The sequence below is a fragment of the Balaenoptera acutorostrata genome, chromosome 11 (assembly GCF_949987535.1).
Source record: "Balaenoptera acutorostrata chromosome 11, mBalAcu1.1, whole genome shotgun sequence".
Taxonomy (NCBI): domain Eukaryota; kingdom Metazoa; phylum Chordata; class Mammalia; order Artiodactyla; family Balaenopteridae; genus Balaenoptera; species Balaenoptera acutorostrata.
In genome coordinates this window covers 96,474,618-96,546,263 of record NC_080074.1, presented here as the reverse complement: position 1 = coordinate 96,546,263, position 71,646 = coordinate 96,474,618, and the positions used below count along the sequence as shown (strand labels likewise).

Here is a 71,646-nt window from a genome sequence, read left to right as displayed (position 1 = left end):
GACTATCGTTTCTTGTCAAGACTGCTGAAGATAGTGGAGTGGGAGGGAGAAACTCACTGCTTGAAGGACGTGAAGTAAGAGGGAAGAGGCGTCCACATCCCTGATATTCTCCACTTGCACAAGATCAGGCTGGGAAAAAAAATGAGCTGTTGCCTTAGAGCAAGCTGCCTGTCTGCCAGGCCAGCCGTGACACAGCCTCTTTAAAATGCTCCAGAAGCCATGAGAACCAATCACACACACACACACACACACACAGAGCAGCCTCAGGGGCTGACAGGAGAGCAGCCCCAGTGCATTCTGGGCTCCAGCCACCCTGGGCCCCTGCCACGTCCCCTCTGAGGACGGTGGGAAGCGGCTCTCTCCTGGGTACACAGGTGGGGGAGACCACATTCCCAATCTCCAGGCCAGCCTCTGGCCCAGCCCAGCTGCTGACACCCTTCCTCTGGTCTGTGAACGCTACTCGCGTGTTCAGGCTGGAGACAGCTTGGAGGTAGTGATGAAAATCCCTTACGCTTCCTCTCACAACCATTTCAAAAGGGCTTTCCCAAAATATGATGTCATTGCATTCTCAAGGCACCATGGCATTACTGTTGCCAGTTTAAAATGCCAATCATTAAACGTCTTGAGTGAGGCCATGCAGCTGATGCTAGTATCTAGGCCTTTTGATGTGAAAACCCCGGCTCTTTCAACCACCCTCATTGTCTACACCCAATTGATCCACTTGAGTGCTGAGGAGGTGGGTTCTGGGAATTGGGAGGCAGGAATGAAAAAAAAAAAAAGGTGAATGACAAGACTGATGACACAAAACCTGTCACCCAGCCTGAGCTTGCTGAGGATGACACCTCCCTCTGTGGTCAGGAAGCCACTCCCATTTCTGCTGGAAGGCAACGATGGTGCCTATATATTTAAAATCTCCTGGAAATGAAAGACTCAGTGATTTCTTAGAAGCAGTAGGGCAGGCAGCATAGGTGTGTGTGTTTGGTGATGGTGGTGGTGTTTGGGACACGGACAGGTGAAGGGTACGGTGTTACTTGAAACACAAGCGGGAAATGGCCTCTTTCCTCCTCCTTGACCTTGGATGTGGGCTGGTCCACTCCCAGGTGAAGCGCACTGGCCAGATGTGTGACCTGGGTGAGTTCCTCCATCTCTCCTGGGTTGGGCTTCCTTTCCTGGAAAACGAGATTGGGCTAGATGATTCCTAAGGTCCGACTAAACCTAAATCGTCTCCGGGTCCATCATTCGTAGAAAAACAGAAATCATAGAGCAGGAGAAAAGGTTCTTCAGGTGGACTTCCTGTTCAAGGCCTTTTCTGATTTCCCACAGGGGCAGTGAAATCATGAACGAGTCTGTGAAACAACATCATCTTCTTGCAGGTGGTTTGTGCCCCTGTGCTATTTACAAAATGAACAAACTAACCAATCAATTAACCAACTGACTACGCAACTAAATCAACTGACTGACCAACACACACCTGAACAGGTAGGAATGTAAACATCCTCTTCTGTGAACAACAGTGAACAACGCTGAAACAGGGAGTGATGCTGAGCTCTCCCCAGCAATCCCGGGCCTGCAGGGTGCAGCAGACCCCACGTGTGAACGCCAGTAAAGTACGAGACTGGCTAGACTGGTCTTGCAGCCAGGCCAGTGTGCCTTGGAATGAAGAATTTCCAAGGATGGTTTTTCTCTAAAGCTCCGATGGCTGGATGGCAGCCCCGGGGTGTTTCCTGACATGAACCTGTCAGTGTCTGGTGCTCCCTGGCTCGCAGGGCACTGGCTATTTTGGTTTCATGTGGCCCTGCCAACAGTGGAGATGCACCGCGTGCACTTTCAGTCACGTGACCCGGTGACTCAGGCCCTTTCTAGTTCATGCTTGTTGGAGTATGGGAACCAGGGAGGAAGGGTGAAAAGCTCCTGCACCAGCTCTCTGGGAGGGTCTGGGCTTGAGTAATAGTTTGTTGTTATGTGGCTCGCCCTGAACCCTTTTTATGCCAGTGTAATAAAGTTATCTTATAGCTGCAGAACTGTCATTTTCAGATGAGGTTTCCAGAGCTCGTGTATTCTAGCTCCTGTCTCCAAACGGAGTAAGCCAAAATCATCCGAGGGAAAAAAAAAAAAATCTACATTTCACCACTTCCTTTAATGAAATGGTCTGGTATTTAACCACCTCGTCACCAGAAATATCTCTGTGCTCTTGACCTGAATTCACCCTGCCACATTGCAGCGTGATTCCAGCTACTCAGGGAGACAGACTGGAAAATTCATTTCATAGCAGTAGGAGTGTCTAAGTAACCTTAAGGGAAGGTGCTTATTCCAACTTTATTTTCTCTTCCCTGCCAATGTGTAGCCCCCTTTCAAACTAGATTTCAAAGGTTGAACCCCCTTTCTGAATCTTTCACTGCTGAACCCCTCTCATCCAGAGAGACCAGAACACACAAGCTTGGGGTTTATTTTTTCACGCATTTGTTCTTGTTGACATGCTCTTTTACAAATATTCTGAGTCTATTTCAGGTCACAGCGCTCTGTATTTGCGAGTAGGGTGGATTCTCTTTAATGCAACTCTGGTGCTGTGAAAAATGCCTGGGCTTGGAGTCAGAAGTCCTGGACTTGTCACTCACCAGCTGTTATTTGAGACATGTTCCTCAGCCTCAGACAGGTTCCGTTTACTCATCTGGAAAACAGAGAAAATGGGGCTTCAACTGCTGGGGTCATTGTGAAAATAAATCAAGGAAAATGTATGCAAGTGATGAGGATAATGGTTCCCATTTAATGGGTGACCCGCAGGCACTAATTCACATTTTTTAAGGGCAGCGCCTATAACTTCTATTTCTATAGTTTTCCTTGTTAAGGGCTCAGGATGCTGCTTTGCCCACTGGAGAAGCTTCATGAGGACTGCTGACTGGCCAGCTTATTTGGTAGCTGAGGACACACAATCGGAAAAGGATTTAGGGTCATTTTGTGGTCTGAAGTCTGGTGAAGTCCCAGATTGAGGGTGCCCACACCAGGTGGCTTGCAGGAGATGGAACGATGGGGCAGTATATGTCTGCCGGGAAACCAGGTGAGGCAAGATCCATAGAATAGGAATCTAGGGGAAACATAACTGAGGATTTGCTCTGAAAGAGAAGTCTGATGCAGGCATATGGGCAAGAAATGGTCCCATAAAAAAACTCTGTCTCTTGTAACTTCTCCAGCTCTTAGAGTTCACCTTTGTGCTGCCTTTCTGTATTACTGCGTCACTTCAACAAGTCCATTCTGATCCTTATCTGTGAGAGGTGGGGCTTCTGTATCCAGGTGCTCAGTTGGATTGCCTAGGAAGTTGCAGAAGTAATTGCTGCGAAAATAACTTACTTTCCCCAGAAAACACAGGATCTGGCCTCCATCTAGTTCCTTAGGGCTTCTTCTGCACGAGGGTCCGAGACCCCACGATACGGCTGCAGCGAGGCTCTGGTGAGTGCAGGGGACAAATGTGGACACTGCTCTGATGTCACTACAGGTGAAGTGGGCAGGGTTACTCAGGGGCTGAGCAACCCATTCCACAAATGTTCTACGGAAGGAAATGAGATTTGGGTGGGAAACCCTAAGCCTGGAGATTACTGAGGCCTGGGGAGGGGTTTGTTTCTAGAAAGTGAGGCCAGCTGAATGGATGGGGGAGGGGAGGGAGACTGTTGAAAGGTCAAGGAAAGGGTAGGTCACGTCCATTGCCCAGCTCACCTATTTGGTCAAAGCAAATGAAGAAGTCAGGTGGCAGCTACTCATGTATTTTTCTACCACAAGTGCCTTGACCCATGATAGCATCCTCAGATGCAGAGTTGAACATGTCCCTCAGTTCCTTAACAGGCTGTGCAAGGTCACAGTCTGGTTTTACCTTGGTTGCTTTTCCCTTTTATCCCTGATTATCATTCCTATTTCTCTTCTGCCCCCTCCCTCATTTCCCACTCCCCCCAAGTGCCAATCACGGACTCACATAGGACAGTCTATAATGATAGGACAAGTACCCTTGGACCTGTGTTCCTACAACTTCTGCAAGAGCCTCCCTGGGCACATACCCAGCATGGGGGATTGCTGGGCATAAGGTATATGAATACTTCATTTTCACTAAATAATACTTGGTTGCTTTCCAGAATGGTTATGCCTGTTTAATGCTGCTCCAGAAATGCACAAAAAAGTCTATTTCCCCGAGTCTTCTCCATCACTTGGTATTACCCAGCTTTCTAATCTTTGTATATCGTGTATGTGTATCAAGTAGTACATTGCAGTTTAAAAGTTTGCATTTTGCTGATTTCTAGGCCTTCCTAGAAATGCATATCTCATCTCATCCTTGGTATCCATTCTCTAAATTGTGTATTACAAGTTTTGCTCATTTTTCTTTTGGGTTTCTTATCTTTTTCATGTTGATTTGCAAGAGTTTCTTGTATGTGTTAGATATATAATTATCTACGTATGTAGATACTATAATTTGTGCTGTTCTTATCCAGTTTTGTAATCAAGGTTATATATATTATTAACCTCATAAAGTGATTGACGTTTTAACTTCTATAACGGTTATCTATGCAAGTTTTTTAAAAAATTTTTTATTGAAATATAGTTGACTTACAATGTTGTGCTAGTTTCAGGTATGTAACAACGTGATTCAGTTATACATATACAAGTATATCTATTCTTTTTTAGATTCTTTTAAATTATAGGTTATTACAAGACACTGAGTATAGTTCCCTATGGTATACAGTAGGTCCTTGTTGTTTATCTATTTTATATATAATAGAGAGTCTGTTTTAATCCCAAACTCCTAATTTATCCCTCCCCCCCTTTTCCCCTTTGGTAACAAGTTTGTTTTCTATGTCTGTGAGTCCCTTTTTTGTTTTGTAAATAAGCTCACTTGTATCATTTTTTGTTTTTTTTAGATTCCACATACAATTTAGCACTTTATAAATTCACGAAATGTATCTAGGTGTGGATCCCCCTGCTTATCTATGTTTTATAACACTCAGTAAGTTTTTTTCAATTCTATTTCTCTGCTCTGTATCTTAACTTTCATTTTTTTGCTTCTTTTTTTTTAGAAAAAAATAAAAATTTATATGGTGTTTATTTGTTTATTCTTAATTAACATAAGTCTCATAGTGTCCTCTTGTATTAATTCTCTTCTTAGTGGAGTACTTCTTCCAAGAGAATATTAAGAGAAGTTTTATGTATGCTTGATATATCATTAATTTTGTCCCAAATTTTAAACAGTTTAATTGGTGTTAAAATTCTAGGTTGAAGGTTCTTGTCTTTCAATGCTGAAAAAGTTATTTTCTTGGCCAGCATTTATTATAGATATTAAGAATTCCCATTTCTTTTCAGGGGATCTATACCTTCTCTCTGGAAACTTTTAGAATTGTCATTTTTGTTTTTGGTTTCCTGGAACATATTTATTTTCTTTACCTTCTGAGCCCCATGACATGACAGCAAAGGAGTAAAAACTGGTATAAACTTCCAATAATGTAGAGAACATGGAGAGAGTCTTCAGAAGATAGGCAATTAAGTGATGTGTGGATTATAAGAAGTAGGACGGTCACCAAATGGAACTTGGGTCCACTCATCCGATGTGCAGCAAAGCCAATCCGCTGACTCAGGGCTATGGCGAAGGAAAGTGGAGCGTTTATTACAGGGCACCAAGCAAGGAGATAGCTCCTCCTCAAGGGATATATTGATACATAACAATCTGATACAAATCTTTGAGTTCTTCTATAGGAACTAAGGTCCTCACCCAGGCAACTTCAGGCTGAGCACAAGATTCCTGGAGCACTGCCCTGTTACCTCACCACTAACCAATCAGAAGAAAGTCATGCACCGCACAGCCCTCACCCCAAATTTTGCTTTTAAAAACTCTCCTCTGAAAACCAACAGGGAGTTTGGGTCTTTTGAGCATGACCTGCCTGTTCTCCCTGCTTGGCCTTTGGAATAAACCTTTCTCTGCTCCAAACTTCGATGTTTCCATTTGTTTGGCCTTACTGTGAGTAGGGCACATGAACTTGGGTTCAACACAGTTTCGTTCCTGTCTAAAGAAATCAAACAACCTGTTTTTAGTGTGGGCAATAATGCCACATCTGGGATCCATTTCTACTCACCCTGAAACGGAGCCCAATAGTCAACAGTGGCACACTGAGTTCACAGTCAGCCTTAATAATCCCACCAGTGACTACGTACTTGAGGGAACTGTGATACATGAAAAAGAAATGTCATGGAATAGAGAAATAATCTCATAGGAATACAAGAGATAATTCAGGGTAAATAAGGAGCTTGAGAGAAACTAATTTGTATCCCCAGAGACATTTATGAAGACACCATATCAATTAAACAAGAAGAAGAGGCTATGAAAATGCTAATTAAAAAGCTGAAAGATAAAATAGAGAAAATTAAAAGACAAAGAGTATAAAATGATCAACAACAACAATAAAAACATTTAGAATAACCCAGGGGCTCAACATCCAGCTGATAGGAGATTTAAAAAAAAAAAAAAAAAGTGAGAAGGAATTACGAAAAAATATTACAAGAGAATTTCCCAGAGTGTAAGGATACAAAAGTTAAGAAAGAAGTGTTCACCTACTCTCCATCATAATGAATAAAAGACAGCAAATGCAACATTTAAAAATTCAGAACACTAATATTAAAAGAGAGATCTTAACTCTTTCCAGAGAGAGAGAGAGAGGAATGAAGAAAAAATAATGATAACCCACAAATAAATGGGCACCAAAGGCTTGAAAAAGCAACTCTAGATGATAGACTGTAATGAAATACTTCAAATTATGAAGGAAAACTACTTTTCACTAGACTTCTATGTCCAGCAAAAAATTGTGAATTTTGAAGGCAGAAGAAGAGACATTTTCAGACAGTGAAGTGTTGAAAAAGCTTAATTCCACACATCTTTTGAAGGAAGTCATTTGAGGACACACTCCCACAAAAAAATGAGGGACTAAAGCAAGCCAGGAGGAGACATAGGATTCTGGAAGCAGTACGTGCAATCCTGGGCAGGAGTGATGAGAAATGCATATGACAGTTTTGCTGCAGGTCTAAGGAGAGATCAGTACAGATTTTATAGCTGAAGGAAACACGAATGTGTATCTTCTGCCATTTATAAAGACATCATAAGCACAGAAAGTTAAGTCAGTTGAAGTTAGTGATCTGGACCCAGTTAGAGTAACTTCAGAGCCTGAACTCTTAATTTTTATCTTACATTGTTTCTTCTTGTAACTTAAAGTGATTTATGGTTTCCACCAGGAAAATAAAAATTTTAGTATGTTTCATGTGTGCTAAACATGCATTTATTAGAGTCAGAATGCAAAAAAAAAAAAGGCTATGCAAAATTGCTAAATTAAGAAATAACTTTCTAGAAATCCAGAAAGAGTTCCTAGAGAAATGAATGTAACCATGAGGAGATACAATTTTAAAAAGAGTGAAAGGTGGTTTAATTGAGGGAGAAGTCATGGGCAGGGGGAAGAGGAGGGCAAGAGATTTTTCTTTACATTTTAAGTCTTCTGCACCTGAAGAAATTAAATTGTGTGCCCGTATTCCTTTGCAAATTTAAAATTTTATTTCTGTGTATTTTAAAAAGGGTAAGTAGGGCTTCTTTGGACGATAAGCCAAATGAGGAATTACGGCAACATGCAAAGGCATGGAAGAGCAAAACATTCATGGCTTTGGGGAGAATGGTATGGTTTAAGTGACTGGACTGAAGGGTCCTTGGGGGCTGGTAGGAGAAGACAGAGATGACTGGAAAAGTAGACCAGGGTAAGGCAGTGGAAAGCATCGAATGCCCACGCTAAGTAGATTGGAATTTCCTTTGCTGGCAACGGAATGTTGAAAAGTTTTAAGCAGCATGATTCCATCTGTGTTCTAGGGGGCTCATCCTTATTGCAATGTGAAGCGGGCTCTGAGTGTGGGAAGGCAGGAAGCCGGAGGACCAGAGCAGGGATGGTTAAAACCATCCACGACTTACGGCTCTGAACTAAGGCTTTCAACCTGGGAGGAAACTGGAGCTCTATACCTGTGACTAGAATCAAAATTCCTGCCACTCTAGCTGTCGCCCTGGCCTGCAGTCTGCCGTCCAGCACCCTCTCTCTGGCTGGGTGGCCCCTGCCCAGCGATGCGCTGATGGGCGGCGTGTTGGGGGGCAGTGGGTGGGCCTTGTGGAATTGCAGCCCCTCCTCGCTTGGGAGCTGCTAGAAGCCCACGCCTGGGCGGCGTCTCAGTGCAGCTTTTTTTTTTTTTTTTTTTTTAAGATTTCTTTATTGACTGATTGATTGCTATGTTGGGTCTTCGTTTTTGTGCTATGGCTTTCTCCAGTTGTGGCAAGTGGGGGCCACTCTTCATCGCGGTGCGCGGGCCTCTCACTATTGTGGCCTCTCTTGTTGCGGAGCACAGGCTCCAGACGCGCAGGCTCAGTAGTTGTGGCTCACGGGCCTAGTTGCTCCGTGGCATGTGGGATCTTCCCAGACCAGGGCTCGAACCCGTGTTTCCTGCATTAGCAGGCAGATTCTCAACCACTGCGCCACCAGGGAAGCCCTCAGTGCAGCTTTTTAGACGTTCCTATAAACTATTTTTTGGCCCCTTTTTAAGCCATGGTTTAGTTTTTAGGATGGGACTTCTACCAACGTCTCCCCACACCCCCCATACCTTTTAATGGTTCCCTTGGTTTTTATAAGCAGTTTTTCAGTTTTTTCCTCGGGCCTTGCTAACTCATCTAAGAAGTAGGATTTTTTTCCCTTTTTCTTTTATTATTAATATCTTTAAAATAATAAAATGGAAAGGATGAGTGTTTGTAAACTTCTGGTCTCCTGCTTTCTAGGTCCACACCCAGGGTGCCCTCCCTCTGAGGCTAATTAACATTCCACGTGCTGGGTGTGTGTGTCTGTGTGACTAGAAGCCCTCAGATGGCTTCAGCCCTGTCTCTCCAGGTACCATGATTCCCTCCCTGCCCTCTTATCAACCTACATCCCTGCTTTCCTCCTGCCCTCTGGTTGCCAGGCAACATAGCTCAGGGGCAATAGAGTCTGGCTGGAAGTGCCCAGCTGAAGGAGCTCTGGTGTTTCTCCTTGTGGCAGCCTGGCTGGGAGTTGGGCAACTTGCTGAAGGTCAAAGGCAGCCATCCAGAGCTGTGGCATTCTCTCCACTAGACGTGAACGTGACTCAGGAGGGGAAATATTCGAAGGCAGGGAGTGGGGTAAAGTAGTTGGTTTTCCCTTCACATCCAAGAGGCCACATGGCTCCTCCCTTCCGTGGCCGGAGCGGATCAAAGTCAAGCTGAACAGGTCTTTGTGCATTTCAGGAATGTGGAGTTCATTTCCCTTCAGGCCTCTCCTGCCACTGACCCTGCCTGACACTGCAAAAGTGACAAACTCATTTGTGAGCAGAGGTTGAATGTGAGGGTTAGGGATCCACCTCCGTAGTACCACGTCACTCAAAATACGGTCTGGGGGCTGACAGCATAGACATCACCTGGGAGCGTGTTAGGAACGCAAACCTCAGCCGAGCCCCAGACCTGTGAACAGAATCCGCATTTTGTCCGAATGGCTGGGTCATTTGAATACACATTAAGTTTGAGACTCTGATCAGATACTCTACTGTCAACTTGTTTAGAATGAGGGTACATGGCTCACAGCGGGACTCGAGTTCCGGAGAATTCTGCCTTTCCCTGCTCAGCAGAGTGTCACAGAACCATAGCCTTGGGGTATTCCATGGATTTATGGAGAAGGGGGTGTGCAAATGCACAGACCGTCTCTCCTGATGGGAGCCCTCCCCTTTCTCCATCCACCGTGATCTTACCCAGGTTCGCATGGCCATGCACTCTCAGATTCATGATCCCAACTCGTCCTCACAGAATCCTGGGAGTTAACAAAGCGGGGTTATTAATCCCATGTGAAACAAGGACCCCCCAATTTTATCTATGAGGAAATGACTATCTTGTTCAAGGCCACAGAGCTACGAACTGGACTTACCCTTGTGATTCCCACCTTCCTTTTGTATGTGACCTAGACTAGATTTCCAGCTCTTTTCAACACAAAGCTCAGAAAAGTAATTATGGAGGAAAAAAAGCAGTCAGAAGCATCATGTTGGGTTTGGTTTGACTCATAAATTCCACCACGTAGGGCTGAACCTAAAGACTTCTTCCTGAGACTCTGCAAATCATTCCAGTAGTTCAGAGGCCCTTTGAACAAGAGGTTACATGGATTGAGTTTCAAAGAAAAGAATGTCGAAAGAAATCTCCCAGATGAGGATGGCCTCCAGATGTGAACATGGCTCTTCCAGATGTGTGGGAGAGTGGGGCTGGGGAGTGAGAGGCCTCACATGTCTGCGAGATGAAATGGAAAAACCGCTCGCTGACACGGGGTGGGGGGAAGGAGGACAAGGGGAAGAGGAATGAGACGGGAGGAACAGAACCCAAGTTCAACTCTTCAGTGCGGGGGCCAGACGAACTCGAAGCGCTCATTCCCAGGCGGGCTGACATTTAAAATCTGTGGTCCACAGGGAAGCCACACCTCAGACTGTGCTGCTGAAGAGAAAACTGAGAAGGGGTTGTGCCTGCAGGTCTCTGAACAGATCTGATCCAGCCCCATCCAGGAGTTTTCCAGGCGCGGCTACAGGGCAGCCCGGGCGTCTGGAGTCTTACTTAGGGCAGCAGGGAACCGAGGCCAGAATGCGTAAGAAGGAGCCAGAAACTGCCCAGTCCTTCCTTCCTTCAGCTTCTGAATCAGCAGCTCATTCTCTCGGGCCTCACCTGGTTTGTTCTTTCACCAGGGCTGGGAAGTCCCCTGTTTCTCAGGTGAGTAAATCTGCACGGAAAACGGAGGCCTTGTGGCCAAGTCATCGTGGTTCGTCGTGGTTCGTCACATCTCTGAAAGTCAGAGCTGTTGTCCAACTCCTGGCTGCAGGCAATAAAAACCCTTTATTTCCCTCAGCCAACATCTCCCCTGTCTCCGGGAAGACCTGCCAAATCACTGCTCCTGGTGTACGTGTCTCTCCACTTCCCCACTTTCCCAAGCCTTCCTTTCCTTCCATGTAAAGACCGTCTCCGAACCCCTGTGTCTATGTCACTCTGGACATGTGATTTGCATTCCCTTTTACCTTTCCAGTATTTTTTAGCAACACAAATAACTCACTGTGCTCTGGCCCCACTGGTGAAGTCCACATTTTTATTTTCCTCTAAGGGTTCACAGAATCTGAAGGACACATTCCAACAAAATGAGTACATTTAAGTTGTTTATTATTATTATTATTTGGCTGCTCTGTGTAGCTTGCAGGATCTTAGTTCCCTGACCAGGGATCGAACCTGGGCCCTTCACAGTGAAAGCGCTGAGTCCTAACCCCTGCACCACCAGAGAATTCCCTGTTAAGTTATATTATTAAAACATGTATCGCAAGAGGGAAGAGATATGGGAACATATGTATATGTATAACTGATTCACTTTGTTATAAAGCAGAAACTAACACACCATTGTAAAGCAATTATACTCTAATAAAGATGTTAAAAAACAAAACAAAACAAACAAAAAAAACCATGTGCACATGTAACAATGCCTACATACTGATCACACACACACACAGAAGCACAGTCTCTGGCCAATATGCTAATAACACAATACTCAGTTGAAAAAGTTAATTAACATATACACACTACTATATGTAAAATATTTAGATAATCAACAAGGACCTACTGTATAGCACAGGGAACTCTACTCAATATTACTATAATAACCTATATGGGAAAAGAATCTGAAGAAGAATGGATACATGTGTATGTATAACTGAATCACTTTGCTGTACACCTGAAACTAACACAACATTGTAAATCAACCATACTCCAATATAAGATAAAAATTATGTTAAAAAAGTAATAAAATAAAATATTCAAAGAGGTAAAAAGAAAAAAGAAAAAGTTAATTAGCCATCTTCTATTTCCCCATGAGAGACCTAACCTTCCCCTGTGATCTGCAGCCTAACACATTTTTCAAAGCCCACACCAGTCAGAGGGTAGATTATCCAATTAGAAGGTACTGAGATCATTGAAGGGTGAAGTCAGGATCAGTGCACCCTGGGTACAGAGATATGTCATTACTCTGGGAATCAAGTACCAGGAAGTATAGTACTATAACCGAGGATAGGCTCCCACCAATGACCACCGTCTGCCTGCCTTTTGTCTGTAGAAAAACTTTAGTCGAAGAATAAATTTAATCAGAGGAGTGCAAAAATGCAGAAAGAAAGGAAAACAGTCAAGCAAGACAAAATAATAATAGTTTAGCCATTAAACAACACCAAAGAACCTTTAGTTCTTCCTCAAGGACTATAGATAATATTCTGAGCCATGTCCTTTGAGCTGTTTTGTTGATACTGAAACCCCCCACCAGGTGGAAGAAGTTAACTGTATGCTGCATGTAGACCCCAGACAGGTTGGAACCAGAAGACTGATGATGCTGAGCCCCATTTACGCCACCACCAACCAATCAGAAGAATGTCCACAAACTGATCACACACCCCACAACCCCCCTCCCTCACCCTGCCTTTATAAACCTTTCTCTGAGAGCCTTGGGGAGTTTGGTTCTTTTAAGCACTAGCCGCCTGGACTCCTTGCTTGGTGCCTGCAATAAACGCTACACTTTCCTTCACCACAACCCAGGGTCAGTAGATTGGCTTTACTGTGTGTGTGCAGGTGGACCCAAGTTTGGTTCGGTAACAATATCATTATCATGATCACCATCATCATCACTACTGGCTAATTGTGAATTCTTTATTTCCTTTGTTTTAATCTAATTGGAGTTGAATTCTCAAGCTATTGTTTGTTTTACGTTTGAGTCTAAGCATATTTTGATATTCCAATTAGTATCTGATTCAGTTTTATAAAATTGACTCTGTCCTGGCTCACTGGAATGTAGATCTTTAAATTTTTGTACTTAAACCCACTTAGAATTGGCTTCAGGCTTAGGAAAATAAGTCAGTTAGTCTAAGTTCAGTATGTGGTTCAGAAAATGTCTATACTTCATTCTGGCTTTTAGCTACAAACTTGGTGTATTTCATGCTTCTGAATTGGATAGATTTTTATTTGGCATTTTTGGTGGCAAAGGTTATTTTGTTCTTGTAATTGGTTGTATTCACTGTTATTTTTAAAAGATTCCAGAGAGCCTGGTGTTACAAGTAGCCTACCTTGCCCCCAAATGCTAGGCCTTTATGCATTCTGCACAAGCTTCTGGATTATAAAGATTCTCCACCTTCTATTTCTAGGCTTTTCCCAGAGTCATACATCTGCTCAGGAGCGATGACATTTCGGTTCACTCGCTTTTCTGGTTTGAGCAGCTCTGTCCAGAAAGAAGGGAAATGGCCTTTCTTCTATCAGAACTCTCGTCCCTGCTGGTGAGAGGATCCCAGCCTAGGACTCCTCAGCAGTGACTAAGGCTCAAAAGCCCAACCCTTGCCCTTGGATTCCACCTGTGTAATTTCATTTGGAATGTACCTTTCTGTTGACTTGATCTCCGCCTTTCTTTTCATCTGTCTGTTATGCTTAATTCTACCCTCATGCACGTGTTAATTCTAATCCTTTGGTGACCTAAGCTAGAAAAAATATCTCAGGAATAAACAGTTCTCCATCTATGAGTTTTCTCCCTCCCATGTTATGGCATCTATTCCTCTAATATTAATGCACTGGTGTTACCGAACTCAAGTTCATGTGCCTGATGCACAGTGAGGCCTAACAAACTGAAACGTCGGAGTTTGGAGCAGAGAAAGGTTTACTGCAGGACCATGCAAGAAGACCAGTGGCTCATGACCCCCAAAACCCTGAACTCCCTGAAGGGTTTCAGCAAAGCATTATTAAAGGCCAGGTGAGGGAGGGGCATGGTTGGTTGTTACAAACTTCTTGGTGTCAGAATCCTTTGTCCTTACATCTGTCCATGTAGGTCAGGTCATGATGTTCCTGTAAACCTCCAACAAAACAAATGTTATTCTCTGTTCTGCAACTTTGAATCTCTGTGGAAAAGTGTTATCCCCTTAAAGGTCAGAGCCTTAAGAATGGGCTATCCTGTACATTTCAGGCTAAGACAACATTCTTAACTCTAAGCAAAAGCCATGGAATAAAAAGGTTCAAGTAAAAGAAACAGATCCAATTTGGAGTCAGATTTGTTCTTCCCTATTACATTGGATTAAATCTACCATTTATTATATGCCAATGTGCCAAGCAATTGACTTCTATTTATCACATTTATTGTTACTAACAACCCAACCAGCTAGGTGGTGTTATCCCCATTTTACACATGAGGAAACTGAGGCTCAGAGAGGCTGAATGCTTTGCCCAAGACCCTGCAGCTGGAAATCAGATAAAACCTGGTCCATCTGACACCAGAACCTCTAGAAGTTCTGGTTCAGGTTACCCCATGAGGCCTTCTGTGATTTCAAGAAATTCTCAAATTCGTTCTATTAATAAAAATAATAATGCCTATAGGTCTCATAGCAATAAAGTGAAAGGAAGGAGAAGAGTGTTATAGCCTGAAAAGTTGGAAATTTTGCCTCCTCTACACTGAAAAAAGACTTCAGGTTACAAATGAGATATTCCAGCAGAATGACTTTGGCTATAAGTGTGTGAACCCGCCACTGCCCTTTCATTTGGTGGATGGATTTAAGTCTGTAGCTGAACCTGATGGAGGAGATTCCTTCCAGGTTCATGACCCTGCTCTTGGGGGTGCAGAATCTTAAGCTGGCAGGCCCTAAGTGATGGAAAAAAGAGCTGGAGGTTTCAAAGTGAGACGCCCAGGATCCAGGGCTGGAAGTTCATTTTGTCAAACAATCGAAAGTGCAGATATTCTTCTTAGAACTTGTAGCAAGATGGTGCTTTCTATTACAAGAAAATACAAACCGCTTCCCCTCAAGGTTATTTTCTTGTGCATACCCACTGGCACCTTTGACAACGACCTCTCTCGACCTTGGAGGACAAGCCTGTGTAAGTCTAGAGAAGCAGGGTCGAGTGTAGATTTACACCCTTATTCTGCCTGCTTTGACAGAGCACTCGAGGCAGTGCAAACAATACCGTGACCTGATAATGCCATTTTTTCCAATGGTGACAGTCGACAGCTTTACTTGCTCCTGGAGCTCTGCAGATAGTCCTGAGGGGGTCACACAGTCCTCCGATGGAAGCCCCAAAGCTGAAAGTCACAGTCTAACTCTGCAGTCTTATCGCGAGAAATGGTATTTCTGGAGGATAACCAGGAAGCTTTTCTTACGGCATCAAGGAGACTGTTGAATCCAAAAAGACTGCAGAGGAAAGGGTTGAATTTCTCAGCCTTCAAAACCAGCTTTTAGGAAAGTGCCTTTTCATCCTTTATTAACTGCAAATAAAGGAGAGAAGGCCATAAGCTTCCAGGATCCCCATTTTGGGCATTTTTGCCAGTAGTGGGGGTGGTATTAGGAGAGAGAGACCGAAGTCTCTTGTTCTTCAGTTTATAAGTGAAGTTTGCTCAGGAAACAGGAGCAAACATCTTGGAATCCTTATCCTCACATATAAACTGCTTTACTAGTTGACTCTACAGAGAGTATCATACTTAAAAACAAAATGATACCTCTGTGGAGAGTCTTTCATCATAGGATTTCTTGGCCTTGTCATCTTACCCTAATTTGCAGAGATAAGAAGAAAAACCAAGAGAGGTCACAGTTGAAGAAAAAGCCATCGGCAGAACGTGCTGAGAGCTCAGCCTTCTTCATCCTGGCCTTTGTAGCCAAGCCCTGGGCTCTGCACACGAGCCTCGTCCGCACTCCTAACCCTGGATAAGTACCGTCACTGCAACGGGGCACGTGTAGTTAGCGGGATGGAGCGAGTCTGATTGCTGTTGAATTAGTTGCAAGTTCAAGATCAGCTAGGTTCTTTCATTATTAACAATCATCCAACAACAATATTGAGCACCTATATGCCACATACTGCATTGGACACCAGAGAGGAAGTAGGGTCTGTGACATTTCAACATTTAACTCGTACAGAAGAAATGGCAGGCATGGTCTTGTACTTTTCTTTAGAGAGAAGGTCAGTAAATAAACATGAAGGCGGTAAAGAATGACACGGAGTATGTTATCAAAATGGCAAAGAAAAGAGTATGAAAGGAGCACTAAAGGGAACGAATGGGTGTTGGTCTCCTGGTGGTGTAGCCAGGCCAAGGTTTGGAGGAAGGATGGACAAAGGATGGTTCTGAGAGAAGTGGAAGCCATATGGGAATGGTATCGTTAAGGCAAAGGGGTGGGAATCTCCGAGGTGGATGAAGGGCTGGATAAGAAAGAAGCAGACTGGACCTATAGGGCCATGTTGTGCTGAAACAGGTGATGATGGGGTTGAAGGAGGGGGTGGGCCTGGAAGAGTAAGGAACCATACACAGGTCCCGAGTCAGGTATGAAACGGTTTTTGAAGCTAGTTATTCTCACCAGCAACATGTGGTATCACTTAACATAAAAAAAAATTGAAACCAAGGAAATCCCTAAGAAGACAACTCTAATAGTCTAGCAATGAGAAGCTTAAAAGATGAACCAGTGTTGATACCTTTGGAATGGAGAAAAAGATCTCAAAACAAGAAGTAAGGCAGAGGAACAGACAGCAGGGCTCAGACAAAAAAAAAGAAGAAAAAAAAAAAGGCTATGGGATTGAAGGAATGATATTGAGTGTGTTTTGGTGGAATCTTTTTTTGAATTTTTTGAATTTTTGAGTTGGAAGAACACCCTTAGTTCAATATTCTTATTTTACAAATGAGGAAACCAAAGCCCAGTCAGGTCTGTAAAGAAGTTGTACCTACAGAATTCAAGTGGGCCAGTGAAGTTCAACTAGGCCCTTATTTTATTTAGAAAATAACAAATAATTTTAAGATTCAGACACAGAAACTTCTTCAAAATGATTGGGAGATCAGAGGAAACAGAATAGTAGGTTTGGACTCATGACTTCTGCATTCTGATTCTAGAAAGCTCTGACCCTTGGAAACCTTTGGTGGACGGACAGATACTTTGCACTGGGCTAATCTGGATGGAGAGATGCAGGTCATCACAAAGCCATTGGGAAATGTAGCAGGCAGAGGACCGGGCGGGGGCAGGGGAGGATCCCGGAGTCACACCCTGCTCCTGGGGGCTCCAAGATCTGAGGACCGTCAGGCTAGAGTGAGTGACTGGATCTTTTCCAGGGAGCCCCACTCTGGTGGGGGTGACCCGGTTCCTCTTCAGGCTGACATCAGCTTCACGCCCTGTGATTCTCTGTGACACTTAAGCCAGCATCATCTCTCCACACCATATTATAGCAAAAAAAAAAAAATTAAGATCTTTCTCATGGACTAGGAATTCATTTCATCTAGCTTCATTTAAAATACATTGTTAGACTGGTGTTCCACAAATCTGCCAAATACTATAATTATGTATGAAGTCGCAGGGGCCTCCCACACCCACGGAGAGGCCAGTTTTTGGACGGATAACAGACAGGGAGAATTTTAAGTACATCCTGTTCCACTAAAGCTTACTTTTTTCCCATTCTGCTCTCCCTCCTTCTTTTTCTCCCTCTTGCTCATCAACCTCCCTACCGCCGGCAACAGAAGAAATAATTGCTATGAGGGCTGAGCCTGGATGGAGCTGAAGATTTCTTCTTTCTCTTCCTTTAAAGCATTGCAACACTTTAAAACTATGAGGGAATAACAGCCCTCCCTACAAACCCAAACATACCTCTCCTCTGGCAAACAGGAAACTTATGCCTGGGCTTGGTTTTTGCAGCTACCTTCCCCTCAGGTTCTTCCTGGCCATTCAACATGCTTAAAATAGTAACTACCAAAACCAGAAGAAGAGATGATTTTATTGTCTGCACACTGCCACTGGTGACCTGATTTGGGTGGTGGCAGATGGAGCTAGTCTTCTGACTCGGCACCTTGGGAATTCTCGTAGGGTCAAGGCTGGTCCCTCCCACAGGATTTCAACACCCTGGTGCTCTCCCAGGGGCCAGCCTATCTCAAGAGGGCAGTGAATCAGGCAGAGCTGGCTTGCCACCCATGTGCGCACACAGACACATAGGGGGCAAGATGGCCATGGACATCCACCACCCTCCCTGGCACAGCCTGTGCACATGCAGACCTCCTGGCTTGTGAAGGCAAGGCCGAGGCAAAACCTCTCTGCCCTCTGAGCCAGTCCCTCCTGCTATTATCTGGGGAAAATGCACCCTACCCGCACCTGCCAGGTACAAGAATTTGTACAATTTGCTGAATTCTACTCTTGACATTAGGGAGCTGTCAGAGTGACAGGTACAGAAGGGACCCAATGGTCTTCCAAGGACGGGAGGAGAGAAAACTAGTTTGAGAAGGAACAAAGGGTTGCTAGCAGTTAATCTTGGGGAATAAAGGAGAAATCATTTTTTACCATAAAACACCCCACCTCTACCCACTGCCGTGGGGATTAAAATCTTCCCAACAGAGGTAAATTCACAATGATGAAAAGATCCTCGTCTTATGGCCCCCCCCTTTTACTTAATTTGCTACTCAATTATCAGGCAAGTGGGTTTTAAAATAACTTCTGTGTGCCCAGCATCTCCCACAGTGTTGTGGGCATTTAGAAGATTTATAAGACCTATTTGCTCTCTTTGGGGACTTTATAGTTATTTAAAGAGAAAGAACTGGAACTTCCCTGGCGGTCCAGTGGTTAAGACTTTGCCTTCCAATGCAGGGGGTGAGGGTTCAATCCCTGGTCGAGGAGCTGAGATCCCACATGCCTCCAGCTAAAAAACCAAAACATAAAACAGAAGCAATATTGTAACAAATTCAATAAAGAGTTTAAAAATTGTCCACATCGAGAAAATCTAAAAACGAAAAGAAAAGAAAGAACTAATTCAGTTGAAGTCAACTGGAAACCAAACATGTCAAGCATTCACAAATCATAATAAGTGCCTGACCTCAGGAGGCTTATGCTCTAATAAGGAGGCAGGAAATAACTAAGAGAAATAAGTAAGGATATATAGCATGATGGATAGTGTAAGTGCTTAGGAGAAAAATAAAGCAGTGACGAAAGATAGGAAGTGCTGAAGAGAAATTGAAATTTTAGAATAGTGACCAGAAAATTTCTTACTGAGAAGGTGACATTTGAGTAAAAACATCAAAGATGTAAGTACTGAAATCGCATCTTCCTGGCAGGTTAAGTACTTTAGTAGAAGGGCAGATCAGTGAATAGTCAGAGGAAATTCATGCAGGGGGTGAGCCTCAATCTAAACCTTTGAAAGTCGAACAAGCTTTATCTAGTCAGAAGGAGGAATGAGAGGACAAAATTGATATCATTATCCTGAAATTCCGTGCACTGCAATAAATGATTTCTCTTATCTGTGTCTCGTATGTTACGTACTTTAAAGAAAAACGAATCTATTGCCTAATTATACCCTTTGGGTAGCTACTTCAGGATCTAGAAATTTACCAGGGATGCCTGGGGGGTGCCCATCATGGCGGGACTGGGAAGCAGTGCAGGTGAGGGGTGTCCCTTGCTCTAGCAGGTCCTCGCTGAGGAGGTGGCATGGGCAGAAGGGCACCGGCTTTGTCCTCAGCCAGAGGGACATGGGTTCAAGTCTTGCTTGGCAACTTCCTGTTCCAGACACAATACTTTCTTCTCTGAGCCTGTTTCCTCATCTCTACATTGGGAATACTAACTATTTTTCTAAAAAAAAACCAGGGCTGTTATAATAGATATATATAAAGCACACGAGAAGGCATACCCGTTATTATCATTATCATGGAATCGCTGAACTATGTGAAATAAAGCAATGGGCTCCCTATGGTTGTTGTGGAATCTTGTCCCAAGTCTGACGGATGCCAACAGCAGTCAGAGGCATATTTCACTGCAGGGCTGTCAGCATGCGGCGAGTGACTAAGTGGGGGACAAAGTGAGGTTAAGTGATGCACAGTTGTCACTAGACGCAGAGGGTGTGGTTGGATCAGATTGAACACTCTGACCTGGGCCCTCAGGGCAGAGAGCACTTGGAGGGCCTTGACGCAGCTGCTGGGAAAGGGGAGTCAAGAAAAGGCAGGGAGAAGGTAGATGGGGCATCACCCAAGGGGCTTGAGCTCCTGGAAGCCTTCCCACCAGCAGGTGCTGGTTCACCAGCATCGCAGATGCTGATTGCCTGTCAGTCCTTCCCCGGGAGGGTCCCTCAGGATGAGACCTGGTGAGAGCTGGCCTTGGCACTTCTGGCCTCGCCAGGCACTATTTTTTTTTTTTAACTAAATTTATTTATTTATTTATTATTTCTTTTTGGCTGCATTGGGTCTTCATTGCTGCGCGCGGGCTTTCTCTAGTTGCGGCGAGCGGGGGCTACTCTTCGTTGCCGTGCGTGGGCTTCTCATTGCAGTGGCTTCTCTTGTTGCGGAGCACGGGCTCTAGGCGCACGGGCTTCAGTAGTTGTGGCTTGCGGGCTCTAGAGCACAGGCTCAGTAGTTATAACTCGCGGGCTTTATAGCACAGGCTCAGTAGTTGTGGCTCGTGGGCTCTACAGCACAGGCTCAGTAGTTATGGCGCACGGGCTTAGTTGCTCCGCGGCCTGTGGGATCTTCCCGGACCAGGTCTCAAACCCGTGTCCCCTGCATTTCACCAGGCACTATTATTTCCTCTCTCTTACCTATCTTGACAGTTCACCTATGTGAGCATTCAAAAGTCATATGATAAAAACCTGATAAACCCAACTAGGACACTCTGCAAAGTTTCAGGTACTTAAAACTGGCCTGGAAGAGGCCTGAGAGAAATGATAGAGAGTGAGTCAAGAAGGGCAGAGGGACTTCCCTGGCGGTCCAGTGGTTAAGACTTGGTGCTTCCACTGCAGGGGACACGGGTTCGATCCCTTGTCGGGGAACTAAGATCCTGCATGCCACGTGGCATGGCCAAAAAAATAAAAAATAAAAAAATAATAAACAATAATGAAGAAGGGCAGAAGGCCCTGGGAAGTTTGGTAAATAAAACTCGGGGCTGAGAGAGCTGAGCGTTTCACAGCGAATGACAAGTCCATGGAGTGTGGTAGAGGCTACCTCTCTGGGTGGTAGGAAGACCTCCCAGACGGGGCTTCCTGAGTGTTTAAGCTGCTTTGCCAATGGGCATGCTCACCACTGAGCCCCGGTCTCCCTTTCAGCATAGGGGACAGGCATTTCTGCGGCTTTGTATGCTGTCCCGCCCATGCACCATCTAGATTCTGTATCATCATGGTGCCCCGGGCCTCTCTTGGCTTCCAACAGGTCTATCAGACAGGCATTCAACTGCTTGCTGATTCATTGATGAACAAGGCCATTACTAGGATTGCTTAATCCTTAATTTCTTTTTAACATTTGTTGAGCACTTACTGTGTGCTAGGCATTGTGCTTTGCTGCACCATCTTGTTTTATTCTCATAAAAACTTTATGAAGCATATACTCTTATTGTATTTGTTTTGCAGAGAAGGAAAATGAGCTTTAGAGAGGTGACACAATATGCGTAGGCCTGACAGGTAGTAGGGCCAAAATTTAAACTCAGCCTCAGACGCCAACGTCTGTGTGCTTGAACACAATGCTATACAGCCTTACTATCCACCATCACTTAAGTTTCGACTTCTTTATGTCTGTAAAAGTGAGTTCCTAGAGACAGAAGATGAGTGATTTTTTATTTTTTGAGAGTGCAGGGAGATTAACGTATTCGTAGTACATTTTCAATCTTCCATTCACTTTTAAATATGTTTTGTTCAATAAAAATAATAGAGCACTGGGTGGGGGGGAGAGATAAATTTGGAGTTTGGGATTAACATATACACACTACTGTATATAAAATAGGTAAACAACAAAGACCTACTGTATAGCACAGGGAACTAAACTCAATATTATGTAATAATCTATAATGGAAAAGAATCTGAAAAAGAATAGATCCATATATGTATAACTGAGTCACTTTGCTGTACACTTGAAACTAACACAACATTGTAAATTAACCATACTTCAAATTAAACATGCAAAGAAAAAAAAAAAAGACCACCAACTATACTTAGGCATGATTGATAATTAGTGAGGATTCAAACACAAAAGACCATCCTTGTCATCCAGGATCTTGGAAAAGAGGAGACAGACCAGTAAATGGATATTGTGTTTCCTTGCGATGAGTGTTAAGATAGGTGTGCTCCCTGGAGCTCCCATGAGGGGCACCCAATCCTCACTGGGGAAAGGGGTGTTTTCCTGGGAAAGTTGATGACCAAGTTGAGTCTTGAAGACCAGGTCAGACAGAAAGGGTATTTCATCCAGGTGGGACATTGAAGGCTTGGAGGTGAGCTAGAACCATGTGGCTGGGAGGTGAGGCTTGAGGTTCGAGGTATGGTCAGGCATGAAAGGCCTTGTGTGCTGCATGAGTAGTGGGTTTGTATCCTAACAGCAATGGGGCGCCATTGTATGCCTTTCTGTAGAGGAGAGACATGGTGGTTCTGGAAAGTCACTCACAGAAGAGCCGAGAAGAATCAGGACAACACACCTTTAGTGGGGAGACAGGATAGGGAGTGCTTGCAGAGATCCAGGTGAGTGACCAGGATCAGGGATGTACAAGGCTTTGATTTGGGTAGAGGGCCTTAAACACTCAAGTCCTCTCCATCCCAAATCAGAAAACACATACTCTGCCTTCCTTCTAGTGTTATTAACAGCATCCTTAAATTCAAATTGGTATTTCTACCTTTCTTATATCAAATGCCCTTTGATCGTCACCAATAGAGTTTACAGACATTATTGAGAGCCTTAGTGGCAGGTACTGTTCAAAGTTTCCATGTAGGTCATGTCATTTCATCTTCCTCTCGATCTTCTGGGACGGCTTTGACTCTCTTCATTTTAGAAGTGAAGAAACTGAGGCTCAGAAAGATGAAGAACTTGCTCAGGGTCCTCCAGAGTGACAAAGCTGACTTCAAACTAAGCCCAGTGTTCTTGGTGAAGTCCCATTGTGGATTTTTGGTATTTGTTTTGGGGGTTAATTCTTCCCTTTCCCACCCACACCCACACTTTATGACTGTTGGTTAATAATCCAGGTCCTTTAAGAAATTCATTTTTGTACCCTCCAATTCTTGTCATTGAATAAGGGTACAGGTTGTGTCAGGCACTGGATGGAAGGATTTGTAATCTGCAAAATGTTTTCAGCTATGTTACCCTTATTAGATCCTCATCCACTCTAGTGAGGTGGGAAAGGCATTATCTCCCTCTTACAGGTGAGAAAATCGAGGCTCAGAGAAGCAAAAGTCATACAACTAAGTGACATAGCTTGCTGTTAATGCTCTGAATTTATCTTGTTCCTTTTTATTGTCTTTTATGGACTGGATTTAGGTGGTGAGTGGCATCACGTGACGATCTTTTGGTATACAGAACTCTGGGGAGAAAATTGTTTGACCCTCCGGCTGTTTCTTTGTTCATATCCAACCCAACTCATTCAGGAAACACTGAGTACCTACAAGGTCCAGGCACTGGGTGCTTGAAGATGCCCATCTTGTCCTTAGGGAGTGAGTGGTACCCAGAGGAGATGGATACAGTTCAGCCAAAGGTGAGACGGCGTGGCACATGCCATCCTAGAGGTATGTGCAGAACCTCCTGGCTCATGGGCAGGGATTACTCACACTGCCTAGGGTGGGGTAGATGGATGGGGAAGGCTTCACTGAGAAATTGGCATTTGAACTGGCTATGGAGGTGAAACAGCATTTCTTCAGGGTGAGAAGGGATGGACAGCAGCAAGGACACATGGGTATCACTTGCTAAGCCCTTGCTATGCGCCAGGCCCTGGGTTAAGAGCTTTACAGTAATTATTTCTTTTCTCCTCCCAATGACTCCATGAAGTGTCAACTAATATTATCCTCCTTTGAGGAAGTGAAGACTTAGAGAGGGTTTGCACTTAAGCAGTCTGACGCTAGCACATTCTCTCGATCACTGCAACACAGGGGCAGGTACTCAAGTTGAAGAACAGAGCCTGAGCAAAGCGTCAGAGATGAGAACGTGCCCAGCACCCTCGGGGTGTGGGGCGGGTGCGAGGAGAGCCCAGGCTTGAAAGTTGGGCAGGACCAGTGTGTGATGGGCCTCACACGCATGATCTTATCTTGCCAGCAAAGTTAGATCGCAGTCACGTGATCTGATTTGATCCCACGTGTGTTCCACACAGATAACTCTGATGGCAGGACAGAGCAAGGGCCATAAACGTCCATGCCTTCAGGGGACCAGCCCCCTAAAACCAAGGGATCGGGCCCAGTGGGGAGGCGGGGGATGTCCGCACTGAGGGTGGCAGGCTTCACACTTCCAGCTCTTGCCAGCTCATCTAGGCCTTTTGTTGCCAGTCCCTGTGATTTTTAAAGAAACTTTGGAAAACCAGCATTTTATTAGACGTTTCCTGGTTTTAAAAGGTAGGATGATTTTTAGAACATTTTCAGGGCCAAACAAATTATGTATGTGGGCTGTTAGTTTGCCATCTCTGGTGTGGAGAGTGGCTTGGAATAGAGATCGTGTAGAGACAAGGAAACCAGTATCGGGAGGCCATGGTGATAGTCTAGACAGAAGAAGAGGCCTGAGCAAAGGCTGTGGCCGTGGCTGTGAAGAGAAGGGGGCAGACCTGAAATACTTTAAAATGGGTTAAATAGAACCTGGTGACTTTGGACATGGAAGCTGGAAGGAGGAGTCCAGGTTGACTGGGAGGATGATGGAGCCATTAATTCATTTAATTTGGGGACAATTATATGTTGAGAATCTACTAGACGCAAGATATCGTGTTGGGAGCTGAGATACAGCAACAAATAAGACACAGGACCACGGTGAGAGGAGCTGGGAATTTATCGAGGAGGCGTGCTGGAGGGTAGATGCCCAGGGATTTGGAGACACAGAGGAGCAACTCTCCCAGTCTTAGGAAGTGAGGTGTCAGGCCGGCTCTGCTGATAAGGGAGACCAGAGACGTGCACGTGTGAGAGAGAAGATCAGGAGACTGATTTGCAATGTGTGGAGCTGAACCTTAACTTCAGCCTAACCCGTGATCTGATCCCCTCTCTGTTGTTTTTAGCTCTGTGACAGTTAAAAGTCGAGACATACAACACATCCCTTTCTTGCATCATGTTTTCCCTTTACCCTTTATTAAAATGGTCAGCACAAGTGGGTACACAGCTGAAAGTGTCACAGATGCTGGTGTGACCGCTGTTATCCGTGTCTTCCGTGGTTCCCTTCCCCCTAGCTGTTCATCTTAGGCATTGCAATATTTGCAAAAGGAACCTGGGCTTGTTTTTTTTTTTTGCTTACTCATTGCTGTTGTGGCGAACGACCTGGTTTCCTTTAGGTATTATTATTGTTGTATGGTGGATTATTTAAGGGGGAAATTCTCTGTGCTGTTCATCACTCTACCTCCTGCCTGAGAGCATCCCACATTCTTTTCCAAATACAGGCGAGGTTTCGCTTCATTCATTCAGCACGTAATTATTGGGCACCTACTGTGTTCCAGGAACTGTCCTAGGTGCTTGGGATGCACCCCCGATCAAAGAAGGACTCCTGTGCTCACGCAGACTCACTTCCCTGCAGCCTAAATGATTTAGCTCTTGTTGATGTCTGTGCTGCTCCCTGGGGATGTGCACAGATGGATGGGCTCCTCCCAGCCAGGAGAACGCTCCCTCCAGCCCACTCTCAAGGGGGGCTGTGCTCTCCGTCATCTAAGAAAGACTCTCCATTCCCCAACTATGCATTATCCACAGCATGGCAGCTCCTTACCCAGGCAGTTGGAGTGCCACTGTCCCCAAAAGAACCTTAAGTGCTTTGCCCAAGTTCTAAATATCACGGTTACTGCCTTTCCTCTGACCACAACTTTGTTTTATAATCCCATAGAAGGTAACTCCCGCACATACTCTGAAAACGATTATGCTCTTCTGAGAAGATAATTTAACTGTGTCTTTAAATCCCCCCATAAATCAATCCACCACACGTACCTTCTGTCATAAAGTCCTTATAATCTTTAATTCTTTGCCCCCCAGCGAAGGGTCCTTTCTGGGGGAAAGTCTCCAGATAGTCCAAAGAGTGCCTAGAACCCAAGCTTGAGCTGGTTCATTGATGCGAATTTGGTAAAGCAGGATACTCAAGCAAAGGTCCCTGGGGAGGCTGGTTTCCACCAGATCACGGGGCTTGCAAGATAAGCCCAGGATCATCAAGAAAAGCCTGGCAGGGGTCATTTGCGCTGAGGGAGTTCCTCACTCAGAGAACATGGATACAGGGATCTCTTGGAGTCATGGCTGCTCTGTGAGTGTCTAGAAACCTCTGATTTGGACAGCATCCAACTGGAGTAGCTCAAAACCATCTGGAAATTCTCCACCCTTTTTGTATCATCCTGGATCTATAGCAGACCCTTTCTAGCTTCCACGAGCCACAAAAAGGTCAGCAACCTAGACACAGCCCTAAGAGACCTAAATGCTGTTCCTTAATAGTTCTGTGGGCTTAGTCAAGCAATTAGGCCTCTCTGAACCTCAATTTTACCCTTCCAATCATGTGAAAAGAGAAAGATATTAAATGCAAGGAAGGTGGGTCTAGAAGGTGCTATGCAAATGTTAAGTTTTTGCTTTTGTTGTTATTATTTTCAGCAGGCCTCCTTCTGGAGTCCACACTATTCTGGACTTGAATCCTCAGAGTTACACCAGGGCTCTCCCTCCTGCAGGCCCAGGACAGCCCAACAGCCAGTGCCCAGCGAGCCAGCCCCTGCCCTGCCCATCAGTCAGCCAGCACTGGGCTGAGGGGTCTCGGATCTTGCATTTTATTACTTCTGAGCTAAGGCTGGAAACTCCTTAGCAAGGGCTCCAGCAGCGCAGACTGGTCTGTCTCCCTGCCCCCTGTTTTCTGAGGGCAACCCCCTGTGGCACCAGAAGACAAGGAGCTAGAAGCCGATCAGAGACAGATCACTGGCTCACCTCCTGCGGCCCCTCTGAGTGCTGTGTAGCCTGTGCAACTGACAAGGATCACACCCTGAGATGTGGGACGGAGGCATAAAATGGGCGAAATGATGCCACGAGCCTGGAATTTTGGGAAATGGGTATCCTCCAGCTGAGAACATGAATGGGGTAGTCCACGGAGATTTAGCCAGGACCACAGAATCTTTTAAATCTCAAATTCCTGGCAACCACCCAGCACTATATCTTTAGGGTTGGGCAGTCTCATTTGGCTCCGTTTTCTTAGATGAAAGATCAGAAGGACAGCAGTATGAACTGTCCATCTTTGTGTATGAGATAAAAAGGGAAGGTAGAGACCAGAGAGAGCTGGTTGGCATCCATTCGTACATGCTTTGCATGAGCTTTAGAGTTGGGAAAGTGGCCATAAAATGTTAAGCCTAGAAGGCACCCTTCCAATCATGAGGAATAGGATCCAGGGGGCTTAAGGCAGTTTTCTAAGATTGCACATCTTTGAGGGGTGAAATCAGTACTACATGCCAGTCCAGTGAATGGGGGACAGAATATTTAATAAGATGGCAAATATGTCATTCCATGTAGAGATATGCTATGTACAAAGAGTTTCACCACAGTACTGTTTATAGTGACAAAAAATCAAAAGCAACATAAATATCCATTTTCCATTAATAGGGAATCATTTAAATACTTTGATAGATGCACATGATGGGATACTTTGTAGCCATTACAAATAATGATGTGTCACCTTGTAAATTAACTATACTTCAATTAAAAAAATAATGATATGGATCTACATTTATTGACATGGGAAGCTGTGGGGCTTAGCTAGAGGGATTGTGTGACAATAACAGGTGTCAATGCACCATGTACCTCATCCTGGGTAAAATTTTATATATGTACGTGTATACACAGCTCTGAAGGAGTGTTTACATTAATTATCTCAGAGGTGAGGTTTCGGATGATTTTTAACTTTCTTATTTACATGTTCACGCACTGTTGGAATTTTGTTCAAAAATCATGTTTTTTATAATCAGAAAAGAAACGGTAAATGACATCCTCCTTTCTGTCTCGATCCCATGTGCAGTTTCAGAGGACTGCAAGATGCTGGGAGTGAATTTCCCCATGTCCGGCTGGTTTAGAGTTGCTTGCCCTTCAAAAATCAGCAAGTGCTTCCCAGCACACAATCCAGAAATAAGCACATTAGGGAAGGCATGAAGCCTTGGATCTTCAAAGGGAAGTTGTTACTACAGGGGGGAGATTAAGATGTTCCCAGAACATTGAGATAAATCTCCATTTAAGAGTAAAAATTAGGAAGAATGGAATGGTTGGTTTGAGTCTCTGTGAATGTGGCCACCCTAAAAAGAGTCACCAAAGGGTGGCAAAGGAGATGTAGTGTCCCCAGCTGTAATTAAGGTGCTGGGGTGTAGTCACAGGCAAGCATGGCTAAAGTGAATTTATTTATTTATTTAACGGTGTGAAATTTTTTTAAAAATTAATTAATTAATTAATTCTTGGCTGTGTTGGGTCTTCGTTGCTGCACGCGGGCTTTCTCTAGTTGCGACGAGCTGGGGCTACTCTTCGTTGCGGTGTCCAGGCTTCTTCTCATTGCGGTGGCGTCTCTTGTTGCGGAGCACGGGCTCTAGGCACGTGGGCTTCAGTAGCTGTGGCACGTGGGCTCAGTAGTTGTGGCGCACGGACTTAGTTGCTCCGCGGCGTGTGGAATCTTCCCGGACCAGGGCTGGAACGCCTGTTCCCTGCATTGGCAGGCGGATTCTCAACCACCGCACCACCAGGGAAGTCCAAAAGTGAATTTATAAGTAGAAAGATGAAACGGAATAAATTGCACTGGATAGGCCTGGAATTTGCCTGAAGCATAGCTGAAACCAAAGGAGGATTGTCAGTACAGGGTCTGGAAAAGAAGCTTTTGTGTGCTCGTCAGCATTTACCCAGTCCCGCTAGGGAAGAACGGCTGTGAATCCTATGGCCACAAGCTCTGCCAGGTTCCAGAGCCTTGAGACATCGCCCTATGGTACCACCCACAAAGAGTCAGGTGGATCCGGCAGCCGTGTGTTCGGAGGGGCAAATCACCTGTGTGTATGTGTGCCTGTGTGAGAGTCGTGAGGATTTGAAAGAGGTCTGTTTAGTCCTGCAAGACTTAATGGTTAAAAATAGTCAACGAATTACCCTAAAATTTAACCAGGAAGAATTTCCAATGAGGCTGAATTTTTGAGTCACTCTACTTAGTGTTTGTTTGTTTTCACCAAGAAACAATGTGTCTCTGAAAGTGTTATAACTTGCTCTCAAAGCTCACTTCGAGAGGCTCCCTATGTCTTGTGGGCTCTGCTGACCGCACGGCCCCAGTGGGAGACACATTCTAAGACCCCCCCCCCCCCCGGCTGGCTGTCCAGCTTTGTGCGCCCTTCCCTGACAATTTTCCTCAGGCAAATTGAAAGATATGTCTTAAATACTTTTCTCACAGCTGCGGGGGCTTAGCGAGCAGGGTTGCACTGAGCAGCCCCTGAGTTCAAGGAGAAAGTCTTGAAGGAGGACGTGAGATTCCCTTACTTGGGGAACACAGGCTATGTAGCTAGCGTCCATCCACTGGGCTTGCTGCCTTCTAGGCAAAGGGAGGGATAGTCAGTCTTTAATTCCTTATAAATATTTAGCCCTTTACCTGAAATGGACCATTAAGCAGTAGGAATAATGTATTCATGAGAGGCCAAGTGGAGAAGGTGACATACCTTTAATATCTACCTTCCAGAACAGACTACAGCTGGCATTAGTTGGAAAAAGGCAGTATCTTTTCACTTTTTTATTTTGGTCACAACTGCTTATTTGTTTCTTTGTTATTCTTCTCTGGTTATGAATCTGTAACCAAGCGGACGTGGATGAGGAGGTCTGTTCTTCTAGCCATTCTGACCGTCCGTACACATCCAGCTGCCTGAAGAATTGATCACAGTGATTAGTAGCAGTCTGGTAACTGTCCAAGGTGGCAGGGTTGGCTCACTTCTCCCTCCAAGTTCAGATGTCGTTGTCAATGCAGCCCTCCCTCTTCTGTAACTACATGCATCGTACTGCTTTGCTAGTGAGACTTTCCACTCAGCTGGGAAATAGCCAACAGCTCGTATTCTTGGAAGCTCTTGGAGTTTCATCAGTTTTATCTTTCAAAAGCAGTTTCAGGACAAGCTCGCTCAGAGACAAGAAAGGGGAAGATGCAGGGGGGACTTAGAGACTTCTCATTTTATGAAATTATATGAAAATATCTCACTGAGAGGAATTTGAGAAAGTAAACAATAAAAGCAGGAAGGAAACAGCCTGTGGGAGAAATAGACAGGAGCACAGCAGAAAGAAGGAAAGAGGGAGGAATATGACATTTTTGGTAAATCCTCAAATTTCAAACTATCATTCATTTGACTTTGGAAGATACTATGTAACTTTCATTTCAATCTATTTACCTTTCAAGCAGTGTTTTCTAAAATTAACATTGACATCCCTTGCACATGTAATAGCTTTCGGGAACATGCTTGACATTCTTTTTAGCTAACTGAGCAAAATCAAGTTCAGGCTATTATTAGTTTTCTTTTCTGGGGGCAAGAGGGGGCCAGACCTACCTTAGACGATCTCTCCTTGTATCTTGTCCTGAAGAGCCCTGGATTTACACATCCATCTAAAGTGTTTACGCCAGTTCAGACTCAAAAATCTGCCCCAAATGGCATTGTGCCACAAGTGAATGCCTATTGCTTCAGAAGGAGGGGGCTTATTCCTGTGTGTGAATGCAACGCTGTGGCACTGGGCAAGAGGGGACATTCCTTTCTAGGGCTTTAACGAGGTCAAATGAAACTTTGCCCAGTTCTTTACCCATGTTGAAAATGAATGTGTCTAATCCAAGTAGGGGAAATGGGAGCAGAGAGGAGAAAGGTAGATTACCCCAAATGGTTTGAAAAGACTATGTGTGCCAGAGAGAGTGACATTCTCCAGTCCCACGTGGTTTTAGATCCCTGAACCCTTTGCCATCTGCAGTCTCGAAACCGTCCGGCTCACGGCCAGGAAAAGAATCAGGCTTAATATTTTAATCACATCCAGAGGCAGAGTAAGCGGGAGCTTCAGCTAGAACAGATCCAATTTCCTGCCCAGACCTGATAACTTTATAAAGAGAGCTCAGTGGCATTTCAAGGGTTAATTGCGAGCCTTTAGAAATCCTGGACTGGCATTTATCTTTTAAAAATACAGTAGGTCCTGCATCCGTGGAGTCAACCAGCCGCAGATCGAAAATATTCAGAAAAATTAAAAATTCCAGAAAGTTCCAAAAAGCAAAACTTGAATTTGCTGTGCACTGGCAACTACTTATGTAGCATTTATTTGTATTTACAATTGTTGACTTAGCATTTACGTTGCAGTAGGTATTATAAGTAATCTAAAGATGATTTAAAGTATATGGAAAGATGTGCATATACATGCAAATACTATGCCATTTTTTATAAAGGACTTGAGCATCCATGGATTTTGGTATCCTTGGGGTCCTGGAACCACTCCCCCAAGTGGATACCAAGGGACGATTGTATTTACACAACCGCTGTGTGTGTGTGTTAAGAGATCAAAGCATTTAACATTTTCTCTCCAAACCCTAAACATCTCCAGAAGTTTAAAGGAATGTGAGATTCACTAGGCCCACCTGGAAGGCTATGGCATGGCCTCACTTTAAGTTTGAATTGCAGGAGGGCAGATTACTCACTGACCCCCTTGCCAGGTGGTGGGAGAGGAAAACTAGAACCGTTTTCTGAGTTCTGTCTTCAGAACCCCTTTCTCAATCCACTACCTCTCCCTTTCAGACCCCGTGTGGGAATCCAAGAATCCAGAAGGACCAAATGACTCCCCTGCTCAAGTACCATAAGGGAAGTTTCTGCTTTTTTCCTCTGCTCATCTTGAGAGGGAAGCAGGAGGGAGATTGCGTCCCCTCAAGGGGAAGCCCCAGGTTTCCCTTTAAAAAAGGCAACCAGACCACATTCTCCTCGGCATCCCTGGACTCTACCCCTGGACCCGCCCCCCTGCACGTGCTGCTGGGGGAAGGGAGAGTTTGAAACTCGAAGAAGGCCTTGGAGGTGAAAGGCAAGCCAACAAAGGATGGGGGAAGGCCTGGGGGTGGGATGGACCAGCAGACTGCATAAAGCTCAGGTAGGCTGTGCCTTCATTCTGCCCTTACAGCCGTGAGGGTTCCCAGGTCTGTCCACCAGACACCCCGACTCTCGAGGCTTAGGCTGCTCAGAGATCACGGGACTCTTAACCCACTGCTGGGAGGGGCTTTTCTCAAACAGACATTTTTATTATCAGATGAGTGATGGAGTATGCGTGTGTGTGTGTGTGTGTGTGTGTGTGTGTGTGTGCTGTTTCCCCATTATTCACTTCAGGTAATATTCCCTCCTAGCCATTAAAAAATGTTTTTTCCTAAAAATCAAAGTAATGTAGGTTCATGGCAAAAGATTTGGAAAATATAGAAATGTGACCCAGAAGAAACAAAAATTCACCTGTAATTGTACCACCTAGTTTTATAAACGTTTTGTCGAATAGTCATCCGTCCCTTCTCTATTCTTTTATGGGATATAAATTCCAGCAGGACAGGCATCTTGCTCACATCCGTGACCCCGCGCTCTGAACAGTGCCTAGTGCACGGCTATGGGCAAATGCGTTGGTTGGATGGATCAATAAATAACTCTAGGGGAATAATTTGAATTGAAATAAGTTGTCATGATACAGCAGTGAACAGCAGAAATAGAGTTGCTTGGGTGTGGCCGACTTGGAACGCAGCTGCTCCTGCTAATTTGCTGTTCTCCTTGGATCAGTTACTTCACCTCTCTGGGCCTGGGTTCCTTCTTCGGTAAAATCCTCATTCTAGTTAATATTTATCAAGCGCTTAATATGCACCAAGTGTTGTTACAAGCTCCCTACGTGTATTTCTCACCATAAGAGGTACTGTCTACCCCACTTGTGCCCGAGGAAATGGAGGCATGCAGTCACATAGCTAAGTGGTGAGCAGTTGGGCTCTGGACTCCAGCGGACGCCTGGCCTTGGGATGACATGACTTCTGGGGCCACTCCCGACTCCACTGCTGAGTGAGAGAGGAGTGAGGCAGGGAGGTGGTTGGGATGATTATGCCCGAGGAGCTCAACTGTGGAGCAAGGTCCAGGTGATTATTACCTGGAGGTCAGAGAGCAAAGTTCTTAACTAGACGACTTCCTCCCGACTGTAAGTGTCTGGCTGGGCGTTCACAGAGCATAATTAAAGGGCCATCCAGCCAGCTCTCCACGACTGAGAGGCAGGGTTCCGAGGGCTCCTGGTGTGTTCCCTTCTTCATCCCCAGCCACCCCCAGGATGGCGCCCAGGGTCAGGCAGGGAAGTGAATCAGAAGTAAATCTGATCATTCCCGACCTTGAGCAGCCTCGGATGCATTTGGTGGGGGAGGAAGAATGGGAGTCTCGTGGGATGATTAGCTAGGATGTCAGTGGGCAGGGCAATGTCCCCCTCCCTGTGCCTCCCCCCCACCCCAGATGAAAGTGTGGGCAGATAACCTGTGTTTTGCTTGTATCCATGGTAACCAAGTCTCCTCTTTGATGAGGAGGAATGGGCTTTGGTAAACAGATCTATTTGTGTGACTCCTGTTACTCATTTGAAGCAATGTCACTCCTTTTTCCACTGTGGTCTGTGTGTCTGAGTCACAGGGAGCCTAAACTGGCTTCTCTGAATTGATGGCTCCCTCCCAGCCTCTCTTGACGGACTGCCAGCTTAGCAGGGCGTAGCTTACCAACACTTTTTTTTTTTTTTAAGCCAGACTGATTCATAGAAACTCCTTTAAAGCACAGTGAAAAGAAACCGCCCATCACACACCCCAGCACACCAGCGCAGGAAACTTATAACCTCGGGAGGCCAGCCCTCCCCTCACTGCGGTCACAGACCTCCAGAAGAGCGGACGCCTGCCACCAGCTCCTGTCACTCAGGGCACCTCCGTCTCTGGACCCTCAGGTAGGACAGCTCCCGACACTGTGGGGAAGCCCAGCGAACTTTCCTTCCTTCCCACTGCTCTCCTCCTTCCGACCTCACCGAAACTTTGCTTTTTCTTTTTTCCTTTGCTGTTTTTCCATGACTCTTTGAAGTGAGCCCTTCAAATTTTTGGCTAAAAGTGGGCATCGAGACAACTTTTTCCTTAAGGTTCGGTAAAATCTAGTTTGATGGGGGCCCCGGGGGGTCGGGGCCATCGAGGGGGCTGGGCTGTAATTAGGTCTTGCAGGAACTGGGTCCTTGTTCTGAAAGCGTGATGGGAGCAGGGACTTTGGGTATTCCGAAGATTCGTACTAGCTTCCTAGGATACCACTAGCGTATCCTTTATGGGTTTTCTTTATGGGGGGAACCACGACGTACCTTTGAAATGACAGAGTGTGCTTGCCCGATGTTGTCAATTCCTCTGTTTTGATTCAAAGTGCTTCAGGACTTGAATTGTTTCTCTGTTTGCTGGTCTTTTGGGGTGATGGTGGATAGAGATCTGCATTTCAGTTTATTTTCGTGGTTACTTTTACTGCTGTCCTTTGGCTTGTTCATTCACTTTTATTTAAGTGTAAATATTTTTTCTTTCCATGGGATAGGAGGAGGGGGTTGGTTTGTTTAAAGAAAACCGTTAGAGGGAGAGAGAGAGAGAGAGAGAGAAAGAGGAAACTCTTTCTTTCAAGTGGAGTTTGAAATAAAATGCAGGACGGGTGCCTTTGGTGAAGTTGGGAGCCTGATGTGGATTCCAGAACTCTCTCTCTGGCCAGATATGGAGGATGGGGAGAAGCAGGAGGGAAACTGGGTTTGGAGGGGAGAGCAGGGGAGCTTCATCTGTCCCTGTAAAAAAATCGCTTTGTGCTTTCACTTCAGAAACAACCAAATTTTAGTGCTGAGTGAAAATATGGCATATCAGAAATGTTAAAATAATTTTTTATTTTAGGTGGATGTGGGATTTTTTTTCTGCAGGGAAGGCAGTGATTGTTTTGGAACATTTATCTTCTCACTCTTTCCAAAACATGGCTGTACAAATGCAAACAAACGTGCTAATAATGAAAGGGATCTGGAAAAGGAAGACGAGTGATTTCTATTTGCCTTTTTTTTTTTTTTTTATGATTAGCATTTTGGTGGAGGCGTGGCCCATTTCAACATAGATACTGGTGTATTTTTTCCCCCAGGTAAACAAGATGAGGAGAATGACAGGATTCAGCTTGTCTGATGAAATTAGGCTTTTTCTTTAGAAATGTAGTTCATACGAAGAGAAGATTCAAAAGTAATCAGCTTGCGTACCTGGTACAGGCAAGGCACCTGGTAAAATTGCCCTCAAGGGAATGATTAAGTTAGTGCAAGGGCAACTTTTCAAGATGCAGGGAACTCCCGCCTTTGCTTGAAATGTTGATTATTTCCAGTTTACATGGACGTGGATTAGGGAAGCCATTATTAAGTTGATGGTAGTGGTATCCTAGGAAACTAGTACAAATCTTTTAGTCTGTGCAGGTTAAAACTAATAAGCTAGATTTAACTGGTCAGCAAATAGACAACACTGACAATTCTGGGGGCGTAAACCATCATGAATTTCATTATTTGTGCGGCATCTCACTTTACGCTGGAGTTTTATAAATGAGCAAGTGTGCTGCGTGTTATTGCCTGGAGTTTGAGGGCAATTTAAAGAATGCGGTTCTGATTCCCACCTTCCCCTCTTCCTCCAAGAAGTAGTGAGAGAGTTCCGTGGCTGAGGGAGTTTTTGTGCATTTCAGCTGTGAATCTTTGACAAGACTGAACCGAGAGGGTTGTTTTTCCTCCTGCCCTCAGAGGTGGATCAAATTCCACCCCAGACTCTGAGGACTGGGGCGGGCGTGGAGCGCTGTCTGGAGGACCGCAGGATGTCCGGTCTGGCGTCCTGGTCCAAGGACCCCCTGGATTTTACATTGTTTGAGGGTAGGACACTGTCCTGGGAGTTGGCAGAAGGCCATCGAGGACCAACCCAGGGCAGATCACATCCCAGAGCAGATGCTGGCCCCCTCCCAGGAGTACAGGGCAGTCTCTAGGAGAGGAAAGATGTCCCCTCCACAGACCACAGAAAAGACTGTGGCTTTCTCCACTCTTCCTGCTTCCCTCCTAGGCCAGACTTGGCCCATCCAATTCCCAGGGACATCTGGGGGACCTAGGGAAGGAGCTCCATAGAGGCCACCCGGGGCATGCAGACCCTCTTGGCTTGGACTCGGTGGCTCTGGGGGTTTCAGCTGGTACCACACCCCCTGGGACCAGAGGAGAGAAAGCAGTCAGAGACCTAGAAGGCTTAGAGGTGAAGCAAAATGGCTTTTCTGTAGACTCCTCAGAGCCTGACAGGGAATAGACCCGAAAAATGGCCTCAGAAAAGGGCACAAGGCAAATATAGTTACAGTTCGTCCTTGATTTTGTGCCCTGAGTTTGGCAGGGATCTTGGAGGTCAACCCATTCATTCTCTGCCATATGCAGAAATCTTGTTTTCACACCACCTTGGACGGATGGGAATTTTACATTTCCCTAAAATTGCCAGAGAAGAGGCTTGGTACCTCAGAAGGTACTGTCATGCTCACCCACCTTTGCTAGATAGCCCTAATTACTAGAGTTTCTTAGATCCAGCAAACTTGGCTTCTCTATAACTTCTATACTTTGTTCCTAGTTCTCCGGTGCTGAAAATACCTATTCTATTTTCATTGTTGTTGACCCATCCGATGCTCCTTATCCTCTAAACACTTGACCCTTATTTAATATTTAATGGATACAACTTGATGCATCTGTATTATTATTATTACTACCTAAGGTTCAGAAAGAGCAGGGAGCGTTTTCGAAGCTTTGAAACTGTGAGCATAGTCATGCATATGCAAGTGATCTGATTCTGAGGGCCTTCATTTTCTAAACACATGCATGTGGTTCCTTCTTGAACCGACCACCTGTATACACGTAGCTGCCTAGCACAAAAGCTCAGAGCCATTTGGGACTCTCAGATATACATACTCAGAGGGACACACCCAATTACTACCACGAGGTCATGGTTAAATCAATCCAATGCCAGAAACACAGGCTTCTTTGGCCTTCTGGGGCTGGTCCCTTAACTTGGTCCATAGTTCAGCAGCCCATGCCTTTCCACAGTTAACCTCCTGTCATAGTAAATACAGGAACAGGCTGCCCATCAACATCACCTCGATCTAATTGCTGGTGGGCAGTCTGGATGTCAATCCCCTGAAAAGAGCTCATAACCCTTAACTAACGTAGAACTGGAATTTTCTGACCGTAAATGTCCCTTTTCCAATACTTTTTCCAGTTCTGCCCAGATGACCCTGGATTTCTATTCAGTAATCAAGGGAGCCCAAATACGCTTCCAGTTAGGAGTTTGCTTGAATTCCCAAAACCCCACTCCCCAAACATGCATGACTCAAGACCACTCTTTGTAACACTTCAGTTACAAGTCATTTCTCTCAATTTAATTGGGAGATCCGCTGATACTGAAGCACAAGGATAAAAGTAGAAGCCCTTGTGGGGATTGCTGGGTCTCTCTCTCCCTTTTTAACAAAATATTTGGGTCAACCTTTCCTTCCCTGCTGTGGAAATGGCATTTCTCTGGAGCTAAAATGGACTCCTCTATTCTTGGGGCCATTGGCCTTACGCAGATCTGGCAGTTTTCATATTTCCCGAGCCTGTTTCATGAATTCTCTTTTCCAGTGGGGTAATTAAAATTGAGAACCCGCTGGGCTTGGGTTGAAATCGGTGGCATGAATCCTGGGGTAGGTGCAGGATGGCTGAATAGGAAGCCCGAGGGGCCGTCATCTTGTCCCGACTCTGCCATGTGACGTGGGCAGGACACTTGTCTTCTCAATGGAGGGAACTGAGCTTGGTGGTCTCCACGGCCCCTTGTGGCTCTGAGACCCTATTGTTCTAAGATCCTACCATTCCTGTTGTGAGAAATCCCTTGGCTCACGCTAACAGCAAGCTTAATCCGTAAACGTTGGTAGGAAAGTGAAATGAAGCAACGTGTTGCATGGGAACAGGCGTCTCACGGAGGACGGAAGGAGGACCCAGGCGGGCTCCTCGGCTTCATACGCTCAGAGATCCCTTAGGGACCGGGTCCGCGGGCTTCACCGTCGGGTAGCAGTGAGCATTCACCCAGCTCTCGGAAGAAAAGTAAGAGGTTTGATTTATGAAACCCGAGGAGCACCCGCTCAGATAAGCAGGGCCAGGCTAGCGAAGCCTTGTGGGGGTATTGACAACAGCAAGGGATCCGCCAGGAACCAGGCCAGGCTCAGGGAGATGCGAGGAGCTGGTCTTGGGAAAGGAGCCCCACCCCCTTGTCAAGGAGGGTGCGGCCGCAAAGGTGTGGATGAGAGCTGATGGGGAGCCGACCTTGAGGAGGAAAGGGGAGGTGCCAGGAGGAAGGGGGCGGGGAGCAAGGGGACTGCGAGTGTTTCCTTAGGCCTGTGTGTCAGGGGAGGAGGGGGGCAGATGGAAAGGCCTAGAAGAGGGAGAAAGTGGAGAGAGGAAGCCAGGGAGAAGGAGGAAGAACAAGGCAGAAGTGTGACGATCTCTTGACTCCCTCCCTCGATGCCTCGGGACAGTCCTTAGGGCCAAGTATTCCTTCTTTGTCTCCCCCCCACCCCCCAATACCCCCCGCCCCGCCCGTGAAGAATCTTCTGTTACTCATGGATGCAGCATTTGAGTTTCCATCGAATATCTGTGCCAACAGGGCGGTGATCTTCCCCGGGGACGTTTCTTCCCTTTTCAGAAGGGTCATATCAGGGCTGACAGCAGAATGAAGTCCTGGGTACTTTGATGTCTTCTTTGAAATAATCAAAGACCCTGCCTAGGAGGCTAGGTGCGGGGAGCTGGGGAGAGGTTTCCACTCCTGAAACCAGGAGTCGGACCAGCCAGGTCGGTCCACACTTATTTCAGAGAAAGGGTTGTGAAGCTGAGACCTCGTGCTTCCCTCGGCCCGCCATGCTTCGCTGGGGAGGCGGGCTTGTGCTGTAGGTGGGAGCCAGGATGGAAGGTTTGAAGCTCGTCTGGGGTTGGCAGTGGCAGCGGGGGAAGGAGACAGGGGAGTCAGGTTCGGCGGCTGAGGCTCAGCTGGTGGACCCTCTCAGCAACCTAATGGAAAGAAGCAGCGTCCTTCCAAAGGCCCTTTGTTTCTTCCAATGGCTCTCTTTTGAGGGGTTGTGCTGACCCTCTGATTAACTAGGAGGCGGTGGGAGGAACAGAGTGAAGGGGAGATCCGGTAGAAATTCTAGAACTTCTGCCCCAACGTAGGAGAGAAAAGCTCGTGCTGCAGTGGAGGAGGCCTGACCTGGAAGATGCCAGCAGGGGGTGGGGGGGGCTTCATCCTGCCGCTGCTTTCACTCTGGAGACCTGCTTTTCCTTTTCTGTCGAGGAACTGGACTGAATAACCTCAGCCCTGCTAAGCCACTAAACAACCAGTTGCCCTTAGAAAGAGCAACAAAGCCCGCAGCCCACCCCAGGCACTGGGGCGGGCCCAGCTGCACCTGCATCCATCTGGCCCTGCCACCTCCTGGGCTGCGGCCCTGCTGGTGCAAGCCTGTTACCGCCACCTACTGTCGGATCCCTCCAAGGGCCCCTGGGGCCGGGCCACACCTTGATTTTCTTCCCAAACCTTAGTTATTATCTTGGCAACCTCTCCCTCGGAGACATTCTGGCCGCCAGAACACTCCTCTTTTGTTAGTATCAGAAGACAACGAAACTTCCTTCCTCGCCCAGGGGACATTGCCCGATGGCCTGACCAGCTGCGGGCCAGGACCGGGACCGGGGGCGCGGGCTGGGCCCGGCCTCGCTGTCCAGGTCTGGCCTGAGCCTTGGCAGATGTCCCCCAGATCTAGCCACTCCCCAACACAAAAGAGGACCAGGGGAAACCAGAGAGAGAGGTTATTCTCTTTGGGAACGTTTGGAAAAACAAGCTTCATGTTGCTTGTTTGCTTTTAGCAGAGTTGCTGGCCCTCAGTTTCTGCCAGAGAAGCTTCAAGCCCATTTCGCTGGGCCGAGCTTCTCATTTTCCATAAAGGAACACAAAGAATAACCAACAACTGTACAACCTTTGCTCTGTGTCAGGCAGGAGCCCTTCAGTCCTCACACTAAGGCTACGAGGTCTGCAGATCACAGTTAAAACGGGCTGGAGTTTCAACGTGCTTGAAATAGCTTACAACTTTATATGTCAACTATACCCCATTAACACTGAATTTTTTTTTTTTTTTAAAGTGGTGCAGTCAGGAGTTGAACCTGGAATTTGTGCTCTTTTTGCTGCTCAATACTGTGTCTCTCTAGGAGCTACTGTCCAGAGAGGGTATGTTATTTTCCCAAAGTTAGCAGTTAGTCAGAGGCAGAATTTTTATGAGAATCTGGTTTTCAAATAGGTGCTCTTTTTTCTTTCTTTCTCGTTTTGTTCCCCTTCAATAACATCCTTCTACCCCCACCCCCAGTTCCTCGTCCCTAACTATGGGAGAATCATGCTAGTCTACAGCAGTGCCGGAAAAACACCACCTTTTCTATAATAACCCCCGTTCATGAGAGCCCACATTTGGGAGGTGCGGTCCCCTTACCCCCAGGACCATGAAAGAATAGTTGTTTTCTTTGGAACATGTAGATTCCTGTTACTTTTGCTACTAGATTGGTGATGTTTCTCCTGGTCATAAAAACTGCCCTGTGTGCTTGAAAACATCAGACCCTGGAACGACGTGTATATAGTGAGGTACAGCTTGAAATTCTTTCCTTCCACACCAAACATCAGACATCCAGAAGCAGGAGGAAATAGCCCTTCAGGATTCTTTTTCTCCACATGTTTCCCACGGAGAAATTAATGCCCCCCTCTCCCACCCCTACATAAAAACAATATTTAGAATGGAAAAGTACACTTGACATAAAACAACAAGAACAATGGTCAGAAAAGCTCATCCAAGGTCTCATCCACTCAGCCCTGCCTTTAATCCCAGCCTTTTCCTCCTCCGGATACATCCTCTACGGCTGCTCCCCAAAGAGAGTATTTCCTTTTCTGCTGGACATTCATTTTGCCAACCCAAATGATCCTCAGTGGGAAAGAAACATATCAAAATAAACCAACAAAAGCAAAATGATCCTGATGTGTAGAGGACAGAAAGGCATTCGTGCTACCACCCTGCACAGTGTCCCCAGGAGAAGCACAGCCACAGTTTTGGGTATGCCACGAAGGAAGATGGGCAGATGTGGGCTGACTCATGGAGATCGTACGACCAGGAGTGGCTTTGCCTTTCATCTTGTGCCTTGGAGAAAGCACTGTGTCTTGGTCTGAGAAAGCATTCTTCAAAGTCTGCAGGTACCCAGAAAGAGATGGGGATTTCACTGAAAGCATCAAACAATGAAGAGACAGAGTGTGTCCAGCAGTCGGGTCATCTCAGGACAGTGTTATGACTTAGTGAGATTTGGGAATCTCAGGTGATGTCCTCTGGCTAATTCTCTGATAACCTGAGAGTTCTGCTGGAAAAGTGACCACTTTAGAAAAATGCTAACAAGGAAGCATTAGACAAAGGGCAGAAGTAAGATCAAGGTAGTCATTGTCAAGAGCAGCCTCTGACGTGTTGTCAGGACCTTTCTAATGGAAGGGGGTCTTGGTAAGTAGTGAGCTCCCCGTGACTGGAGGAGTTTAAGTATGATTTAGGTGGTTCCTTGGTGTAGATTTATAGATGAGTTTCATGTATTGGGGAGGAATTTTAAAGCCCCCTTTCAGTCAGAGATTCTGTAATTTAAAGAGGTAGATAGGGAAGTTAAATACACAAAATAGTATTTAGAAGTTTAAGATTTTTTCTTTGCATTTACTTGTTTCTTCTTGAATAAAAGGGAACAAACACACATATAACCTTGAATATTCAAATGTCAAAGATCCTCAGAGAACTTCCCTGGTGGCGCAGTGGTTAAGAATCCACCTGCCAATGCAGGGGACACGGGTTCGAGCCCTGGTCCGGGAAGATCCCACATGCCGCGGAGCAACGAAGCCTGTGCGCCACAACTACTGAGCCTACGCTCTAGAGCTCGCGAGCCACAATTACTGAGCCCACGTGCCACAACTACTGAAGCCCGTGCGCCTAGAGCCTGTGCTCCGCAACAAGAGAAGCCACCGCAATGAGAAGCCCACGCACCTCAACAAAGAGTAGCCCCCGCTCGCCGCAACTAGAGAAAACCTGCAAGCAGCAACGAAGACCCAACGCAGCCAAAAAATAAATAAGAATTAAAAAAATAAAAAAGATACTCAGGAAATATTCACAGAGTTTGCCTGTAGTAAGATGTTCAATACATAGTTACAGAAATATATAAATAATTTCTAAAACTAATACAGAACCTAAATTTCACCTATATAAAAAAGGGGGAAACATTTTCTCTGTAGAAATCTGTTGTTTTTTATGAAGACTTCAGTTACTTTGACATTGATTGTTTTTCCACAGAAAAGAAAATATTGCCTTCCTTGATTCATTTATTTGCTCGCTGAACAGATACTTGGTACCTGTCATAGACAAGCTTCTCCTTTCAGGAACTTAGAATCTTAGGGGTGGGGGAGCGAAACATTTCCACAAATAATTCTGTTACCAGGCGGGTTGCCACCAGTGATTTTAATAACAGGAGGAAAATGACTACTTCTGTTGGGGTTTAAAATTCCTCGGATTCCCAGTGCCAGCGTGAGGTGTTTGGATCCTCTTTCTCGATTGGTGGTGGGGTGGTGGTGTGTTTGCAAGATTTGAGAAGAGGAGTGACTTGGTCGGATAATCCAGTGGCACAGAGCATATACTTAAGAGGGAGGAGTTCAGAGAGAGGATCGCGGGAGAGGCTGATGGTCCTGAGCCGGACAGTGACAATGGGAGTGGAAAGTAAGGATGCACGGGAGATAAATACTGGAGGAAGAATGCATGACCTGACTGTGTTATTTTCAGCAATGAAACTGGGATGATGAGGACACGGGAGGGGGAAGGGGAAGCTGGGACGAAGTGAGAGAGTGGCATGGACATATATACACTACCAAATGTAAAATAGATAGCTAGTGGGAAGCAGCCGCATAGCACAGGGAGATCAGCTCTGTGCTCTGTGACCACCTAGTGGGGTGAGATAGGGAGGGTGGGAAGGAGACGCAAGAGGGAGGAGATAGGGGGATATACGTATATGTATAGCTGATTCACTTTGTATAAAGCAGAAACTAACACACCCTTGTAAAGCAATTATACTCCAATAAAGATGTTTAAAAAAAAAAAAAACTGGGATGAGAGGAAGGAGTGATGGGGAGGGACTTTGGCATCTGGTCATTATTGCTCCTGTCTCCCCAGAAAAGCCTGGGCTGTCTTCAGCTGCCAGGGAAATGACTAAACTGTCTTCTGGCTAGCCAGCCAGATCCACAGGCTTCTCAGAAAGCTATCTTGTGCCATCTGGTAGAGGATGCCTCCACTTCGCCTTTGTCTGTGAGACTGTCACACACTCCAAGTGAATCACAGACATTTGAGCTCTGTGGGGCTCCCCCATTGCTCACACAACCCCCAGATCCCTGTTTCTGATTATGTGACACCCCCAGTCTCTGGCGAGATCTTCAGTGACTCAAGCCGAGGATTTCCATCACTTAGTTCCTCTGCTGGAGAAGTAGGTTTTGGGGGCTCTATTCTGTTGTATTGTTCCCAATTATTGTTTCTTGGACCACCCTCAAGCATTGCTTCCCCTAGACTCTGGTGGCCGCTCAATAAACACACAGAACTCCAGGGCAGAAAGAAAGTTATCTGACCCCTAGCTTAGCAATCACGGAGCCAAATTACCAACACCTCAATTGTCTGTTTAGAAGTCAATGATTCTCAAAGTCTCTGCAGTATGAGTTACCCATCAGAAAAGGAAAGGTGTCCACAGAGGCCTGATTAATTTCTCCTGGTCAGAACGCCCTAAAAGTGTTAGGCTACCTGAAAAAGGCAAAGAGGAAGGCAGTCTCAGGGATATGCTCCTTTGATTCTTTCATTTTTGGGGGGGGGGTGGGTATAAGAGGGAGGCAAGAAACCAATAAAGATTTAAGTGGACGGAGCCAACTAGAGAAGGCAGTTATCTTTCTCCCCAACATTAGCTAGTCATTTACAGTTCCAGTCACCAGCAACCGTAATCTTCAGGTTCATTTTCACTAACTGGAATAAATGTCCTATTAGCAAAGAACTTCATCCAGATCTAGAATGGTCAGTGGTTGTGAGGCTTGTAACGGGGACAGGAGTGTAAAGAGACCACTGCCCTAGTGTGGTCTGGGCGATGCGGGAAGAACAGGGGAAGCATGGTCAGAAACAAAGATGGCGGAGGTGGAAAAGGAACCGGTGGGCCTGTCCATTAGGGCAGAAAGAAGAACAGGAAAGGGATAAAGAGAGCCTGTGTGTGGCTCTAAGTCGCTAACCTCCGTTTCTCTTAATGATCACTTCTCTCTAGAGTCAGCATTCATGCCTCCTCTGCTTTTCTCAGTTTCCCACCCAACCCCACGGAGCCCTGACCACCCCTGTCCCCAAGCTTGTTGGGTAAATGAGGATAAAGGGGGCGATCCTACTCTGCTTCCAGTGGTGGGTAGAGAAATGTGTTCCTGGCACCCCACATAGAACAGTCAGTGGACATCCTATCCCTTGAGAATGCAGTGGATTCACTAGCTCTGGTGGCCTGGGTGCAACTCCAAGGACCACAGATCATGTTGTTAGGGAAGTCCCAGCAACCACGTGACAAACTTTGGGACGTTCCCAAGCACCGATGCTCTGTTGGGAGGAAGGTGTGTCACCCAGCTCTTTAGAACCTCCATGCCGTTATCCTCTACTGCCTGGTTTGAGCCGCCCGGCTGTGACTAGGGGTCTGCTTTCCGTTGGCGCGTGCTATCCGTAGCCTTTTGGAGAGGTGGGAGAGAGAACTCAGTTATTGTTTTAGTGAAACACACTGCCACGAAAGAAAGTTGTAGCAGCCAATACTTCCAAAGATATAAATGCTCAGAAATGGTCTCTTTTCGGTGCTTTTATCTGAAGCAAGATACACACGAGGCCAGGGAATGAGGCTCTCAGAAATCTCCCCTGCCGGTGAAGGGTGCGTGGACCCCGTGGGAGCACGGGGTCTTCTTTTATTTCTACCCAAACCGCTCTACTACTTGATAGGTCCTCACTCATCTGCTGGGGGGCCTCTAGTATAGGGACTGAGTACCTAGGGATGATCCAGGCCAGACATTTAAGAAGACAGTTCATTCTGTTTCCAAATGTGTTGGGGAGAGCCACTGAAATTAAAGGAAGCCCTTCTAAGCTGACAATGGATGATACTATTAAAAACCTGACAAATTTGGGGCAATGAAAAATGGAGAGGTTACTATATGTGTTATGCAATAGCTCCAGCTAAACATCTCCTACTTCCGGCTGGATACAGCAGCCAAAAGTGGAGAGAATTGTGTGTTCCGTGCACTAAGAACATTTGCTAATCCAAGACATTTTGCTCCTTTCTTTGGTGAAAAGATGTGGCATGATTACAGAAATCTAAATACCCTGAAAGAGAGTCGCTTCCTTGCTTGATTCCACCACTCACTCCTGCCTGCGCCCCGCAGGGGAATAATGATCAGGTGGGGCTGTGGGTTAGATCAGAAGTGAGAGCCACTGGCCAGGAACTCGCATGCCCCAGGGGGTGCAGTGGACCAGCCACGGTGAAGGTGCAGGGTAATTGGAAGGCAATTATGTTCAAGTCATCAAAACGGACAGTGTGAGCCAGGGCGAAAGGAATCAGACTCAACTTCGGAGGGTTACAGACCAGTCCAAGGAGACGGAAAACACTGCTGGATCCCCAACAGCATGTAAGGGAGGAGACTCATAACATTTTCCTCGACCTCATTTAAGAGCCCTCACTTGGTGTGTTATATTCTGTCTTTGGTCCCTCAACCCCTATTAGGAAGAGGGTGTTTGTAAATTAGAAGCAAAGGAATAAAAAAGTCATTTGTAGAGCCCAAGAAGGATTAAACATGACTCGTTATATAATATTTTTAAAAATCAATTTATTTATTTTAATTTTTGGCTGCATTGGGTCTTCGTTGCTGCACGCGGGCTTTCTCTAGCTGCAGTGAGCTAGGGCTACTCTTCATTGCGGTGCTCGGGCTTCTCATTGTGGTGGCTTCTCTTGCTGCGGAGCGTGGGCTCTGGGCGTGCGGGCTTCAGTAGTTGTGGCACAAGGGCTCAGTAGTTGTGGCTCGCGGGCTCTAGAGCGCAGGCTCAGTAGTTGTGGTGCACGGGTTTAGTTGCTCTGCTGCATGTGGGATCTTCCCGGACCAGGGATCGAACATGCACCCCCTGCACTGGCAGATGGATTCTTAACATCTGCGCCACCAGGGAAGCCCATGTTATATAATATTTTAATTCCTTGCATTCAGAGAATTAATTCATGCCTGTTCCTTTCTCCATGAGGGGTGAGATCAGGATCTAGTGATGGTGCGAATCTTGGGGGTGCCGGGAGGATGGGTAGCACAGGGCTGAGAAGAGTGAGATTTCTCCTCCTCATCCCTAAGGGGGTGTTCCCAGTGGTCCTCCCACTCAAGGGGCAAGTATTAGGCATAAAGACAATTTCTAAGAGACCTAAATGATTTTATACACACAGCCTTGTGAACTGGATAGCAGATATCCTATTACTGGCACTTAAAACATGGGGCAGCCTGGTGACGGATGGACTGGGTTGGTTTGGTGCCAGCTACTCAGTTTCATATAATAATAATAATAATAATAGTAATACTAATAATCACAATGAAAGCAACCCCATTAGTATCTGCCATGTGCCAGGCACTGTGCTGGGAGTTCTCCACATATGATCCAATGTAACCCTCACATTTCCCTGTATGATTAGCATTGCAACCCTCACTTTACATAGGAGGAAACTGAGACTGGAAGGTCAAACAACTTTATATGATTCTAACTCAACATTTGTCTAATTCAAAAACCTCTTTTCACTGTGCATTAAACTCAAGCAGAAAATTGAGGAAGTGTGCAAGGACTTGAGAAAAGCAAAAATGCATTTGAATGTGTGGGGAGATTATTAATAGCAGGCATGAAAGCTCCAAGCTCTCCCCTGAAGCCGCGGGATAAACTTCATCATTTTGGTCATTCACAGTTCAATTGGACACATTTCTACAAAAAGAATCTAGGTGGCAGGAAGTGCTCGGATGGGGAAGGAGGGCGCCGGGGGGGTTGGAATGGGTCGGGTGGGCAGTAGGGGCCAGTGTCTACCTCTCATTCCTGGCCTGTCAAGAGCAAGGCCCCCAGGGTACCGTAGGTCATTCTAGATTTTGAGTGCCTGATGAGGAAAGGGAGAGGAGATCAAAATCATCGGAAGTGTTGGAATGATTGTATCCGTGCTCTCCAGTAAATACCCGGTCCAATGTGAAAGGGGCTCAAGCACACTCAAAGCTTCCATTAAATGAGGTGGAGGGAGAGAGAGAGAAGTGGGACACAGTTGCTGGATGTGCACCGCCAACTCCTCCCTGAGAGGGGATAGCCACACATCCACCCTGCCTAGGGTGTGAATAACCTGAGCCCTTTCCTTCTGAAGTTCCTGAGAGCTGGCACCGCCTCTTAACCTTCTTAGGCGTGAGTGACAAAGCACTCCTGTAGCTGACATTAATCAGAATAGCTGCCCTCTCACGCATCCTTCACACTTCCTTTATTTTCTAGGTTTGATGACCCATGGGCTCCCGTCTTCTATTCTGCTGAGATTACGGCTGAACGCTTTTGTTTACCCATGCACATTCTTAATCTCTATGAGTTCCCCATCCTCCCACCCACCGTGTGATGGATGCATTTGCCCATCTGCTCTACTGAGTCCTGAAGGATTGGCATTTGGGTAAATGTCATGCACAAGCCAAAGGCACCTTTGGTAGTCTCTCAAGCTGCATCCAGCCCCCAGAACTGTCGTATTGAATCATAGGAAATATAACCCTATGCCCCCAGACCAATAGTAGAGTCTGTACCATGACACAGCCCAAAGGCTCCGGTGCAGTAATACCAGTCTAAACTGTTCCATCGGTAGATGATCAGATCATTAGACTGTAATTAGGTAGTTATAATTATTGAATATCGAACAGCATTATTATAATAGAAGTTGTGGCTCTCATGTTTTATATCTCATCTGGGATCAAATTAGTAGCCCATTCAGTCTCTGGGCATTCAGTAATAGCTGCTGGTCTGAGGAAAATTCGATTAAAATTGCTGGGTGAGCAGTTTGATAGAAGCGTGGACACTTCCCTAGTGGAAAATAGAAATTTATATGACATTGTTGCACAGAGACCTGGAAATTACAGCTGTGAAAGGCCTTTTAAAAACCAAAGTCCTACTTTTGGCCTCTAAAACACAAACAAAATAAAATAATAACAGTTACCATAAAATTTTCTGGTTTCGAAACAGGCTGTATCAGAAGGATGAGTATATAAATACCTGAGAGGCAGAATTCTGTTTCTGTTGAGGTCTATTTAAATAGACGAATAGGTACTTGGGGAAACTGGGCTAACTAGTTGTTTGCAGGAATTTATGATGAAATCTTGATGGTTTTCACTGCAGCTCTTCCTGATTTTAGCAGCTAGCCCACCCAGGTGGGAAAGCTGAATTATCGTGTTGAATCTGACAGTAACCTCTCCTTTCCCTTTCGTGTTCTCCTTTCTTTTCAGAACTCTCTTCACTCCCAAGCCATCAAAAAGCCAAGATGTTGGTGTTACTGGCGAGCATCTTTGTGGTCCACATCGCCACCGTCATCATGTTATTTGTTTCCACCATTGCCAACGTGAGTCGTGTTCTTCTGTTCATTCATTCATTTGGAAGTTATTTGCATATTTACATAAAGTGCTACAAAGGACGTTTAAGCCATAATTCCTGCCCTTTGTGAATTTACAGTTTAGTCATGGAAAAAAAATAAACACATACTTGCACTTCAAACAACTAAGTAACAAGCGTCTACATGAGTGATCCCGCCAGGCTGGAGAACACAGTGAGGCTTCTCAGTGGAGGTGGAACTTGGAGGATGGGTAAATGGGTGGGGTTTCTCTCTGCTAAAGATGCAGAGTGAAAGGAGCATGGGACGCCTTCTAGGTGTGCCAGCCAAGGAGCCCAGCAGGGACGGACAGGCTTTGTTCAGGGCATAATGAGGACACCTGCGTGGCAGGGCAGAACTTCCCTTCCTTCTGGGGACCTTGATTAGAAGGAGAAATGGGAGTGAGATCATAAGACACTTTGGTGGCCCAACCGCCAAATTCAAGATCTGGGCAGAGAGTAGCATGTGAGAGTGGAATTTTGCAAGATTAACCTGATTCCCCTGAATTAACTCAAACAAAACAACCTAAAAATATGGAGGTAGCAGCAGGCTCTTCTCTCTGAACCTTGGGCTACTCTGACCTCTAGTGGTAGTTTGCAGGGTCCATTGTGCTTTTCTCAGAAAAAAAAACAAGACAGCTCCTTGGACCTAAAAACCAAGGCCATCCATCACTAGACAGACAAAGATGGTTCCAGAACCTGTTTAGGTCCCTGTTACAGTTGAAGGATAAATGGGTTTTAAAGTTCAGAGTTTTGCCAACATCGGTGGGTATAATTATAGGCAAGGCTAATTGAAGCATCACTGTGATAAGCCAGAACCCTCACCCATGTGGCCTCCTCCAGACTCTAATTTAGCCATTCTGTATGCTGCCCTCCAAGTCTCTCAGGATAACAGGTCTGATAAACAACTTCAAACTGTATTAGTGGATGCTGAGTGCTGAATATCTGAATTATCAGCTTCTGATATGGGGCTGGACACAGAGTTGTTTATTAAATCAAGAGCAGGCAGGCGATTTGACATCCTGGCCCTGCTTTTCCAATAAGTCTCATTTTAACAGACACTCTGTGTAGACAGGGCTGGGTGTTTGTTTTCCATCCCAGAAGGATAACTGTTTTGCTGGCACTGTGGTGAGCCTCGGGGAACACATTTTGGTCATTCTTCTACTTTCAGCTGCCGCCACAGGAAGGCTGTGGCTAGACTATGTTATTATGGAATTACTTTGCATGTTGTGACGATCAAGGTTTATCTTTCTGTTTAGATGAAAGTGGCTTATTGATCACCCAGCTATTTTCTTCGTTGCCCTTTATGTTTCTTACTTTTTTCCAGTTGAACATTTTTCCTTAACTTTTTCCCCCTCTAGCCAGCCCCTTCCATGAAACAATCTTGGTAGGGTGTATGAATTGTGCCTCCTTAAAACCAATTTCCTCACGCAGGGTTGCCGTTTCTTAGATCCTTAGAATTTTAAACTGCGATGGTCGAATTACTTCTTTTCTTTTTTTTTTAAAGTCATGAGGGATGTGAGGCCCAGAGAATGAGGTGACTTTTCCTTGGCCACACGTTCTTCTCTCTCTTTTTTCTTGGGATCTTTGTGACTTCAGTTTTAGTGAGACCTTATTTCCACCAAGAGATGGAAATAAACCATGTTTATGACTAAATATGGAGTCTTGGTTAAGATTTGGTCCTGACACAAGGTGATTTGTTGTTTCCTTTTCTTTCAAAGCAGGGGGGTTAGTTTATAAACAACTTTTTATTTCTTTTTTTAATTTATTAAAAAAATTTTTTACTGGAGTATAGTTGATTTACAATGTTGTGTTAGTTTCTGCTGTACAGCAAAGTGAATCAGTTATACATATACATATATCCACTCTTTTTTAGATTCTTATTCTGTATAGGTCATTACAGAGTACTGAGAAGAGTTCCTTTATTCCTTTTTGATTTCAGGTCTGGATGGTTTTAAATAATGGAACAGGATCAGTAGGTCTTTGGAAAAACTGTACTTCCACTGATGGCTGCAGTGACAGCCTGTCATACGGCGGTGAAGGTGCGTACAAAGATATTGTACTCAGTGCTGACAGTTGGTGGGCTCAGGGAAATGGCCAGTCCCTCGGGGACTGGGTAGCCTAATGCCCTCACTCCCCCCGCCCTGTGTCCACAGATGCCCTCAAGGCAGTGCAGGCCTTCATGATTCTGTCCATCATCTTCTCCGTCATCTCCCTTGTGGTCTTCGTGTTCCAGCTGTTCACCATGGAGAAAGGCAACCGCTTCTTCCTCTCGGGGGCCACTATGCTGTTGTGCTGTGAGTATCAGCTTACCCAGAAAAAGCTTTCCCGTAGATCTTACCATGGGTGCTCCTGGCAGCTTGAACAGCTGAGCACGTGGGGCAGTGAAACCGCCTTGTACAATCTGTGCTCTTTGGGAGAACCCCTGATAGCTGCTTGGAATAAGAACCTTCGTCGGCTTCATTGTTTAAACCTGGGCTCCTGGGCAGCTACCAAGTGGCTGGAGTCCGCCCATCAGTAGCACTTGTATACAAGACCCTCGAAGGGGGCAGGGATGTGGGATTCCTTAGAAAGATGAAACCGCTGCCAGAATGCCTGCAATGATTGCCATTCCTGCTCTCCTGTCATTCTTCCCCGATACACGCAGTTTGGTGGAAGGCGTGTTCTTTTGCATCCCTCAGGCAGCCTGCCCTTGTGTGCTGGGGTCCAGATGGGAAAGCTGAGGGGTGGACCCGAGATGCTGTGTTTCAGCCGCACAAACCAGTGCAGATGTGAGAACTCGAACACCTCTGATTTGCCAACACAACCATCAGGCTTGGTTTGGGGCAAATCGACAGAACTACCGTTGGGGGTCAAATTTCAGATTTCATTTTCCCATCGCCCATGAGGGAAATAGGCTCTTCCTAAAATTATAAAATCTTTTTCTTGGTTTTCATGTTAAGAAACCAAACCAACAGCTAATCGTTGTTTTTCACCTGTAGGGCTGTGCATCTTGGTGGGGGCCTCCATCTACACTCATCACTATGCCGACGGCTCTCAAAGTCACCAGGGCTATTCCTTCATCCTGACCTGGATCTGCTTCTGCTTCAGCTTCATCATCGGCATTCTCTACCTGGTCCTGAGAAAGAAATAAGGCTGAACACGTTACTGGGGATCTGGGGGGTGGGGTGGGGAGGAGGGAGCCCTTGAATCTGGGAGAGGAGTGGAAGTTGCTAAGCAGGAAAAACCAAGAGAGGGAATTGGGGGGAGGGGAAGGCAGGGGGGAGGGGCTGAAATGCAAGCATGACTGAGGGGGTCCTGAACTGGTCCAGCCCCTGCCCCAGGAGAAAGCCATGGGCTGGGATGGATGCTTCCTGGATTCAGGCCAGAGGGCCTCCCTCCAGCCTCCAGCTGTTATCAGTTACATACACTGCCTGGGGCCCCAGCAGCTGCTCCACTTCCGAGGGTGAATTCAGTCTTCAGACCTACTGCACCTAGTTAATATAGCGGTACAAGTTCCGGCAAGGGCAGATACTGTTCTTGTGCGGAATACGCCAGGCTTGGAAGCCATCCTGCCCTTCCGACCCAAAGCAAAACAGCACCATCTGAAGGGCCCTGTGGGAGGACTTTGGCCAGTGAGCCATTATCCCTCGTTGGAACAGAGATTTAGCTCTGTGGTATTTGTGACAAAATGGGAGGAAGAGAGATAGTGATTAAGGCTAAGTTGGTGGGTTAGCTAAACTGAGAAAGAGAACTTTTCACAGTGGAAGGCCTGGGGCGTGGTCAGAACCCAGACTAGACCTCACACAGCTGCCCCTCGTGGAGACCTCTTGCTGCAGACTTTGCTTGGCCTCCCGTTTAAAGTCAAGGCAGCTCTCTGGAGTTTCTGGAAAGCCACTAACGACCAATTCAGTGGTGGAAGCACCACACAAATTATGGGAAAAAGGGACAGTCTTATAGCAGGGTTATATTAGCTTTATGTTATTAGGAACCTCTCTCCATGCAATCAATGTTTGTTTTAAGTATATAACGTGAGAGAGATGGACAAAGACCCGTGCAACACAATCTGTTACTCTCCCTCTAAATTATACACTTTTGAGGAAGTTTTATCTAATTAGCCACGTTGGGGATCAGGGCTCCTAGGCTCAGAGACAGCTCTAGCTTTGACATGAGCTGGAGGGGTTGCCTTTCAGAGGTCCTGCCTATCCTGCAACACAGGTGAGGCAAGGCAATTCTGGAAGCTTCTTAAAATACACACAAACCAAAACCAAACAACAAATCCTTGGATGAAAGGTGCTATATCATTGTCAAGTATTAAGCATACTAGATTTCAGTCACAATAAGAACAGAGTGTCTGTGCTTCCAGGAAAATAAGAAAATTTCCGTGAGAGAAATAAAAATATAGGTGATGGGCAGATATTTTCTTTAAGGAAAAAAAACCCCTAAACACTCTTGTGGTATCCAGTCAGATGATAATTGAGCTTGTCTGCTGCCACAAGAGTGTTTCTATATAGGACTTAGAAGTATGGTATTAGTATGGTATTCCTGGTTAAGCAGGCATTGCTCTGGCCTGGCGCAGCTATTTTAAGCCATCTCAGATTCTGGCTAAAGGGTATTTTTTTGGTGGAAGACATTTCCTTTACCAATCTGAGAATATCTACTCTAGGGAGAATCTGAGACATCTTGCCTACTTTTCATCTTCTAGCTCCCTCTTCATCCCATTTCTTATATACGTTTCCTTTTGGGGAGCTATTATGCCACAGTTGCTGGTATTTATGTAAAAGGACTATTACTAAGTATATTTCTTTATGTTCATTCTGGTTAGGGGAATGTTGAGAGCTGGCCACCAAATTACCTGGGCTGTGGGGTAAATTGGTTGGCAAGCAAAAACTGTGGGATGATAAACTTTTAAATTATGATTTAATGATCACATGATTTTAGAAGGCTGTCTTGCGTGCAGAAGCAGATTTACATATCAGATACAGCCAAAAGAGATACTAGCATTGTGTTAAAAAGTCAAACTGTGACTGGAGTGAACCATGTATTCCCTTGTCTTTTACTTTGTTTCTGTGCCATTTATGTCTCATGTAATTTGCATTACGTTGGTGGGTTGTTCTAGTACTGTATTTGGCTTCTTCTTTAATAGATTGGTATTTCATATACTATAATTGTAAATATTTTGATACAAATGTTTATAACTCTAGGCATATAAAAACAGATTCTGATTCCCTTTACTGTGTGAATGTTTTCTTTCAAAAAGTGTGTAGGGAAAATATGGATGATAATGACATTTATTCCTAATTAAGTTGTCAATCAGTTCGATTTGGACAAGTTGGCATTTATCAGAGACATTAAGCTACTTTCTGGAACTGAAAGTATAGTTTTATCTTGCTTTAATTAAGCCTCTTAAGCAAAAAATGGAACTTCATAAGCTAATACATTAGAGGGAGGTTATTATCTTGAATCAGAATGGGTTATGACATTAGAAATGAGATACTTGTAAATTTTCTTTGAAGTAGTGAACTCCTGTAATGTGTCTTCAACATATAAAGCAATTCACAATGGTATGCGTCACATACATTTGCAGGAGCCCATTCATTGCATTACCCGGGGCGTAATCTGTATGGACTCTATGAGAGAAGGAAAGATTTGAGGCTTTCTGGGCACGGTAAGGACCAGAATGAAGAGTGGAAAGCAGGGTTTGGTGCTGTGTACACCAGCATCATGTCAACACCAATATGATAAGAGTGGTTTTAATGTGGAGTAGGCCATCTTTCAGTCCCCTGTGGTCTTGGATGAAATAACTGCACACAGAGTAATGCACAAAAAAAGACACAATGGAACCCGAAAATAAGACTTCAACATATTTTAAATTAAATTAATCAAATTGCATCGGTTATTGATAACCTCTTAGAGACCTATGTGAGTCAGTTCCAAAAGTTATCTTCTTAAGCTGATTGTTTGGGACTCAGAGCATATTTTCCATAGAGGCAATTTACAACGATCTTACTTATCATATGGGCTAAAAAGACTTTTGTGAGTCTAGCCTGGAAAAGAAGTTTAATAATGATTTGACTATTATTGTTGTTTTCAATGGGAAATGAGTTAGTTAAATTCTGGAACCTGGAACCCTCTGTTGCCCCTCCAGACCCTTCATGGTAAGAGGAGTATATCTGATGTAGGGGAAGGTGGACATATGGCTGCCTGGGAATCACTCTTCCCCGGTCATGTCAGAGTTTGCCATTGAATATAGGAGAACGTGGCATTTAGAATGACTCTGGCTGTAAATATACATATATAATTTTGTAAACTGGGTGTTCTTAAGCTAGGACTGCTTGTTCCATTCTCTCTGATCTCATGGTGTAGAATCAATCTTAATTTTCCCACTTTATTAGCATATCAATAGCTTAAACCCAGTTTACCTAGGAACTTTAGAATGATTCTAACTCCTTAGTATAATAATTGACAGTCTTTTGAAAATTATGAAACCTTACTATTTTAGTTTGATTTCACAACTTTTCCTCCCTCTCGCAAAATAATGACAAAGGGCACATATATCTATAATTTTTAAGGTGAATCAAGTGGTTGACAGAGGTGGGGCTGGGGGCTGGGAGAAATGGGTGAACTCTTTGGGGGTTTTTTTTCTTAGCTTAAATAAATTGCATTAAAAAAATGGTATTAAAAAGGTATACTTTTCAACTGGTGATTCTGATGCCTGACATGATACAAGTTGATTGAAATAGAAAAAAATTTTTTTCTTATGAAAAAAGAAGTAAAGCTGTTTTGAGTATTTGGGTACAATTTTGCCATAGCTCTTGAGGTAACTAGGCATTGCAAAATTAAGTTTTGAGAATTATAGTACTGGATTTATGAGTGACATAGATTACACTAATGAATCTGATACTTGGTCACCTTATTTTAAAAAAGTTAAAATCATCCTGGCCGTAATATTTAAACCCAGATTTGTTTCCATAAACCAAGTAACCAAACTCACTTCAACATGGCATACTTGAACTGACTCTACTAATTTCTTTCTCCAGAGTAATTCAAATTTTTTACCTCTCATTGTGTTTAATGTTTGTCAGAGCTCCTGGAAGGACAGGTAAAAGACCGATGAAGACAAGTCATAGTTGTTCAGTTTAACTTCATTTCAGCCACTCATTCACATGGCCTTTCCTTGGGTGTTCCCATTCCCACACACATTTTTTGAATTCCATGCTGTTAGTTCCTTAAGGATACTTTTTGGTACACCCCTTTTCCCTGTATCTCCAACCTCTCTCTCCCTCTACTGGAAGTGTTCTCTTGTGGGTAACTTATGTTTAAGTTTATCCTGTCTTAAGCAAAACAAAACAAAACACTCCCTTCTACCCTAATAATTTACCTCTTGCTGTCTCTTCACACTCACGTTTATTGAAAGTGTGTCTTGTTATCTATGTCTCCACCAGGCCTCACCTTGACACCTGTGGGCCCCAAGTAAGAGCACAAATGGAGGTCTGCACACTGCGTCTAAATATTTAAAAGTTACATATCAAGTTAACGAGCTGCTAAATAAAGTGTGCTCTACTGTTCTACCTTGATAAATATACCTAGAAGTCAGGATCAAATTTAGAATTCTCAGAGTCCTTGGGGTTCTGGGGTAGAACATGGTTTTGCAGGGGAGAGTTGGTACCGGGTTTCTGGCTCACAGCCTGCTTCCCTCAACCTTCACTTCGGGCTCCATCCGTCATCCTCAGGGACCTTGAGTGCATGACTGTGGAGACCCCAGCCCCACACATGCAAAACCGGTCCTCACCCCTTCCCCATCCCGCAAACGGCCACCCCTCAGCCATTTCTTGGTCCAAGAGTGTGCATACCCATGACATGGTCTGACCTCTGTATGGACTAGACTTGAGAGAAAGCCCAGGGGAAGGAGGCCTAGAAATGAGCTTGGGGACGTTTGGGCAGGGAATTTGGGGTCCTGGATAATCAGAATATAATCTGGAAGGAGCATGTGGGCTCCAGTGGGTATGCTCCTTTGGCTCCAAGCCCAAGGACTTCTTGTCCGTGTAGGGGTGTGGCTGGAGGACAAGCAGAGCAGAGCCATAAAGCGCAGGCGTGGGAAAGGCCCTCTCACCTGGTCTTAGGGCGTGGTTTTACAGACTGACTCCTTGCTGGCTCCTTTACAGCCTCACTCAAGCAGATTTGCTTCCGCCCTCACCATTCCAAAACGATCGCTCTCCTAAGGGTCAACGGTCACTTTAGATTCCCTAGTCCAGTGAATATTCTTTTTTGTTTGTTTGTTTGGTTGGTTGGTTTTCCTTGACCCCCTGTTCATTTTATCTCTGTATTCTGCCCGAGAGACTTAATTAAAATTCATACAATTAATCACCACCAATCTCATAATGATTCCAAAATCTGCATCTTGGCTCAGACCAATTTTCTGGATCCAGTCCCATAAGAACCACAAATTCCACAGAACCCAGTACTTTCCACCCCCTTTTGTATCCCTGGTCTCAGGAAATAACCACCCATCACTTAGATGCAGTTAGACGCTAGAAACCCAAGTGTCATTCACAATTCCACCTTCTCCTTAATTCTTTATATCTAATTAGTAACTGTATCTTCTTGATTTTAAATCCTAAATATTTCTAGACTCTTTCCCTTTCTTTCTAACTCCTTTGCTATGATATTAGTTTAGATCTTTAATAGCATTTATTTAAAGTAGCTGAAAAGTCTCTTAAGAATTCACTGCTATAACTCATTCTCCACTCTGTTGCAAAGATGATTGCTTAAAATGCAAATACCATCATGTCCTTCCTCTGCCTTTTTTTTTCTTCCTCTGCTGTTAATCCTTCATTGGCGCCTTCACGTTGTTCATGATAAAATTCAGAGTGCTAAACCTGTCCATCTCCACCTTTCCTCCCCATACCATTCTATCCTCGAGCTAAAATGTACTACTCATCCCGTGCTTTGGGAAGCGTTTCCCCATGCTATTCCTTTTCCCCTCCTTTCTTTGGTATTTGGCTCTCCCCTGCTGATTCCTCAAGACTCAGCCATTTCTCATCTTTGGAAGGGTGGCCAGACTACCCCAGGCCCTACTGGGATGCGGTTTGTCAGCGTTTACATAACACCTTGTGCATAGTCATCAGAATGTTTTTTACAAACTATTTTAATTGTGGGTTTAACTACATGGCTTCCTCACTAGAGCACCATGAGGGCAGGGAACCCATTGTTCATTTATTACGTCCGCATTTAGCATTCTGCCTGGCAATTAGCAGATGTTTAATATAATTTTGTGGTGCCAGGGAAGGTGCTGGGGGATAGCATGATGAGTGACAGACCCAGTCTGCCATGGTGGCTTTGAGAAGGAAGAGGGGAAAGATGCCCTTAAGTGGGTGTTTAAAAACCTTTTTGGGGTCATTAAATTTGATAAAAGCTATCCCTGCAAAAACATGCATATGTTTTTTTCCCCGTAAAATTTAGGACATTCACAAATTGCCCTGGAGCCATCCATGGATTTCCTAAGTAACGCATCCCTTAGACCTGCATTAGAGTGATCCCTGTCTTAGAGGAATCTGCTCTGGCCCTCACCCAGCTGTGCTCTGTGGGCTCATGCCTTTGAGGAGCATCTGAGATGAACTTGAAGGGTGGGTAAAATTTTGGGAGCTGTACCCATAGGAGGAAGAAGGAAGGTAGTTCAGAAGGATGGGCTGATAAAGCATGGAGCGGGGAGAGCTAGCTGGAGCGAACGAGCTCTTTGGAAATGTAGAGTAGGTTCTCTGCTGCAGAAGGCACTGACTCTCAGAGTTAGGAATTTTCAACTGATTTAGTGGGATCATGAGAAGTCCTTCAATGGTTTTCTTGAGGGGGCATGACGTAATTGGAGCATGCTCTGAGAGGATGACTTTGGTAGATTATTGAGTGGGTTCTAGGGGAAGAGAAAGAAGATTGGAGAATGTGGGAAGCTGACGCAGTGGTTGAGGAAAGAAGTATAATTGAAGAAACTGCACAAAGTGGATGGGGATGGAAGAGATGAAGGCAAGAGACATGACTTAGACGCCCCGTGACTGAGCAGGAATTCAAGGAGAAGCCGATAAAGATTATTCTGATGTTACGAGATTGGACGTTGGGAAACTGGCCACGCTGTTAATGAAACAGGAAAGCTGAAGGAAGAATTAATGTGAGGGCGATGATGATAAGCTCAGATCTGGACTTGCAAAGTATGAGGAACCAGCTGGGCATTGAGGAAGCTCTCCCCTTCAAGTCTACAGAGGTTCTAGAAAATCTTAAAGGGTTCCATTCTAGAGTGGTCCTGGAGGTCTCTGAAGCACCCCAGAATCTAAGTCCCGAGGAGGCTGCCTATTTCCCATGTTTATACTCTAGATAGTTAAGTGTTTCTGGGCACATCTATCATTCTGGGTCAACTCTCTTGGGACCGACCCTTCTTATATATCTGTTTTAATTCAGCTGTCACTTGTTTTAAATTTTACTTTTAAATGGTTTCTATGGCCAAATTTAGCTTCCTCAAATTAGCATCATATTTTCTGTTTATGTTAATTCCAACCAGGATCTTGTAGCCCCATGGAGAGCAAGGCAGTTGGAGGGGTGGCCATGGAGGGCTGACAAGAGGACAGGGCATAGATCCAGGGCACACTTGGAGTTTTAATTTGGTATCCCACGAAAATTCTCTTTTTTTTTTTAAGATTTTTTTTTTTTTGATGTGGACCATTTTTAAAGTCTTTATTGAATTTGTTACAGTACTGCTTCTGTTTTGGTTTTTTGGCTGCGAGGCATGTGGGATCTTAGCTCCCTGACTAGGGATCGAACCCACACCCCCTGCATTGAAAGGCAAAGTGTTAACCACTGGACTGCCAGGGAAGTCTCCCCACAAAAATTCTTGTTAAAATATCTTATTTGCTTAAATTTGCTTTTCAAAAATGTTGCCTTTTACAAACTTTCCCTTTGGAACATGTCTAACATCTGCTTTTGTTTTAAAAATGTTTGTCTTTTTTCCTTTTTAAAGACATCTTTTATTTTGGTCCAAACTCTGTTACCCTTAAAATGGAGACTTCTTTGGGTCAAACTACTTTGATGCTAAACCTCTGAACATCGATCTCACCAATGAGAGAATGATGCCTGGACACAGGTAACAGGAACCTGGCATGGACACGAGTCACATGATGTTATGAACAAGCCCATGTGATACTGAGATGTATGAAGAAATATGCAGATGAGGGCAATAGTTTCTCTATATTCTGAATTAGTCAGATTATAGTCTGAATTAGAGACTTGAATTATAGTCTGAATTAAAGCACTAGTCACCACTGTTCAAAGGGATGTGAAGAGCTTGGGGTGACTGTAGGAACATGCAACAAAAATGATTAAAGCGTTGGAAAATAGGTCTCAGGATGAAAGATGAAAAGGTTTTTTGATGTCTCTGGACGAGAAGACTAAGGTGGGACCTGATTCTGAAAGGTCTTTATAAGGGATAGGTTAATGGAAAGATAGAACTAGAATGTATGATGGAGGAAGATTGGGAGCAAACAAGAGAAGAAAAAATGCTCTACCCTGTATAATTTAGGACAGAGTCAACCTTTTGCCCTGTCCTGTACTCTTGGTAGACATTACCAATTAATCACCACACCCTTTTCTACAGAGATTGGGCCAGTCCTCAAAAGTCTTCCATTTGGAATTCCAGGGAGCCTCTACCAGTCCTTTGGAATTTTTACTTAAGAAGAAACACATTTGCAACTCTACGTTTAGACATTTAACTTTCTGAAGGCTTGAGGTTTTACCCGACGATTTCTCCAAGCTCTTTCCAGAACCATGATTCTACCAAGTCTTTTGGTTAAGTGAATTTCATGAGGATTGGACTTAATTTATAGATGAGAATGGATCTTGGCTCTTTCAGCAAACTGGGACATCTTTGGAACACTTTTAGTTAAGGAATTGTGGGGCTTGCTACTATTTTATCACGTAGAGTTTAGTTTTCCTCTCAAAAAAAGCTCTTCAGAGTCAGCCTAGAAAGTCTCATAATGCTGACAAGCTTAAGCAAAAAGAAATATACGGATGGAGCTAGTTACAAGGGAGGAGTTTCTCTAGGATCTTCTCTTTAAAAATGGTCCAGGAGAAGAAAATTGGCTCTAGGTTGACCCTGAATGCTGATTGGCTGGGGAAGGCATCATGATGCATCATGATGCTAATAAAGCTAATTGAAATCTCTGCTTTTTCTGTAGCTCTTTATGTGTTGTTATGAAAAAAAACCTGATGAACAGTGGTTTTCTGACATAGAGTCTCTGGGAGGTAAACAGTGATAAATGGCAGATCAGGAAGCTGAAGGGCAGAAATCAATACTTGCTGTTACTCTGTAGTAAATTATGAGAAGCTTCGGACGAGAGGGACAGATGTTGTTTTTCAAATCACACTGTTTGAACTTTAGTTGTTTACACATTTCCTCTCTCCCTGCGGGTCCAAGTTTCTATCTTTGCCATATATACCCTAAACATATGGGGCTATACGTCAGGACAATTAAAAAAGTGGCAGGTAATTCAACTTGTTAATATCTGAATTTTCTTCTCTACCATCTACTTTCTCTAGCTCTTCTAATGGTGACTAGCATCATTTATTTTGTTGAAGGAAAGCCTTTGGATCACAAGATGGATTGAACTAAAATAAAAAGAACTAATTGTGCTTTAAAAAAAAAAAAAAACCTTAAGAATTTCCTACGCTGAGTTTCAAGGGCGTCTTCCTTAGTGCCATTTGGCTCACAAACATACATTCTGGAGTCACTAAATTTGAAATACAAAAATAAAAGGGATTTTTTTTTGTTTTTTTGTTTTTTAAAATTTACTTATTTATTTCTATATTTATTTTTGGCTGTGTTGGGTCTTCGTTTCTGTGCGATGGCTTTCTCTAGTTGCGGCAAGCGGGGGCCACTCTTCATTGCAGTGCGCGGGCCTCTCACTATCGCGGCCTCTCTTGTTGCGGAGCACAGGCTCCAGATGCGCAGGCTCAGTAGCTGTGGCTCACGGGCCTAGTTGCTCCGCGGCATGTGGGATCTTCCCAGACCAGGGCTCGAACCCATGTCGCCTGCATTGGCAGGCAGATTCTCAACCACTGTGCCACCAGGGAAGCCCTAAGAGGGATTTTTTTAAAAAGCCATTTCTTCCAATGAGGTCAGCACAATTTTCACCATATTTTAGACAAATTCACCATGTTCGTCTGAGTCAGATACATACATATACTAACTTGAAGTTTCAACTCTGAAAAATAATAAAGAAAAAAATTCTTCAAAGATATTTTTGCTGTTTTCTGGGCAGTTGTTGTCCTTTAGTGTTTACTGATTTTCCTATCTTTTCCTTATTTATATTCCTTGCACCGCCCACCCCCCTTTTAAAGAATGGAGTAGCTTCTTGAAATTTGAGCTAACAAGGCAGCTATTAGGAAATTTGCTGTTTTATAGATCTTGATCAGGCCGATCACCAGGAGAAATGTACGAGACGTCATTGGAGGAGACTTCTTGCCGCCCGTCACACAGGTGTATGGTGATGCTTTCATTGCTGCATATCTGAAGGAACCACCAAGTACCTCCTAGAACAATCAGAGTCAAGACTGCGGAGAGAATATACCCAGCCCTGTGCTCCTGTCATGCAGGGACACTGCAACTACAGATGGGGTGTTGGCTCCTCTTGCCTCCCCTATCCTGTCTGCCTACGGACTGCAGGCTCACCTGACTGATCTAAAGACAGAGCCCAGAAGGGTGGGTAGCCTCCTGTCACTTGATAATGATTATTTAGAAAGAGAAAGAGAGAAAAGTATTTTAAAAAGCAACGAGGAGAACCTGACAGACCTCAGGGCTGTGAGGCAGAGAAATGATGTTTTGAGGGGCTCTGAATCAGGGCCAGATCATAAAAACTGAGGCTGTGATCTAATTAACATCAAGTATCCCTCCCTTGACTGTAAGTACGTGGAGTGCACGTTCTATAACTTTTCTTCCATTGTTTGCCTGGAACCCACCACATTGCCTGGCTCATATAGTAGACGCTGAATAAACATTTATCGAACAGATTAAACAAGGGGAGGAATGAAAGAATTTTAACTTAAAATGGAGGAGAAATAGATTTTCATTGAAGTATCAGGGATGTAGGATATACTTGCAGGGAATTTCTTGGCAAGGAATATTGTTGAAGTCTATTATGGGTTATTGAGTAAGTTTCACGTAATCTAAGGGGATGCATGATCACACGTCAACAGTACTGGAATGATTTCAGTGGACTGCCTGGAGGAGGGCACAGAGTAGCTACTCACAGCCTCTCATCCTTCTCTTGTTGATGGTTCTGATTCTCAGGAAGCTTTCCCTCTTCTCTGCTCCCGTAACCAGCTGTGTCTATTTCCCAGATGATCCTAATTTCCTTGTAATCACCGCAGTACAGGAGCCATGGGTCCTGCAGCATTTTTGACAATATGGTCCTGGCAGTCTTTTTCAGAGCAAAGATACCTTCTCAATTACATCAGTGGTGTCATGGGCCAAGACGGCTGAAGGACTAAAACGTAAGGGGCCAATGATCCCTCTGCTAAAAAATATAGTGCATCATTACTGGTGCTAGCTAGCAAGTGTTAAGAAACAGAAGTCAGAAGCTACTCCCACCCATCTTTTTTTGCATTAGCATCTGTTGACCTATATTGTGCATTCTGTAAAAATTCCATATAGCAGAGAAATCAAGAGTAAAAAGGTCACGTGAAGGCAGAGAATGAGTTGGAGAGGACATGGAATAAAAGGACCCAGAATAAGAAGGCAGTTTATAAAGATAGAAGCCATGATTTCTGATTTTTTTTTTTCAACCAGAAGATAAATAAGCCCAAAGGATGCTGTATCAGTCTTGGGTCAATCAGGCATATTTTACCTGTAAGAAAAATAATGCATTTCCATTTTCTGGGTCCCTCTTTGCTTCTTCTGTCTTGGGGCTACCTGTGAGGTATGAAGTTGCCAGCTGCTTCCTGATGGACCCTGGGACCAAGAGCCAACCCTAAAGGAATGCTGCATGACGTGAATATCCTTATCCTAATGAGTGGCTGGTTCCCTGTCTGTTATTTCACACTTTGACACTAGATGTCAGGGAAAGACTTAGCATTGTAATTTGCAGGTCTCACACCGCTTCAGCAGAAGGGAAGGCTGCCTGCAGAGAGAAATCAGGTGTTGAAAACTGGCAAATTTCCAACTGTGAGCCGCTGGGGACACCAGGGTTCTTATGTCAAAACATAACTACCCTGCTCATGCTCTATTAGACATACTCTAGATACAGCTGAATCTAGTTTATAGAAAGGGTTAGATCAAGGTCATTTCAGAGAAATAGGGTTTTATTTTGCGGGGGGGAGAGAATCATCAATTTAATCTTTCAACTTTATTATAAAAGATATTCAATTTTACTTAGGAAAAAAGACAGTAGATATAACATGGTCATGTTCCTATAATCCTTTTTATTAGTGAATTAGGAAACAGCCAAACCAATTAAAAATTACATGAAAGTCTCATAAGATCATTCCAATACTCTGTGGTAGTTCCTTTCATTTTGTAAAACTGGCATTTTGTTTTAAATGACATTAAGTAAAAATGTGGTTTTACTGCAGAATAACTAAATCTTGGCCTGCTCTAGTTATATTGCAAGATTCCCAAGGCCCTAGCCCCTTAGCAAGACTTCCTGATGTGCTTTTTCATTACTATGGATGCCACATTCAAAAAATTTTTTTCTTTCTTTCTTCCTTTCTTTGACCTGAAAGAAGGCAATGTGAGCAAACTGGAATCAGGCAGGACAGTGATAAAGGACAAAGCCAGAAAAGGGGACATGGTTTTCCTCACTATGTACATTTCCCCTCCCCCATCCCAATTCCAAAGGGTCACGGCCACCCTTTGGTGGTGTTCTTAACCACCTTTTGGTGGTGTTCTCAACCACCATTTGGAAATAACTAGTCATCTACCCGCCCAAGGTTAAAAATAGCACTCCCACAGCTGGAGGAGGGTCTACCCAGATGTGGTGTAGCAGCCCTGCCTGCAGAGAGACGTTCTAGGAGTCCTCTTGGTGATTCTGGAAGTCTTTATATCATCATCAAAAATAGCATTATTAATATCACATTACTAAATGCAGGTGAATCCTGCATTTATTTGTGAGCTGGATGTTGTATATTCCTGTATAGCAATCTCAACAACCCCATCCACTTGGAACTTTCAGATAAAAAATTGATGGGGACAAAAAATAGAGGCAGTTTCGCAGTGTAACTCAGATTAGAGGATTACTCAGACAGGAATAAAAATATGGAGGGCTGTCAGTATTATTGATTTATTGATGGATGTGTTGACTGATTTATTGATTAATTTATAACAGACACTCATATAGCACATACTATATGCCAGGCATCAAATGTCAATCCATTTCAACCTTAAAACAACCCTACTAAGTAGGTACCGCTATGAGTTTCGTGTTTCAGATAAGTAAACGGAGGCAGACATGTTAAGTAACTTGCCCAAGTATTGACAGGTAGGGCTGCGGTCCTCGGAGGTGGGGGGGAGGGAGGGCTTTAATTTACCTTTCCTTCTACTCAACCTGAGGTCCCATTGGACCAGCTATGCTTTTTCTCTTCCACTCAGAAATGGAGCTTTATGTAGTTTAATGGCCAGATGCCAGGTCACGAGGACCCTCCAAGAGCCCAGTGGAGATTCTACATGGTGATGAGTCCTCCCACAAACGGCCTGCGTCAACTTGCCAGCCGTGTGAGTGAGCTGTTCTAGAAGTGGATTCTCAGCCCCAGTCTCACCTGATAGCAGCCCTGGCTAAGATCTGGACCACAACCTCATAAAAGACCTTGAGCCAGCACCACCCAGCCAGGCCACTTCCAGATTCCTGACCCTCAGAAGCTATGAAATCATTAGTATTTATTGCTGTTTTAGGCCACTAGATTTGGGATCGTTTGTTACACAGCAATAGGCAACTAATACACTTTCCCTCACCTATTCTTTCTCCAGTAGGTCAAACGGGACTCTTACCTCCACTTCTCACAGAACATTCTACTCCCAATGTAAATTTAGTGGAGGAAGTTTGCCCTGAGAACTGACCTCTTATGGACCATTGTGATGGAGCAACGCCCCCTGACAGGTGGAAGTGTCTTGGCTTCTTCATGTGGTCAGCCAGTCTTCACTGGCATTCAGCTGCCCACTAGGCGTTAGTGGATGTGAGCTCTCACGTGTCTCTTTGCAGATATTAGTACTCTAGTAGTGGATACGGATGATGAAAAGCCTTTATAGTGTGGTGAGTATCTGTGTCAGGGTGGAGGCAAGTGATGGTTTGAAGGAGACCCCTACTAAGACCCCTACCAAGTCACTTTTAGGGAGATGATTCCTGAGAGTGTTAATTAGTAAGGATGTCTATGTGTACATAGTGTGGGGTATAAAAAGGAATTGCCTGGAGGTTTGAAAACCCTATAAAACTGAAAGCTGTCAACAATTCTGGGGTGAGTATTGTCTATGTTCTTACATAGACTTCTTTTTTTTTTTTGCCAGCTTGGAGTTTGAAGCTAGTAAAGACCTAGGTGTTGGCCCAGAATGTCCAGTTACCACCATTTAACTGCCTGTGCTTATGCGACATCTGGACATGTTAGATTTGGTGGACCTGAGTCCCCAAGGAGATCCCACCGACATAGCAAACATGCTTAGTGAAAAGAGGCCGGGAATTGAAGTCATACAGACCTGGGTAATATCCCTTTAGACCTGGACAACCAGGGCCCCTGTCCTGGGTCCTGAAACTCTAGAGGGCTCTGTTCTGCGGGGAGTCCAAAGGGCCAAGGGGACATTCTTGCCTCGAGCCCAGGCCCCTCCTAGACCACACTTTGGATATGAGGGACCTAGGATTTCCTGCCCAAAGAGACCTCAGCATCCTTCTGGGGACCCATCACCAGGTTTACCTTCCCAAGGGTGGACACCTGGACTCTTGGCTTGAGAGGTGAGCAAGGGATGGCTGTTTGGGGGGGAAGGAGGGCAGAGCTTACACGTGAAGGGTAGGGTGTCCACACACACGTGTGGGAAGGCACTTGTGGTGCAGGATGGAGCAGAATGGAAGAGAAATTTGGGAAGCCTGGGACTTCCCTTTAAACTCTTGTCCTGAGCCCTGCAAATGTTAAGTATCGGCCTGGACCCTTCCTATAAGGTTAAATAAAATTCAGATTCCTCGTAATAGCCTACAGGGCCTTTTGGGATTGGGTCACCACCCACATCTCCAGTTCAGCTCGTACCAATCCACCCTTCCTCATTGCACCCAGCCTACTCAGGCCTTTCTGTCCCAGGAGAATGTCAAGGTTATTCCCTCCATGGGGACTTTTGCCCTGGTTGTTCTCCCTGCCTGGAATCCTCTTTTCCTGGAAGGTCTTCACTTGAATGTTTCATTCCCATCATTTAGATTTCAACTCAACTGCTCAGAGAGGCTTTCATTTATCAACCCGTTTAGAGGAAGTCCTTCCTGCTACACTCAATCATACCACCAGGCTATGATCTTGATAGCGGTTCTCACTATCTGAATCTCTTCATTCATTTGTTTGTTCACTTGCTTTTTGACACCTCCTCCCCATCATGTCCCATATGCTTCATGAGAGCAGGGGTTGTCTTGTTCACTCAGTAAATCCCAAGTGCTTTGAAGAGTGCTTGGCATAGAGTAGATGCTCAATTAGTATCTCAGTGAATGAAATTTTCGGACGGTTTTGTTGGCTATAAAATGAGACTATGCATAGTCATCATGTAGCAATCAGGTATAGATTAGAAAGAGCAGAAAAGCATTAGCAACAGTCCCTGGTACGTATTAGGAACTCAGTAAATGTGATTTTCCATTATCTCTTGCCCATATTACAAATTCATCTCAAGTTTCCTAAAATGATAAGCATTCCATGCCTCTAGTTCTGAGTTTCCCCCAGATTACCCTACTCGTCCTCCCCACTTCCCACCTGTGTTCTGCTCCAGTTCTTGGCACCTACACCCCTCCTGGGCCTGCTTCTTTTCTGGACCAGAAAAGTTGTCAGTGTAAGTGTGCCCCCTGGTGGCCATTTCAGAAATCACTCTCATTGATTTCCCTTCCACATTGTCCTCCTTCAAGAAGACAGTTATTTTCTTGAAGTTCAGATTGTCACCTGCCATTACTCTGCTCAGAAGACACTCAATGACTCTCTAATGCATGAAGAATAAAGTCCCATTTCCTTAGCCTGGTTTCCCAGACACTTCAAAGTCTGGGTTCAAACTGCCTTTCCAGTGACGGTCTCTTCTACTCATCCCCTTTCTCCCTTTTACATGCTTATGTGTACGGCACCTTGACCTTTCCCCCAAACATGCCTCTACTTCATCAACTTCCACGCTGTTATCTCTGTTGGAAATGCTCTCCCCTCACGTTTACCTGCAGGTTAATCCCACACTCCTCAAAGCCAGCTCAAATGCTGACTCCCATGAACTGACTCTTTCCCCTGTCTTGAAATCCACTGTGCCCATAGTCTACTGTTCATATTTCCACCACCACGATTATATTATGTCTTAAAATTGGCATGATTTTTTTACAGACTTGTCTTTGCCACTTTTCTAAGTTCCTCTAGTGCAGAGATGGTGTTTGCTTTGCTTATCACAGTGTCACGTGCATGGTAGGTCAATCATACTTGCCAAATGGGTAGATGAATAACAACACTCAGACTGGGATCCATGTCACCTGGAGCCCCGCCAGGCTGCTCTAAGAAGTAAGAGGGCACATATGGTGATGTTGGGACAGGATATTTGAAGTCGGAAGTGCCTTGGGCAATCTGGGATTTATAGTCACCCAGTACTGGAAGTCCAGTCCCCTCTGGGGTCCTGTGAGCCCTAGCCTCCTTAGGGGGACGATGCACAAAATCATTTCTGAATCTCCTTCTCTCTATTGAGAGGATGAAGATGAAGATCCGGCGATAATGTCTTCTGTAATCTGATTGCCAAAATAAAAGGCAAATGTAAAAGTTGATATTATTAGAATATCCATCACATGTGTATGGGAAATCGTATTCCTGCAACATTCTATCTTTCCCAAAATTTAATTGAGTTTTATATTTCTTTGCTTTGGATCCCAAGGTAGCTTTATATTACAAGAAGTTGAGATGGACAAGATTGACGTTATGGTATAATCTCTCAACTAATTTTGAGACAAAGGACTCAGGAACATCTAATTAACACAACACAGTCCTGGAGAGTCAGTAACCAAATACATAAGTTTATCTTTTCCCTGAGTCACTTTGTTGTGTCTCTTAATGATCTTTTGTCTTAGTTTTCTCACGCGAAATTTGGAAATATCCGATTTCCAACATTACTAACAAATTAGGCATCCAGTGAACACCAATTGAGTCACACCAATGAAACTGAACATTTTCTAGAAAAATGCCAATTATCCTAGAAAAAAATCAAATGTGAAGTTACATACTTGGGACCTTTTTTTCTAGATCACGTACCTACACCCTGAGGCCAGCATCATACAGTGCATTGTCTGTTTTTTTCTTTTAATCAATTAATTTATTTGTTTTTATTTTTGGCTGTGTTGGGTCTTCATTGCTGTGTGCTGGCTTTCTCTAGTTGCAGCGAGCAGGGGCTACTCTTCGTTGCGGTGCGCGGGCTTCTCATTGTCATGGCTTCTCTTGTTGCAGAACATGGGCTCTAGGCACGTGGGCTTCAGTAATTGTGGCACACAGGCTCTAGAGCACAGGCTCAGTAGTTGTGGCGCACGGGGCTTAGTTGCTTCGCGGCATGTGGGATCTTCCCAGGCCAGGGGTCGAACTCGTGTCTCCTGCATTGGCAGGTGGATTCTTAACCACTGTGCCACCAGGGAAGCCCCGAGTGCATTGTCTTCTATTGCTCTTCTTGGCTCTTGGAGAGGACAGAGAACATCCTTCCTACATTCTTTGATTGATGAGATACCTAATTTCTACACACAAGATCCCCTTCTTGTTCAGAAGGGAGTAACAGGGGGCTAGGTGTGGAAAACTCACTGTCAGGTTCTGTACGGAGATGACATCAGGCCGGGTCCACACAACACAGCCTCAGCGGGAGACCCAAACCAGCTGGAGAGACTGCTTGGAGCCACTGAGCCAGTATTTGGGGTTCTGTCTCTATTTCTAGGTGGAGAAATACACTTTCTCACGGGCATGTCCTACCAATGAGAAAAGGAACCAACCATACTACACACAACCACTTGCCCCATGTGGTCTAATAAACAACACATGCCGTAAACACTTAGCTCTATGACTTATAACCATGTCAACAAAATACTCAAGTGTAATTTTTAGAGTAATTGGAGTCTGGTGGGTTTGGGGCAGGTTTCCACACTCCCTGTTTCTGTATTTTTTTTAAAAAAATAATCCTAGGCCAATCTTGGATCTTATGTACTTTGAAGGCCAATTAAGTGGAGCTTCTCCTTGACTGTTCAGAATGTTTCATTTAGCACTGATCTGTTGGAGACCCTGAAAGTCATCCTTGGCCCAAGGTTCAGAGGTTCCTTGAGGACATTAGCAGGAACTTGGCATTCTCAGACCCACCACAAGGAGAAAGTGCTCCTGGAGACTCACCCTGGGTCAGATCTTTCATGCTTGTGCAAACTTATAGAAGAGTTATTCCAATGGTTCCATCCATGACCCGGAAGACAAGTGTGCAATTAATATCATGTTCCCCGCAAACCCAAGCTCCTGAGCATGGCTCTGGAATTTAGATCACCACCCATGAGGATCAAGCCAAAGCCCCCATCAACAGCATTTCTGTGTTCCCTGGCAAATGTTTCACGTCTCATTACATTCTTCTCACAACCAGATCGGGTCTGTGAGATAAACAGCCAGTTGCACGGTGTGTGGTTATACTGCTTTATTTGAAAGTCTCTTTCAAACACGCCACCTAGTGGTACTACTGAGTCCTGGAGTGACTGTTGATACCCACTCCTAGGCTGTATATGAGCCAAGTTCAATAGCTTTCATGACTCTCCCCCGTGTTCAGGGGGCAGGGAGGCCCATCAGGCACTTGCTGCTATGAGCTAACCAACTGCAGAGCAATGCAAACACAGTTACAGATGAGGCTGCAAATCTGGAGCCCGTGTCCTCTGTTCTGAGGGCGAACAATGTCTTCCTTAAGAGAGGTGCCGTCTCGGCCAAATATATTCAGTGGTCCATTCCTCTCAGCCCTGTTCTAAGGCGATAATGGATAATGCTACTCCACCAGTTGTGTGAAGTGGGAGAGGGTCAAGAAAACATTTGCAGCTTAGAGCAACAGGCTGTGGGATGCATCCAGTCTTATGCAACCTTCAATCCCCGGGTGTAAGCTCCGTGAGTAGAATTTGTCAGCAGTGGAGAATTTTTTAAATTATAAATTAATTTCTATGTCAGCTTGAGGTTGTGTGAATGAGTGACAGACAGGTAGAGAGGAAAAGAGGGAGAGAGAATGATGAAAGAGGGGAAGACAATGAGAAAGATGAATGAGGATGAATAACGGGAGGTAGAGATAAACGAAAAGCAATCTAACACAGAGAAGGGAGAGAAATGAAGCAGTGACTTCTGGTGATTGCGGAAATATATCACAAATACAATTGTGGAAAAGAAGGGATTAGGACAGCGACCAGGAACGTTGAGAGTATAGCTGTAGGTGGAAGAAGAAAGACGAATAACGGGGGAAGAAAAAGGAAAAGAACAGTTCAACAAATAGGTAGGAAAGGAGATGTGCATTTGGAATTTAAATGAAATTACGTTGTCTCCCAAGTTTTTAACTTACAATGTGTCCTGCGATGACAGTCTAATTCCCAATTAAGATATGCTAATAAGGCTGACCATGCACCATAGACTCACCCTGCCTGATAAGCAGCTTATTTTCCTTTTGGGTTGGGGGGGAAGGCAGTTATCTTCACTTTCCACACCTACGCTTCTCATTGGTGTTTTTCC

At 44.8% G+C, this 71,646-nt stretch overlaps 1 protein-coding gene and 1 long non-coding RNA gene across 2 annotated transcripts; one reads left to right on the top strand and one right to left on the bottom strand.

Moving 5' to 3' along the window:
• Positions 1–28,402: 28,402 nt before the first annotated feature.
• LOC130709166 (uncharacterized) lies at positions 28,403–30,643 on the bottom strand. The gene is made up of 3 exons (XR_009009636.1): positions 30,499–30,643; positions 29,629–29,828; positions 28,403–28,764 (listed from the first exon to the last, which is right to left on the bottom strand). It is a non-coding gene; the product is annotated as an uncharacterized LOC130709166 (long non-coding RNA).
• Positions 30,644–33,741: 3,098 nt separating this feature from the next.
• Positions 33,742–53,945, top strand: EMP1 (epithelial membrane protein 1). The gene is made up of 5 exons (XM_007196044.3): positions 33,742–33,901; positions 48,594–48,706; positions 50,675–50,774; positions 50,889–51,029; positions 51,714–53,945. Exons 2-5 carry the CDS (start codon positions 48,629–48,631, stop codon positions 51,863–51,865), a joined length of 471 nt encoding a protein of 156 aa, XP_007196106.1. The 5' UTR covers positions 33,742–33,901; positions 48,594–48,628; the 3' UTR covers positions 51,866–53,945.
• Positions 53,946–71,646: the final 17,701 nt, after the last annotated feature.

Bases quoted from the DNA above. Each gene is read 5' to 3' on its own strand.
- EMP1 (XM_007196044.3), top strand. From the start codon at position 48,629: ATGTTGGTGTTACTGGCGAGCATCTTTGTGGTCCACATCGCCACCGTC. The intron at 50,775-50,888 runs GTGCGTACAAAG...CTGTGTCCACAG, and splicing joins CCTGTCATACGGCGGTGAAG to ATGCCCTCAAGGCAGTGCAG. The intron at 51,030-51,713 runs GTGAGTATCAGC...TTTCACCTGTAG, and splicing joins GGCCACTATGCTGTTGTGCT to GGCTGTGCATCTTGGTGGGG.